General features: G+C 41.2%; 3 protein-coding genes across 6 annotated transcripts in view; 1 reads left to right on the forward strand and 2 right to left on the reverse strand.

Annotated features, from left to right (window-relative positions):
- LOC114275391 (uncharacterized) overlaps nucleotides 1-528 on the reverse strand; it is a 2,083-nt gene extending 1,555 nt beyond the window's left edge. The window contains exons 1-2 of the mRNA XM_028217424.2: nucleotides 311-528; nucleotides 1-213 (exon numbers count right to left, since the gene is read on the reverse strand). The exon at nucleotides 1-213 is cut by the window's left edge and continues 440 nt beyond it. The gene's annotated coding sequence lies outside the window, so the exon portion shown is untranslated. The remainder of the gene's footprint in view (nucleotides 214-310) is intronic.
- Nucleotides 529-30,450: 29,922 nt separating this feature from the next.
- Nucleotides 30,451-33,765, forward strand: LOC114318366 (myb-related protein 2). Of its 4 annotated transcripts, none has more exons than XM_028265233.2 (7): nucleotides 30,451-31,111; nucleotides 31,198-31,412; nucleotides 31,503-31,579; nucleotides 31,726-31,783; nucleotides 31,877-31,949; nucleotides 32,056-32,125; nucleotides 32,748-33,765. In XM_028265233.2, the coding sequence occupies exons 2-7, from the start codon at nucleotides 31,202-31,204 to the stop codon at nucleotides 33,516-33,518; spliced, it is 1,260 nt and encodes a 419-aa protein (XP_028121034.2). In that variant the 5' UTR covers nucleotides 30,451-31,111; nucleotides 31,198-31,201; the 3' UTR covers nucleotides 33,519-33,765. The 4 variants fall into 4 exon arrangements, with proteins under 4 accessions (XP_028121034.2, XP_028121035.2, XP_028121033.2 ...); XM_028265234.2 differs by having other exon boundaries at nucleotides 30,930-31,111; nucleotides 31,202-31,412; XM_028265232.2 differs by having other exon boundaries at nucleotides 30,971-31,111; nucleotides 31,202-31,412; nucleotides 31,865-31,949.
- Nucleotides 33,766-42,963: 9,198 nt separating this feature from the next.
- On the reverse strand, nucleotides 42,964-43,428 carry LOC145801525 (uncharacterized). Its single transcript, XM_082893280.1, has one exon. The coding sequence runs from the start codon at nucleotides 43,426-43,428 to the stop codon at nucleotides 42,964-42,966; it is 465 nt and encodes a 154-aa protein (XP_082749406.1).
- Nucleotides 43,429-72,089: the final 28,661 nt, after the last annotated feature.

Here is a 72,089-nt window from a genome sequence, read left to right on the forward strand (position 1 = left end):
CAATCAACGAGAAATGGAACAAGTCAGTGGTGTCCCACCACTCTCTATCAAGGCTCCGTAGAGCAGTTGCTCAGCCCTCATCTGTATAAGCCTTGAACAGAAGGGCCCAAAGCCGGTAGCATCGACCTATGTGCGGACCTGCACAGGAAGCCTCTTATACCAGTGTCCAGGGTCGGATATGGACCCGTAACTGCCAATCCTCCTGGCTATCACCTGCAAATGGGGAATGTTATCAATACGTATACAGCATTGATGAGTAGTTTGCTTACGAGATTCAACATATGTGCAAAACAAGGGAAAGATTGCTTACTGTGGAAGCGTCGGCGGACAAGTGCTCCGCGGGCTCTTGCAGCAAAATGTCCTCATCTATCCTTGGGATGAGGCCCTCGAATCTTAAGATACCACTTGGGGTCAGAGTGTGTGTACATGGCTGGTAAGTGGCTTCATCGAATGGCCTATCAACAAAAGGAGGAAATATAGGCTCATGAACGTCCTCAGCCTCAATATCCGCACCTAAGACCAAAACCCTAGGAGAGAGAAAAAAGAGAAAGGAAAAATCAAAAGAGGAGGAAGGAAAAATGTGGGTAAAGGTTTGAGAATCAAGGAAAACCAAGGGCAAATCAAAAACCTTAACCAGATCAAGTTTCGTTTGGTTCAAAAGGTAGAGGATTGAAAGGAGTTTAAGGAAAAAATTTTATGGGTTGATGGGTTTTGCGAGAGGAGAGGAAACCTAGAGAGAGAGGGGGAGGGATTTTCGACCTTGTGTGTGTGTGAAGTGAAGGTTGGGATGTGCTTAAAACACGGGTTATGGTTTTTCCAAAATTGCCCCTGTTGCTATCATGACCTGGGCGGCTCCATTGGAGCCCGGCAGTGCTTTATTAGGGCCCGGCCAGCCCCAAATGCAACCCAGTTTGTTTTTGTTTTGTGGTTTTGTTTGTTTATTTTAATATTGGGTCTCAATATGAATTTAGGGAGAAAATGAAAAAACAAAAAGCAAGAGAGAAAAAATGAAAACAAACAGTGAGCGAAAAAAAAAAGAAAGGAAAAAAGAATGAAAATAATTGAAAAATGAAGAAAAGCCAAAGAGAGAGAGAGAAAAGAGAAAGAGAGAGAGACAGAGAGAAGAAGAAGAAGAGAGAAAAAAGAAGAAAAACAGTAAAAAGAAGAAAAAAAAAAAGCAAAAAAGAGAGGAAGAAAAGAAGAAGCAAAAAATAGGAAAAAGGGAAGATAACTAAGTGGAGAGAATAGAAAAGGAATAGGTTTTATTCTTGTTTTGTTTTGTTGCTTTGGGTAGTTACTTGTTCCATACTTATTTGTTGTTTTTGTTGCTTTGTTTCATAAATTGGTTCATTATTTCATTATTTGTTCTGTAATTTGTGTTGTTATTTTGTATGTGGAAGAAAAAACAAAAAGCAAAATCGACAACCTATTCGAGTGTCACTTCAATTACTTTGATTTTCTATAAGTTTGTTAAATTCATGTTTAACTCTTTGTAAATTCGCTTCAATTTTGCACACTGAATTGGGTTATCTCAGCGAGCTTTATTTTCCGAGGCCTTCCGATCTTGCTGTGTTAAGTTTTGAATTGTTTGCCCTTTTTATTGATCTAAAATTTCCTCTTCTCGCGTGCGACGCGTTAGGATTGTTTTCGCTCAGTTAAAAATAGCAGGTGCACATGTTGTTCACACCACCTTTCCTCCTCTCGCGTATGACATGTTAGGATTGTTCCATTTGGTAAAAACAGCAAGTGCGCCTATTGTTCACACCACTTTTCCTGCTCTCGCATGCGATGCGTTAGGATTGTTCCGTTTGGTTAAAAACAGCAAATGCGCCTGTCGTTCACAACACTTTTCCTCATCTCGCGTGTGACGAGTTAGGATTGTTTCACTTGGTTAAAAACAGCGCCTGTTGTTCACACCACTTTTCCTCCTCTTGCGTGTGACACGTTAGGATTGTTCCGCTTGGTTAAAAATAGCAAGTGCGCTTGTTGTTCACACCACTTTTCCTCCTCTCGCATGCGACGCATTAAGATTGTTCTGCTTGGTTAAATATAGCAGGTGCGCCTGTTGTTCACACCACTTTCCTCCTCTCATGTGCGACACGTTAGGATTGTTCCACTTGATTAAAAACAGCAAGTGCACTTGTTGTTTACACCACTTTTCCTCCTCTCGCGTGAGACGCGTTAAGATTGTTCCCATGGTTAAAACTGCAAGCGTGCCTGTTGTTTATACCACATTTCCTCCTCTCGCATGAGACACGTTAAGATCTCAATTACTCGGTTAAAACGTCAGGTACACCTGGGGTTCACCCCATCATCCACCCTCTCTGTGTGAGACGTAGTTTGGCATAAAGCTTTTCGCCTTCTCTACGTGAGACGTAGTCGTCTAGTTTGTACTCTTTTTCACGTGAGCAGTAGATAGGTTTGCATTTTCTTATATCATTTCTATGTGAGACGTAGTTTGGTTTGTGCTCCCTTTTCCCTTTCACGTGAGATGTGTTTATTTATTCACTTCTTTCCGTGTGAGACACGGCTGCTTAGTTTGTTTTTCTTGGATTTATGCTTTTGTTCAAGTATTGTATTCCTATTATCACTTGTTGCGTTGCTTCATCGCTTATTAGCATACGTGTGAATGTTTTATTGCATGATAATAAGTTATGTTTCCTGCATATCATTTTGCATTAAATACACAGATTTGATTCCTTGGAAAAGGATACATAGGCAACCTTCGAGTTCAACCTTTGGTATTTGTATTTTGGTTTATTTTCTTGCCCAAGTCTTACGGCTACGTCAAATGGGTCGTCTCTAGGCTTTGATATTTACTCACGTCATTTTCTGACTTCGAGCTCTGTCAAAGAGAGGTAACTGTAGACATTCCATTTTTTCCACCTGTAAGACTTAGGTGCTTGGTCCACGCACTCGATGATGAAAACTGCATTGTGTGATTCGAGTTCTTAGCGAGGGAATCCAAGGTCAAGTCCCGAAGTAATCCCCAAACCTTCTTACTTACCTCAGAGGTTCATTTTTTAGCATTGTGTCCCCTTACACTAAACTTGAAACAGGGGAATAGGGCAGCACATTAGGGCCCGGTCGTACCCCATTGAGAGGCCGTGGCAATTTGGGCCCGGCTATGCCTTGCTGGCGATAAACTCTATTCTGGGCAAGAGCTCGCCAGTTGTCCATTTTTGAAGATATTTTCGATTTGTTTTGCTCAAATTCTATAAAAATGAGATTATACCTCTGTTTTGAGGGTTGAACAATTTCTAAACGGCTTATACACACAAGAGAAAGCTCCTTCTTCCTATACAAGTCACCTTTGAGCAAGCCTATCTCTCTTGACTAATATCTATACACCATATACCACCTTAGATCATAACCTTAGAGCCTTGGTTGAGGCTTGTGCATCACAATTCAAGCTTGAGAGTGTGCTTGAACCAAGTTTGTGTTACAAATAAGAGCTTGCTTTGTTTTAGAGGTATAAACTTACCACCTTCTCTTTTACTTCTTTTTCTATCTCTTGCTATTTATTTCCTATACCTTTGTGCTATCTTGAGTCCATTTCAAGTGTGTAAACTTGGATTTGGATAGTTACCAAAGGGTAGAGAAGGTTAACACCTTCTCTTGCACCTTATTTCATAGCTCAAGCCCTTGTTTCTACACTCTTTTCTTTAGCTCACAAACTGATTTTCAGAGGTTAAAAAGGGTTGGAAAACATGATTTAAAGTTTCAAAAAGTGAAGGGTTGGCCACCTCTCCTTGTCTTGGTTTACCAGTTTGCGTCTCCTTGCTTTTGTTTATCTTTTTGTGTGCTTTTAACACACTTTTAGCCACTGTGTTTTTTATGTTTTGGGGCTATTTAGGACTGTCCTAATTTAGTAAATTAGTTTATGTTTTCAATATTTGCTTGTATTGTAAGTCCTCATATCTTATTTGTTGTGTTGTATTGTCCATGGAGCTTCTTTGTTTGGCTTTCATGTCAAGAGTTTCATTTTAATAATCGATCTCGCAATCTTGTCTGCAACCTTCTCCCATTTCTTCTTTTCTTCTCTTGTTTGAGAGTTATTTCAACCGATCGATGGTTATTCAAAATATAAGCTAGAGACCTATGCTCAATGGCTTAATCTCTACGGAGGTTCATCGTCAACGGCATGGTCTCTTCTTCATATTTAGGAGTTCCTCTCGCTTGACGTTCTTCTCATTTAGCGGACTTAATCATTACTTTGGACAAATGGATTAAAAAATAGACAAGACTAATAACATAGAGAAAATGAATAAGGTTGCTCAAGTTCGGACGTTATGCCGAGTCCATTGTGTCAAGAGTCGTCACACATCAATTCATGGTGTTTTGACATCCCTTGAAACGTCTCTACTTTCCTTTTGAGTTCACTCCATGATAAGAGGGAAGGGTGATTGTTATTCATTGCATTCATTGATTTTTGTCAAATTCGTGGCCGAAATCATCAAGCAAGCAACTTACTCATTGATGGTTTTGGAAACGACTTCGTCTTTCTCTTGAGGCTTTCCATGACAGAGAAGTGTAAGAGGGACAAACAGAATTCAGAAAACTCTACCTGCACTATTTTCACCTCAAAGCACCAAAATAAGGTTTTACACAAAATTGGGCCACGGTCGGCCTTATTTGGGCCCGGTCGGGCCTCATTGGGGGCTGGTCGGCCTTCAATGTTTGGTACATAGTGTGTTTTTGCAGAAACAGAGGGCAGTGGCTGAAGGTGAAACAGGGCAGATTCCAAGGAAGGCAGGAAGAGTTGCTTCTAGAACCGTTATGTGCATGCCATCCTTGTGCTTCCTTTGTAAATTGTAAATTAATGCTCTCATTATTGTTGTAGTTACATAGCTAGTTAACTTAGATTACTAGCTTGTTGCCCATTCTAACACCCTTGTTATAAATAACTTAGCTAGCTAATTATTTAATTCATTCATTCAAATTTGTAATAAATAGTTTATTTCGAACATTCGGACATCGATTCGGACCCTCTTGCACAAGGACAAATATGTAATAATGTTGTACGTCTTCCAACCCTCATTTCTTTCTCCCTTTTATTTCTCCACTTATGATGGTAGTATAGAGCATCATGTTTACTTAGCATTCTCATGCTTGCATACACTCGTATCACATGCATTTGGGTTCGGATCATCATACTAACCAATGTCAATTTCAAATTTATTGCTTGAAAACGTGATTTATCGCATGCCTTGAATTGGGTCATATACCATGCTCATAGCCGAGCCTATCAAAATTGTACACATATGTGCGTTGCATTAGTCACATTGCATTGTTTAGGAACATGCATATTTTCTAATTATTTTGCCTTGCCTTGTTTGGCTTGCCTTGGAGTACTTGAGCATTTATTACTTTAGCATCTTACATTAAATGTTTGTGTTGCTATACCAAGCATATTTTTCATGAGGCTAAATGCTTAAATGATATACCTATTTGAATGTCTGTAGATGAAGGCTAATTGCTTGAATTAGAATAATTTGAGTAAATATACATACGAGATCACTTTTTCAAATGGTACGTATTTAAAACAATTTTCAAACAAACACAAAATCAAATGTTTTAATTTTTGCAAATTAATCTATATTAATGTGCTTCACATAGTAAGATGACCTAATAAATCGGAGCAAGAGCATATAATGTAAATAAGAATCACATCATGATTAATAGAGGTCGATCTTTGATCGGACGAGTGGGGTGCTCAATTCATGACCTTCCTCTCTAGTACCTAAGTTCCCAAGCCCAGACACTTTGATGATGACAGATAAGTGACCTTTGGCACGAGTCTTGGGTTTCCTAAATTTTTCAAAAATATTTAGGTGGTGACTAAAATCTGACAAAGCAGTCCATTTTTGACATTTGATTCAAACATCGATTTTTCAAAAAGAATTGCCGGATTTAGACTCTTTTTGTGTTTTCATTGTTTCACATTGCACTTATGAAATCAGATTCAGAACCACAAGAGTCCAAACTGTGGGACTAGTCGTATCCGAAAGGAGCACAAAAAACCAGCCACAAAAGGCCTACGCCGAAGGGGCAGCCGACGTTCGTAATGCCTACAAGAAGCAAGTCAACCAGGCATGCAACAAGGGTTACACCCTTGGTTGGATGGCTGAGTTGAAGGAGTTGGCCATCACCGACGACTCGCCTCTTTATGATGCCAGCCGACTTGCTCTACCGTTCCCCTCTACTCCAAGCCAATCTGAGGGCAAGGCTAAGATAGAAGAAGATGCCGAGGTCAATAAGTCCGAAGAAGTTGCAGCTGTTGGGGCCAAGCCCCCAACTCTGAATAAGCAAGTCCTGAACTTGACTCAGGATGAAGAGGAGCATAAGGTCCCTAAAAATACTTCTGTTGAAAAAACTGCATCTGTGGCCGAGAAGATTCTGGACCAAACCCTTCTTGAAATTGATGCCGAGATAGCAGCCGAGAAGAAGGGAGCTCCGCCTACCGAGGCCGACATAACACCAATAATCAAGGTTGAGCAATCCAAAGTTAACGCCAATGCTACCAATACTTAGGTTTTTTTCTTTGCTTGTACTCCTTTCTTGAACGGTTGTAATTTTTGTTGTTTGAACAATATCAAGTTTCAATTTGGCCGATGTGCCTTCTTTTGTATTTGAACAAGTTGTCTTCTTTGAACAAGTTTTCTTTGAATGCATGCTTTCTTTTCTTCTAAGTGTTGAATGTTTATCTTTGTTGCTTCTGTATCTGGCATGTTTCCATACTTAAAATATTTTTGCAATTTTTCAAAGTACACCTTAATTGTATAATGACTTCGGGTTAAAACACATCTAACATGTATCATCTCGGATAAACTTCATCTCAGGTGTACCCTTAGTTGGTCACCTCGGACCAACTTGCCTCAGGGTCACCTCAGACCAACTTGTCTCTGCAAATTGGCACTTCATAAAAATTCTTTAAGTACCTTGCAACAAGTGTTACCTCTTTTACTTGTACTTTCTGTCCTTAATCAACACTTTGTTCTTTTAACCCTTCCAAGTTTTGACAAACTGTTTGGTTATCTCGGGTAACAAATACCTCGGGTGTTCCCTGATTTGGTTACATCGGCTGACTCCAACTTATAAATTGTTATCAAATATTTCAACAAGTGTCAAGCCTATTCCTCATTCCTGCTTCTTGCCCCCTAATGTGATCCTAAGTACCACTTATGTTCACATTAAGCATGTATCTCCAATTTTTGCCAATGTCTTATTCAAATAAAGATTAGCTAAGGTTTTCTACCTCGGTTCTCTGTTAATCTAACTAGATCAAACTTAGTTCAACTCTGTCATATGGTAAGTATAATTCAACTTTACCATATGACAAGTCTAAGTTACTCATCATGTTTTATTCAGAAACATCGCCAACTTAGTTCAATGTTATCATATGGCAAGTATAATTCAACTCTACCATATGATAAGTCTAAGTTACTCGTCATGTTTTATTCAGAAATATCGCTAACTTAGTTCAACGTTATCATATGGCAAGTATAATTCAACTCTACCATATGATAAGTCTAAGTTATTCGTTATGTTTCAATTAGAAACATCGCCAACTTAGTTCAACTCTATCGTATGGCAAGTATAATTCAACTCTACCTATGATAAGTCTAAGTTACTCGTCATGTTTCAATTAGAAACATCGCCAACTTAGTTCAACTCTATCGTATGGCAAGTATAATTCAACTCAACCATATGATAAGTCTAAGTTACTCGTTATGTTTCAATTAGAAACATCGCCAACTTAGTTCAATTCTATCGTATGGCAAGTATAATTCAACTCTACCATATAATAAGTCTAAGTTACTCGTCATGTTTCAATTACAAAACATCGCCAACTTAGTTCAACTCTATCGTATGGCAAGTATAATTCAACTCTACCATATGATAAGTCTAAGTTACTCGTCATGTTTCAATCGAAAATATCGTCATAAGACTGTTCAGTCCTATTGCACAAATTTCAACAAAATCAAACTAGCACTTTATTAAAACTCCGGCTAATATTACATAAATCTCAAAAAACAAAAACTAATGATAAAATAACTTCAGATTGCAAGTGTTCCAGGGTCGTGGCAACTTTTTGCCATCAATGTCTTTAAGCCGACATACCCTATTGCCAGCAACCGAAATGATTCTATAGGGCCCCTCCCAGTTTGGGCCAAGTTTACCCTCCTTATGATCTTTCTTGTTGCCGACAACTTTCCTCAGGACGAGGTCCCCAACCTTGAACTCTCTTGGGTTGACCTTCTTGTTGTAAGCCCTAGCAAGCTGCTGTCAGTATGCCTCCAGCCGAATTATTACTCTCTCCTTTCTTGCCTCTAATAGATCCAGATCTCAGGTCAAGAATGCCTGATTAGTCCCATTCTCCACTCCCTGGGTTTTGATTCCAGGGATGCCGACCTCCAGTGGGCTGACTGTTTCAGTGCCATATGTCATGGCAAAAGGGAACTCCCCAATTGATCTTCTCGGCGTAGTTCGATATGCCCACAGAACATTGGACAATTCTTCCACCCACTTGCCTTTGGCTGCTTCCAGCTTCTTCTTAATTCCATCCAAGATGGTTTTATTGGATGCTTCTGCATGACCATTACTTTGGGAAAAACTTGGAGTAAAGTAATAGTTCTTAATCTTGTATTTTGTACAGAAGCTTTTAATCAGCTTACTGTCAAATTGAGTGCCATTGTCTGCTATAATGGCCCTTGGGATCTCGAATCTAGTTATTATGTTCTTCCAGATGAAGTTCTTTACATCAATATCTTAAATCTTCGCAAGAGGTTCAGCCTCTACCCACTTTGTAAAATAGTCTGTGGCTACTAGTAAAAACTTTCTCTGTCCAGTTGCCTAGGGCAGTGGTCCCACCAGGTCCATACTCCACTGGGCAAACGGCTAAGGACAGGACACTAGATTCAGATCTGCTGCAGGCTGATATATCAAAGGTGCATACCTTTGACACTTCTCACACTTCCTGACATAGGCTTCAGCATCCTTTTGCATAAATGGCCGCCAGTATCCCTGAGAGATGGCTCTATAAGCAAGAGACCTGTGACCTGCCCCCTGCATGGTTTCCACAAACTCCTTCATGGATTTCATATAAAAAGCCCTCTACCTAAGAAGGATGCACACATCGGAGTAGAGGTCCAGATAAGGATCTTCCGTACAGATGCCCTCTACTGATAGGCAAAATCTGGCCGACTTCAACCTGGTTTTGTGGGCCTCTTTTCTATCCTCTAGCAGTCTATCCTCTTTGAGGAACATAACTATGGCGTCCATCCAACTAGGACCATTTCCACGCACATTGCTTCGTACTCCGTTATCAAAGGCTCTACACTTGAGCCTGATAAACAATCAATCATTATTGTCCTAGCCTCACCTAATTTCATAGCACTGGCCAAGTTAGCTAAGTCGTCGGCATGGTTATTGTCATCTCGACTAACCTGTTGTAGACTGCAATTTTCAAATAGTGTTAGCAGCTTGACAACCTCCTTGACATAGGCTATTATTCTTTCATCTCGGGCTACATACTCACCCATTGCTTGATTCACAATAAGCTGGGAGTCACAGAAGACTACCACATCATCGATTTTCATGGCTGCTGCTAGTTTTAGTCCTGCAATCAGCGCCTCATACTCTGCTTCATTGTTTGAGGCCTTAAACCCCAAACGAATAGATTGCTCAATCATTCGCCCATCTGGCAATACCAAAACCACTCCTGTCCTCGCTCCTTAACGATTTGAACTTCCATCAACAAACAGACGGAAGGAGTCGCCGAAGTAGATATCGTAAGGATTTGGTTTCTCTTCCTTCTTCTGCACTACTGGTGTGGGGTTCTTAGGCCCCAATTGGGTTTCCTCTAGCTCGCCTAGACAACCTAAGCCGCGGCTCACCAGAGCCCGACGTGGGATGGCACTAGGGGCAAACTTGGCCACAAAGTCGGCCAAAACCTGACCCTTGATCACTATTCTAGGCTTGAATTCCAAGTTGTATTGGCCTAGTACCACTACCCATCTAGTTACTCTACCTGTTAGATCACCATACTATAACAGAGACTTCAGGGGATGGTCAGTCAGCACCACAATCTTGTAGGCTTGGAAATAGTGATTTAATTTTTTGAAAGCCATCACTGAGGCTAGTGTCAATTTTTCCAAGGGCAAGTACCTAGTTTCTACACTTGCTAGGGTCTTACTCACATAGTATACCGCCTTTTGTTCTCCCTCCTCTTCTCGGATTATCATTGCACTCACTACGTGGTCTGAAACTGCCAAGTATAAGAACAATTCTTCTCCAAGTATTGGATTTGACAGAACTTGAGCTGTTGTTAGGTACTTCTTCAAGTCGGCCAAGGCAAATTCACACTCTTCTATCCACAAAAAATCTGTGACTTTCTTTAACAAACTAAAAAATGGTTTACACTTATCAAAACTTCGGCTCATAAACCTGTTCAGGGCTGCTGCCTTGCCGGTCAAAATCTAAACCTGCTTGAGTGACGTCGGGCTCTTCAAGTTAAGGATAGCCTTGATTTGATATGCGCTTGCCTAATGCCCCTTCTGGTGACCAAGTATCCTAGGAACTTACCAGACCCGACTCCAAATGCACATTTCGAAGGAATGAGTTGAAGCCGATATGTTCTTAGGATATCAAAAACTGCCTTCAAGTCGGCTAGATAATTCCCAAGTTCTTTGGTCTTCATGACCATATCATCAATGTAGACCTCTACTGTCTTCTCAATCAGATGCTTAAACATCTTGGTCACTAACCTCTGGTAGGTTGTTCCTACATTTTTCAACCCGAAAGGCATCACTCTGTAGCAGTACAGCTCTTTTGGGGGATGAATGCAGTCTTCTCCTCGTTAGGAGGATACATTGCTATTTGGTGGTATCCTCTGTAAGCATCCAGGAAGCTCATCCTTAAATGTCCTAAAGTAGCATCCACCAACTGATCAATTTTAGGCAGAGGGAAGTTGTTTTTAGGACAAACCTTATTCAAGCTAGTGAAGTCCACGCAAACCCTCTACTTCTCATTCTTCTTTTTCACAACTACTGTGTTGGACAGTTAAGTTAGGTAGTTCACCTCCCGAATGGCCTTGGCTTCTAATGGCTTGTCCACTTCCTCCTCTACTGCCTCCACATGAATCAATGTCGGCCTCTTTGCCCACTCAATGACAACTTTTGCCGACCTGTCTGCATTGAGTCTATGACAAGTGACCTCGGGGTCAATGCCAGGCATATTGTATGGTGTCTAGGTAAACACTTCTATGTTTGCTCGCAAGAAAGCGTCCAACTCCTTTTCTTCCTCTTCGGCTAAACCTGAGCTGAGAAGAAAGAAGTGCTCCTCATCACCTTCTTGAACCATAATTTTCTTCAAAGCCTCCTCACTCTTGTCGGTTAGTTCTTTGCCGACATCATCTAGGACCTCCATGTCCTCATCTTCAATTTACACTGTCTCTGCTTCTCGCACATTATAGGTGGACTTCATTGCTGCCATCGAGCAATTTTTTGCCTGCACATGATCCCCTCTGACCTCCTCAATCCCATGTTCAGTTAGGAATCGCAACAGCTGGTGCAATATTGAAGGAACAACCCTCATTGCATGCAATCACGGTCTACCCAAGATAACATTGTAAAGGGAAGGGGTGTCAATTACCGTGAACTTCGTGCTTACTTTCTTCATGCCTACCTGCACCTCCAAATTCGTGGCTCCTAGAGGCCACGTCGGCATTCCATTAAACCCAACCATTGTGCTGTTGGACTGTTCTAGAGCTTTTGGGAGAAGACCAAGTTCCTTGTAACATCTAATATACATGATGTCACAAGAACTGCCTTGATCAACCAGTATGCGCCTTACTTGGCACTCCCCAATCTTTAGCGTTATCACCAAGGCATCATTGTGTAGATGCTACACCATATCCAGGTCTGCCTCTGTAAAAGAGACCATTGGTCCTTCGTACTCATTAGTCCTAGGCTTCTTTTGTTGGACCTAATACACATGCTGCAGGTGCCTCACTCTCTGAGTCTCTCTATGCACCTCATTCTCATTGACCTTTGAGTGAATCACATTGATCACCCGAGGTCCATCTGCTTGCTGTGGTGGTGGTAGAGGTGGTGTTGCCAGTGCTTGGGGTAGCCTTGCTTGCTCTTCCCTCGTCCTAGCCTCATCTACTAGGTCTCTCAGGTGACCCTGTCTGACCAAATCCTTCAAGTGTGTCTTTAGAGCCCTACATCTGTAAGTCAAGTGTCCATCCTCATTATGGTAAGCACAATGCTTCCCAAGGCTCCTTCCTATAAACTCGCCAGGGACCTTCTCTGGCACTCTATAATACGGTTGGTTTTTGATCCTTTCTAGAACTTTATAGACTGGGATCCTGAATACAGTGGTGACTGCCTATGCAACCCTCAACCCTGTTTCTTGCCTGTTGAAACCAATGTTACCTCGGTCTTGCTTTGGCTAGCCGTTTCTTTTCTCCTGCTTTGGTGCCTTTGCTCCATACGTATCTTCCTCCACTCTGGCATATTTCTCAATTCATGCCATGAGCTCCTCCATACTCTTTGGTAAAGTTTTTGCAAGTGACTTTCGAAGCGGGTATTCATCCTCCAGGCTGTTTTTGAAAGATATGACCGCCAGCTCCTGGTTGCATGTCGCTATTCGGTTGAACACCTCATAAAACCGTTTGGCATAAACCCTGAGGCTTTCACCCTCGCTAATGTTCAAACCCAACAAGAAGTCTACCCTTAGTGGCTTCAATTTATTTGTTACAAACCTGACCACAAACATCTCGGTCAGGCTTTCCTAACTCTTCACAATTCTTTTCAGTAACTTGTAGAACCAATTCGATGCGATTTCTCCAAAGGATGAAGAGAACATCTTGCACAGCAGCTGCTTGTTCCCACCATACAAAGCCATTGAATTTAAATATAAGCCGACATAAAAGTTCAGATCGGAGTTACCGTTATAAATTTGGAACCATAGTATATGGAACCTCTTTGGGGTCTCAAACCTATCCAACTCCATTGGGAATGGCGTTTTGGGCTTAACGGGCGATGTGATCTCAGCATTCTGCCGCTTCCTCTGGAGGTAGTCCCTCAAATCTTCCTTCGTCCGACCAGGAGCTCGGCTGTCAACAAATTTCAGCCTTTTTGGTGCGTTGCTCCCGGTGTCATTATGTGTCCTCTTGGATTTCTCTTCATTCACCGTGTCAAAACACAGGCCCTTCCCCTGGATATGCCGGGGGTTCTTTAACATAAGTTCCCCTAGTACGAGGCGTCCTCTATTGATCACCTCTGACTAACTCTACTCGCCCGACATCCCATGAAGGCCGATGTGAGCGCTCATTTTCCTTGCCATGTTGCGGGACTGCTGGGATTGTTTTCTGCCCCCTTTTCTAGGCATCAGTCTTGGCCGCTGGCATCGGCATGTCCTACAACGGAAACGGTGGTTACATGAGGTTGTTCTGTATCATGAAGTTGACAATTGATTGTAGGTTTGCCAACTTGTTTGTCATTCCTTTCATCTCGTCGTCCCTCCTCAAGCATCTATCCTTCCATACCTAGAGGTCGCTCTTATTGTAATACTCATCTCGGCCTGCTTTCTTCGGGGCATTACCTTATTTACCGACGTCTTTCTGCACAAGATTCGGATCTTGTGTTCCTTCATTACAATTTTCTTCATCGATGTTAGGATTGATGTGTTTACCACTCCCACCTGGGACATCATCCTCGATCTTTTCTCCCTGCTCGTTGTTGGCCATCTATTCTCGTTAAATTCTCACAGACGGTGCCAAATTGTGGGTATTGATTTCCGACCACACAACCAAACAGGGAACTCAGCTAGAGAATACCGACAAAATAGATTAAACCCAACAACCTGCACAAGAAGAGAATCTGGCGGTGGTTCGTCCACCCAGAGGCACTCCGACAATCAAGTCAGTAATCAATATCTTTCAAAGAAAACAAATTGTGCTTAAACTTACAAGAAAGAACTAACCTTCAACCCACAAAGGTGCCTTGCTTTTATAACCAGCAGTGACCTAATCCCTTTAGAAGCCTCACTTCAGTGGACTCAGGCTCAATGCACATCCTGGACCCTCATCTAGATAGAGATAACTCTTCTTGAGCCTTATATTTATCTAGAATAAGATCATCTCCCGTTCTAGGACTCTTGTCTCGTATCTGCTTATCTCGGATTCCGGTATCTCCGCAAACAACCTCGACCTAGCCGAGATCATCTCGACACACGACCAAATCACATGGCATCTTGGCTGACACTTCGGCACCATCTTCATCGCGTGCTGTCATTCACAATATATGTCCCCACACACACAATCTTTATGCAATACTAAAATGATAAGACTTGCATATGACAAATTATGGGAACAAAACATAAATTATCCGACTAACTTTCCTCCATGTTGCATCAAATTAAGCTCTCAAAATCGCAATTTCCACCATGGTAAAATAATACAACCAAGGTTCCATACAAGTATATTATTATAGGATGAACAACCAGTTACCTAATAGTTTTGCTCATGAAACCCATTTTTGTCTCAATATTTACTTTTGTGATGGAATCGTTACTTGAGAATTAATTAACACATGCAGCTAGTGTTTTGATGTTTTATAAACTATATTCTTATAATTTATATGGCAATATTTACGAGGACTAAAATGCCTTCTAAACTAAAGAAAGACGACCCACTCTTTTTGTTTGCGCATTTGCATGTGAGAATGTGAAAAATGAGAGGAGAGAGTATACTGCAGAGGTAACAGCAAAAAAGTTCCCCCCCCCCCCCCCAAAAAAAATAGATTCTGAAGGCAATTCACCTGCATGACAAAATCATCCAAGGGCATATCACAAATCTCAAATTTAAAGTTTCTTTTCAGAATATTTTCCATAAAATTGTGTATTTGACGAGAAAGAAAATGAAAGAGAGAGAATTCCAAGTGTCAAAACATTGGATCTCTAACCATTTATTTATGGCTTCGTTTGGGATGTGAATTGAGTTTTTAACTTTTTGACTATTTTAACTTGAGACTAAAAAGCCTTGTTTGGAATAAGTTTTTTGACTTTTTTGACTTTTATGAGAGAAAAAATAAAATAGTTATGAGTTAGATATGACATTTTGTTCTATTTAATTAAAATAGCCAATTTTGTCCTATATGACTATTTTAACCCAAAATGGTATCCCAAACGGAGCCTATATAGGCCCAAGAGGCAATATTGCACTTTTTATGCAAAAACATATAACTTTTTTCTTTGAATTGCTAAATTTCCATAAAATTATCATATGGGTATGAAATACGAATATGTGTCGAAGTGTTTCATGATTGTATGCAAATAGCCTTTTTATTATTGGATGGATACAACCAACATTGACATTCAAACACTGATAAGATATAATAATTACTACCAAGTTTTGAGAATAGGAGTACTTGTTATTTCAATTAAAAATGGGTGCATTTTAATTTTAATTTAGTGTAAAATAACAACCATTAATGAGTTGTGTTCCTCAACATCTCCACTTCAAAATAAATTAAACACCCTAAAATCCTCTCATAATTTATTCAACAACACTAAGAACCCTAGAAAATTTACTCAAAAAAAAACTTATTATTGAGATTCATTTCAAGTGTAGATGTTATTATACAAAAATTGAATTTAAACAATACATCACTTTATAATTTATTGAGTATTTTCTGAGTTCGTATGAAGTTTTTATAATTTTCTCTCTCCCTCTAGTAGTAATAGTAATAGTAGTAGGCACTTCTCCTCTCAACTGGACAGGAACTAGATACTATTGGACCACAAAGGCCCTGCCCAGTGCACACCCGCCTCCTTCCTCCTCCACGAATATTAAAGTTTTTAAGTAAAGAAAATACTCTTATCTACCACGCCAATCTATATCTATTATCTATATCTATATATATCATTATTGTTTTGTATGTTCATATTGTTTTAGTTAATGAAATTAAACGATAAATTAACATCTCTACGCTCAGTTTAGAAACTTATAAGCAGGGGCGGACTCAAGATTCGTCAATGGGATGGACTAATATTAAGGTAACATCATACAATATATTTTAAGTATAACCATATAAGAAAAAAGAGAATTTGATAATATAATCTAGATTAATATCTAAATTTATTGATTAGAAACAATCTGACTAAGTTATGCTCGACGAGTCTTTAAAGATTCGAATTCATCGATAACACAATCTAGATCAATTTCCAAAAAGCATAAAAAAACAATGTGCTTTATCCTTTGAAGGAGAATATACTCTAACCAACGATAAAGGAGAATATACTCTAACCAAGAAAATTGTTTAAATTAAATATGTTGAACTCAGCAATTCTGCTTTCCAAATGAATACTCAAGTTTAGGTTGATAAGACCTCAAGTTCACATAAGCTCTTCTAACATCATTCCGTTGATTAACCGGATATTCACAAATTTGCAAGCGTAAATCAGGATCCCGTTCAATAACAGTTGAATCAAATTCGCTTGATTTATTTGCTTGAGGCATGGAAAGCAATTGCACATCAGAAAATGAGATTTCAACAACATTGGATGTTGTACTACTAAACTTCTGTTTTGATTGATAGAATGAGAAAAAGATTTTGCCTTTTTTAAGTGAGGTTCCATTATTTATAACCTAAATTTTTTTTAAAAAAAAAATTAGCCCTATCTAATATTAAATTAGAGTATATTCGCAATAATTTTAAATATTAGGGTTTATATATATATATATATATATCCTCAATAATTTTTATTTAAACTTTCATTATTTTTATATATGTCCAAAAAAATTCCTTCAAAGTTCAAAAACTAAAGGCCATATAGAACATCGAACAAGGCAATATGATAAAAAAGCTAAGAGCAATATAATATTTGTTGCATAAAGACAAAATTTCAAAACCATCGTTAATCAAATACATTCTCAACCAAAGAAATAAAATAATTGGTTAATTACACTTACCAAAAATGTTAGGAAAGTAGAGCTGTTGCAGGCGAATGGAGACGACGGAGAGGGTCGCTGCCTATCTATTGGAAGATGTGAGGATTGTTTTGGAAGATTTGTTTTTTAAATAAATACAAACCTATTGGGTTGCCTATCTAAAAAACAAACAAAAAAAACTATTGACTCTTATTTGGGACAAGGCTGGGTTGAGAAAAAAAATTCCTACAGATTTTTTAAATTTTGGGCTGGGCTATAACCGCCTATGCCCAGCCCTAGGTCCGCCCTTGCCTATAAGACAAAAGAAAATAAATGATAAATAGGTTGGGTTGGGAAAGAAAATGAGAGAAAACATCTCTTGTTTTGATAAACAAATAGGCAAGAAAATAAATGATTTCTCTCATCTTATTTCGTTATAATACATAAAATGAAAATAAAATAAATTATTTTATACTATTATATTACTAAATTAACCTTTTGTAGATGTCAGTTTTTTCTTTAATTTCTTCCATATTAAAATTAAAGATACAATTTTGGTATTATAATACAATAACAATTTTGTGCGGGGAGCAAATATTCAAGCAAGAACGCACTCATTTCTTCCAAATTCCAGCCCATCCGATCGACCTGCGAACACAACAGCGGTGAGTTACCCGGCGGTGTGTGGCCAAAAAACCCCTCCGACGATCAAGTAGGACACACACACAGGGATAGAGAGAGAGAGAGGACTGAGTTGTGTTTAGTGTTTATCTCACCAAAAATGTGTCATCCTCAGTATGGGGGGCGCAGACTCGCTTATATACCTTCTGCGCCCCAAATCTACTCCCATTAGTCTCTCGACACGTGATGTTGCTATCCCATCTGTCAGCATAAATCTTGCTGAACACCACCTAACCCAGCTGCCAGCCCACTCTACTGGGAGCTCGGTAGCCGGATTGCAGCATCTCGGCTGCCAACGGCCATGCTGCATTTCAAGACCAAGTGCTCGAATAGCCAAGCTCATTGAGGACCGAGCTCGGCTGCATCCCGGCATAGCCGAACTCGGGACAGCTCATACGAGTTTGCCACCGGCCTTCCTGCCGAGCTAACTCGTGAACCGTGGAACATCCACACCTTGCCTGGCGCCGGTCATCTCACTTGACTGGCTTCTATACCATGAAGCCACGTAGCTCGGTCCGACCACGCCTGGCTTGGCACCGAACATCTCGCTTGACCGGCTTCTATACCATGAAGCCAAATAGCTCGGCTGACCACGCCTTGCCTTAACTGAGCAAAACTTTTCAGGATAGGCCCGTTTCACCGCGGCCCAAACTTGTTCGTCCCAAATCTGCCCGGCCATTACCCCGGCCTAAACCAAACCATAAATCTCCCTCTCAATTGCCCCTTAATTCCGTCCGTCAAAGCGTAACCGGGATTACCTATTATGACCAGGGTAAACACTTCCTCGGTTCTCAGTTTTGCAAGAAGTCGATCGGGCTAATTTCTGCGCTCGGTTCCTTGTCTTGCTCGGCCGACGCCTCATCTGACCTTCCTGTGTCTTGACTTGCTCGGTCGACGCCTCGTCTGACCTTCCTGTCTCTTCAGCTCTGACGCTGCCATCAATGGGGACACGTGTTGTGTGCTGATTGTCCTCGAGCCGCCAACAGTCACGTCCCTTCAATTCAAATTTTTGGCGGTCTTCCTCCCTTATATACGCCATTTCCTTCTTCATTTCGTCTTTACTGATTTTTCTTCATTCTTGCTGATCCAGAGCTTCTGCCCTTCCTTTCTTGCCATTACTGAGTTCGTGTTCGAGGAAGTAGCCACTGCTCTTAACTAGTAAGTTCGTCAACCCCTTTTGTTGTTATTTTACTTGGTATTTCGCATAATAGGGCACTAAATCCGTAGGTTTTAGGACATAGGCACCCAAAACCGTCCCTGACCCTTCACTCTCCTTGCTGTTCTTCATTTTCTCTGATGAACACTGAAGATCTAGGGCGGGCCGGGCTCCAAGTCTTCCTTTGATCCAAAAAATCATTCAAACCGAGCAAATAAGTAGTTTGTCCCAACCTTAGTAGAAACCGGGGTAATCAAATAACTTGGCCGTTCAACCGGGCTAAAATCTGGTCCGCTTGAGCGACCGGGCTCCTTGGTTAGACTTAATGACCGAGGTGGTTTGGCACTCTTCATGACCGAGCTAAAGTCAAGCTCGTTTTGCGCGACTGCGCCCCCTCTTACACTTGCCATCATTTTCCTGCAGAGTCCAAGGGGACCACAGACCATTACCGAGGCTCTCAAAGGCCGAGCAGCCATCAAGACACCAATCTGTGCTAAACCACCTCAGCCGAGCTAATCCAACCGGCTACACATGGGGCGCTTCCGCTTCCTTGTTGACACTCCGGCTACCTTGGCCGCGTTTTGGGAAGACTACGGTATCCCGGTAGACATTCACCTAGAGCTCGCTGAAATTGAGACAACCCTTTGGGGCAGATTAGACCAGTGCCCCCTCACCGTGCTTTCCATCATTGAAGGAGGCCTCCGCTTCTCGATTAACCCTCTGCTGACCGAATTCCTGCGCCGTACCGGGCTAGCACCCACACAAGTATCAACCAACACCTACCGAATAATCAACAACATCCATGAGCTAAATAACCGGCTAGGAACCAACTTAGGTTTAGCCGAGATACTGCGACAATACACCCTTGGGCACACCGGCGATGGCCTCGTCTATTACTTAAAGATTAGGCCGGGCAAAGAAAAAATTGTGACTGGTACCCCAGACAAAAACTTACACGACGACGACTTCTTCTGGGTGTCCGGCAATTATGAAACGGCCAACGTACCGGGCTGGTTCATTAGCAAGAATTTTGGCGAGACATGTAAGCTATGCTACCTAGCTCGGTTAATTGCCTTTCCTCAATAATTTGTACTCAAAACATTTGTTTTCCTTTCTTTGCAGCAATTCAAGCCTTACAAGCCAACTACCACTATCCCAACGAAGAAGCCAGCAGGGCCGTGCTCCGTTATCGCAACCGAGATTGCAATGAGCTGCTCGGATACACTCCAACGTACCGATACTCTGCTCTATGCCAGAGTAAGGTCACAGACTTTCTCCGTGCTCTATCACCTCCTCCAGACCCAACACTACCAGACATGCCCCTAATCCGGTTAACCGAGGCGGAAGAGATGGCAAAGAGAAGCCGCATCAAGAACCTCCTCATAGCAACTTCCACCGAGATACCGAGCGTTATCACCCACTCTCCAACTACCCGTCAATCCAGCGGGGCCATGGTTGCGCTAGCGTCTCCCGCTGCAGGGCAAGCCAGCCAAGACAACCGCCGCGCTGGGAAACGGCCTCGCACAGATCCCTCTGCCGAGCTAATTAAAGAGCTGACTACCGAGCAGCCCGCCGTCACCGTCGACCCAACACTGGCATGGCGACCGCAGCTCAAACACCGGGGTAAGGAGATCCCGGCAACAGCTTCAGTGAAGGGCGACAAAGAACATCTCCTCGCCTTTGACCTCTCCAAAGCCCTTCTCCTACCGAGCGACGTGGTCGGCAGCGACCATATTCCAGACACCCGGTTGGTGAAGTCGGCCGTGAAGTCCATGACCAGGGTAAAAGTCAAACTTCTATTCAAATTTTCACAAGTGTTTGCACGGTTTCCTCTTTGATCAATCTTTCTTCTTGCAGGCCATCCAGAAGCAACACTTGGTCATGGAGCGCATTCATCGACTGCGGCAGAAGGCGAATGACACAGCCAGCCAAGTTCAAAGCCTTCAGACCGAGCTAGGCCGAGCAAAATCTTCGCTGGAGATAGCCAACGCGGACAACTCTCGGTTGCTCGACCAACTTGGTGACATCGAGAAAGAGAGGGATGTGCTCCAAGCGGAATTGGATGCACTCAAAAAGTCTAGGGAGAAGGAGCTGGAGAACACAAATAATGCCGACTTCAAGGAGGCCGAGGACAGCTACAAAAAACAAGTCTTCGCCACCCAAGATGTATACTTCAAAACGGGTTGGAAGTCTGCCTACGATCAGCTCGGCCAAGGCCCAAGGACCGACGTGTTTGCCTCTCCGCCGACTGTCTTCCTACCGACCTATCTCGTGCCATATGCCAACGACGTCTTCAGCGCGTTGCAGGCTGAGGACGATGAAGGACTCGAAGGAGAAACCGAGGCAAATGCTGAGGAACAGGACCGCCAAACGGAGGAGCAGCCCGGCCGAACTGAGACCGGTGTCCAAGGCCAACCTCCAACGGTCAACTTGGAAGCAACTGAGGATGAGTTCACTAACCTTTCCCCCTTAGCTTAGTTTTTTCTTCTTTTTTTTTTTTACTACTTTTTGTCTGAACATGTAACCGAGCTAAGTTCCCCACCTTTTGTGCTTATTTTCACATCAATGAAAAAGCTCTAATTTCATCAAGTGTTTGCACGGTCTTAAAGCTGAGTAACTTCATCCGGACAAAATACTTTGGCAACACTAATCATCTTGCATAACTTAATTAACTGGAAAAGACATCTTGGTTGCAAGCATATAATTGAATAAATCATCAATTGTTTCAACCGGAACAATACATCTTGGTTTGAATAAATAATCAGCATAGTCAGCCGGAGTAAATCATCTCGGTTGCAATCTCAGAGTTGAACAAAACATCAACTCGTTCAACCGGAATAAACCATCTCGGTTGAGAATCTTCAAAGTTGAGCAAATCATCAACTCTTTCAACCGGAGTAAATCATCTCAGCTGAGAACCTTCAAAGTTGAGCAAATCATCAACTCGTTCAACCGGAGTAAATCATCTCGGTTGAGAGTCTTCAAAGTTGAGCAAATCAACAACTCGTTCAACCGGAATAAGTCATCTCGGTTGCAATCTCAGAGTTAAGCAAATCAACTCGTTCAACCGGAATAAATCATCTCGGTTGCAATCTCAGAGTTGAGCAAATCATCAACTCGTTCAACCGGAGTAAGTCATCTCGGTTGCAATCTCAGAGTTGAGCAAATCATCAACTCGTTCAACCGGAATAAATCATCTCGGTTGTAATCTTAGAGTTGAGCAAATCATCAACTAGTTCAACCGGAGTAAGTCATCTCGGTTACAATCTCAGAGTTGAGCAAGTCATCAACTCGTTCAACCGGAGTAAGTCATTTTGGTTGCAATCTCAGAGTTGAGCAAATCATCAACTCGTTCAACCGGAATAAATCATCTCGGTTGCAATCTTAATTAAAAAGCAACAATCAGAATGCTAAGGCAAATATGAGACACTTCTGTATATTAACAAAAAGAATATTACATTCTGAAGTGTAAGGCAAAAAATTCCTTTGAAAAGAAAACAAAAGCTAGAAATAATACAGTTTGAGGTTGGCCGCATTCCATAGCCGGGGTATTCCTCTACCATCCAAGTCCTCCAAGTGGTATGCCCCCTTGTCCGCCAAACCGGTTATCTTGTAGGGTCCTTCCCAATTTGTCCCTAGTTTGCCTTCACCTAGCACCAGGGTATTGCCAATGACTTTCCTCAAGACCCAATCACCTACTTTGAACGGTCTGGGGTGCGCCGTTTTGTTGTATTTCTTTGAGAGCTCTTGTTGGTAGGCGGCCACATGAATGAGAGCCTTTTCTCGGCGTTCGTCCACGAGGTCCAATTCCAAGGCAATGGCTTCGGCGTTCAGTTCGGGCTCAAAACTTTCACTTCTGAGAGTGGAAATTCCAACTTCCAAAAGTATGACCGCCTCCATGCCATATGCCAAAGCAACAGGAGTTTTCCCGGTAGATCGCCGTGGGGTTGTTCGGTACGCCCAAAGGACGCTGGGGAGTTCCTCAGCCCACTTTCCCTTTGCCTTCTCCAACCTTTTCTTCAACCCATCAAGGATGGTCTTGTTTGACGCTTCGGCTTGACCATTAGACTGCGGGTAAGCCGGGGTGGAGGTGTAGAATTCTATCTTCAAGTCTTCACAAAATCCTCTGAAAAGGCGTCCGTCAAATTGGGTGTCGTTGTCAAAGATCAGAATTTTGGGGACGCCAAACCGCGTTACCACATTTTGCCAGACAAACCGCTTGACGTCTTTCTCCGTGATTGTGGCCAAAGGCTCTGCTTCAACCCATTTGGTGATGTAGTCTGTGGCCACAATGAAGAACTTCCGGTTGCCTGGTGCGGTTGGGAGTGGCCCCACTATATCTAGCCCCCACATCGCAAAGGGCCAAGGGCTGGTGAGAGGAAGAAGTTCCCTGGCCGACTGGTGGATCTGGTGGGCAAACTTCTGGCACTTCTCGCACTTGCGAACATACTTCTGCGCGTCGGCTTGCATACACGGCCACCAGTAGCCCTGCGAAATAGTTCGGTAGGCCAAAGATCTGCCCCCTATGTGACTGCCACAGATGCCTTCGTGAATTTCGTACAGAAAGGCTTTCACGCTGCTCGAGTGCACACACTTCAGGTAGGGACCGGTGAAAGACTTCTTATATAAAGCGCCAGATGAAGAGAGCCAAAACCGCTCTGACTTCACCCGCACTTTATGTGCTTCTTTCTTGGAGGCTAGAAGGGTCCGATCCTTGAGAAAAATGATGATTGGGTCCATCCAAGAAGGACCTAGGTCGGCGCAGAGTACTTTTGTCTATCCAGTTTCCTCAATACTGGGCCTCGGAAGGAATTCAATCAAAAGAGGATTGGGAGATGAGTTGTCGACCATAGAAGCGAGACCGGCCAACTCATCTGCTCGGCCGTTTTCTTCTCGGCCGATCCGTTGGACCCTGATTGCCTGAAATCGCTTGATGTGGTCCCTGACCAGAGCTTGGTACTTCATCATTCGGTCATCCTTTGCTTCGTGAACCCCATAAACTTGGTTAACCACAAGCTAGGAATCACTGTAAACAATTAGCTCAGATGCTTGCATCTGAAGCGCGCTCTTGAGCCCGGCCAAGAGTGCTTCGTACTCGGCCTCGTTGTTGGATGCTGGGAAGCCAAGGATGTTGGTGCTAGTTTTGAAGCGCGTCACAAAGGCTTTGGCCAACTACTGCCACCTTTCAATGCTCCCCTCCGGCAGCCTCTCGAACCATTTCAAACCCAGCTCACCCAAACTCGACGGGAAGATCAAGCACATAAGAGCGTCATTCCGCCTATGTCCGACCATGACCTGTCGAAAATGACTTACATGCATATACGGGTCGGTTTTTCTGTCGTAGAGCGTGAACTTTGGCTGGTGGAAGCCCGCCGGAAGCGGTGCTGTCTCTATATCCACGGAGAATGGAGTGGCACTCAGCCTCGCCAAGTCTGTGTCTATAAAGAGAGGGGCGGCTGGGCGGGGTGGAGGCATTTCAACCTCCTCGCTAGCGTGAACCCCATAGGATGGCCGCTGGAACGCCAGCACCCTCTGAGCCTCCCGCCGGCGAGCCCATTCCTTCAGAACTGCCCGCAAATCTTCTGATTGGGCGGGATAAGAATACCTCGACGTCGTCTCCGGACGTAAGGGCTGGTAAGTGCTATCTTGCGTGCTGGATTTCTCCACAAGCACGTCGGGATCTCCAACCTTGTAACTTCCGGTGATAGAGATGGAAGGAGTATGCCGCTGACTCTGACTGCCTAAACGGCGGGGTTAGGTGCGCTCACTGTGGTCTCCCCCTCCAGCTACACCCTTCCCTTTGACATGCCGCTTCAGCTCCTCCATCTCTGCCGCCATTCGCCGGATGACGGCGTCCTGGTCCCTTAGCTTGTGTTTCAGACGTCTGGCGTGCGATTCTCTCCGCCGCCGATGACCGTCTGGACTCCGTGAATGACCATAACTTCTTCCGCGCTTATCGCGCGCGTCTCCTGAGTGTCCACCTGGAGAAGTCTCCAAGTCCGCCATCGGAGGAATGATGGTGGGATGTCCTTCTCTCCGTCTGCCCAACTCCGGGGTAACTCCGTCGACGGCGGACAGTGAAATCTCTTCGTTGTTCGCCATGGACGGCGATCAGATGAACCTAGAAGACAAGGTTTTGTCTGCAAAGTTCCCACAGACGGCGCCAATTAAAGCCACCGGTCCCTATGCCTTGCACATATTGTCCGCTTTGGCATTCCGACCGCACGGTTTTGTTCCTCTCCCACTGAAGAAAAGGCCTATGCAAGGTAAGAGGAGCCAGCCTGCTTACAAGGTGGAAAAGTAGTCCCTCACAGACCAATGTGGGATTTCCCGCACAAGTATTATAATACAATAATAATTTGTTGATTTATTTTCTCTCTCAATCTCTCTACTTTTAGAGAGATTTTAAAATAAAGAATATAAGAGTAATTAGTTTCTCTCAATTTCTTTTTCATACATCTCATTTCTCTCTTTTTTACTTCTCCAAACAAGTAATTTGAATCTAGAGGCACATTTCTTTTATTTTCTTCCCCAACTACCCATCCAAACGAGCTGTAAGAGCTGTAAAGGGAAGATCGGTGATTTTCCTATATCGTAGCTATTTTCTTGACAAATTTATTTTTGTTGTTTGTTGTTTGGTTGTTCGTTTGGCCCTTTAAGGGTTTTTTTTTTTTTTTTTTTTTTATCTGTATGTTGTTGTAGAGAGAGCGAGAGAGCGAGCAAGAGAGAGAGAAACCTTGAGGAAAAAGTGTAAATACACCAGTCTAAAACTTAATAGATAGAATGAAATTTTATTAGTCAAAATAGAAGTAAAAAATAATAAGAGAACTAACAAGTGACAACCATTGTGATAACAAAGGGTGAATAACTCCCTTACGTGGAGTACGTTTGAATGAATGTGTATTTAAAATAAAAGAATTGAGATTAAAAATATCAGAGAGTTAGTTATTATACGCGGATAAAAAAATTATAGAAGAAAATAAATTGAGATACACAGATATGTATTTTAGTAAGCTCCTCCATCTAGTTGGAAGGAATTCCTTAGCATGATTTCAAATAATTACTATCACCTAATAATTTCAAATCTATCTTGATATGATTATTTAATTCAATCTTAAACTTCATAAGGAAACTATCAAATGTCAAAATTTGAATTTTTTTCCTAAATGATAAATATCAAATCTATGCATTTCAATTCCACATATATCCAAACGGATCATTAAGTTCAAATATTAACAAAGGATGGAACAGATGGAAAAGATTAGGATGATATATAACTTATAAAATCAAAGTAGGGTGGTTTCACATACAGAAGTGCTAATGACGTATAATGTAATTGATATATACTAACAAAATTGGAAGGAAAAAAATAGAGAAAATAAACTATAAGGATAACAATGCTTTACAAGACAAAACACTGGACAATTAAAAAACACTATATTCATAAAACGAGGGTAGTTTATATAAGGATGCTAAGATGAATGTGTGATATGATTAAGAAAGATAGATTTATAAATGTATATATTTGTCAAATGACAAAAATAACAACAATCGAAGATAATAAGAGATACAAATTAAGATGATTTAGTTGTTTACAACAAACATCGGTAGATGTGATGGTAAAATGGAATAATATGATCATAAAAGTTCGAAATGTTATAAAGTGAGAAACCTAAATTGACTTGAAACATAGTAGTAAATATATATATATATATATATATGAATGTAAACTGACCTGAGATGTGATAGTGAAAAAAAAAAAAAACCAAACAAACAAACTTGAGTTTCTTTAATTTAACTAAGCATATAGCACTTGACCAAATAAACTAGCAAATTCTAAAAGAATTAATATAGCCAACGCCACATAATTAGATACGAACTTAGTTTGATTTGATTTAGTTTGGTTATATTATATGGATAGATCTCATTACAACCTAAACTATACCAAAAAATGACAAACCCTTTGATAAAGTGGCACAACCTTGAACACAGCATTAATTATGAATGTTGATAGGCATAACTACATTTAGCTAAAGGTTAAATTAAAGGATTGGTGGGAACCCATTTTTCGTGGCTTTGAGTAGAAAGAATAACCCAAAAAAAAATTCTTGATTCTGAGAATAGGCCCCCATTGGCTTTAGATTTGAGTTAAAATTCTTACATTCCATTCCAAAGAATCTTATGCTAACTTTTATTTTCTTTTTTTCTCTCCCCAACTTTTCTCCACAAGGAATATCATTCCGTGGTCATTTCTTTCTTTTAGTTTCAGCCAATACAGTCACGTGTGGTCAAAAGATCTCCATGTATAGGCGTTTTACGCGTAACAGCCTCTAATGATTGGCTAGCCCATAAAAATGATTCTCAATTGCTATTAAACAGTCTAAAAAGGAAATACAAGTACATGAAATGAAATGAAAGAACAAATAGCCCTGTTCTCTCTTTGGGTCTGTGTGTGTCTAAAGTTGAGAATATCATACACCAAGTAAGGTAATAGCAGTTATATACCAGTGGTAAAAGCTAAGTGCCCCCTTCCTGCCGTACATATATTAATACCACAGAGAGAATAACAGTTAGGAGAGGGGCTTTATGGCAACATCAAGGAAAGTTAGGTAAGTACTTTTCATGTACCCATAATTGGAAAGATCATTGGGTCCTTAACAGACATGACATGGAATGAAACTTGCAGCACCACGTTTATACTAATATATGCTTTGCTATAACCACATAAAACCATCTAATAATTTCCCTCCTAGACAATTAAGAACTTCACATATTGGAAGAAAAAGGTCAATAACAAAAACAAAAACAAAAAAAAAAAGAAGAAAAAAAAAAAGCTAAAAGCAATTATCACTAAAACAACCCCATTGGGTATGGTTGTGCAATCAATGTTACGGTACAAATGAGCTATAGAACTCTCATAATATGGCCAGTCGCTCCGAAATAAGGCATTCAAAAATCATGACAAAATAAGGATTAGGGAACTGGTAATTTTGATTGTTGAATACCTTGCATGAGATGGGTATCAAATTAACAGTGTTTAATCACTAAGGCCAAGTTTGGCATGAGACAAAAAAGACAAAAAGTCAAAAAGTCACTATCCTATTTAAGTCACATCATCTTATTTAAGTCACATCACATCTCTAACACATCACTTCAAACCCAACCCAAACCCAACCCATATTTCATAAAAAGTCAAAAAGTGCACTTATTTAGTCTTCCCAAACTAGGCCTAAATAGGCATTCGGAGACTTTCTCAAAAAGTCACAAAATCAAAAAGCCACAAAAATTGTTTGTCATCAACTAAAAAGGCCAAATCCCGCATCAACTTTTTCACTCACAAAGTCAACTTTTTTAGCGACTTCCCAAACACATTTAATAGCTTTTTTAGCTTCTAAAAAAGTCAAAAAGCCAACAAAACACTAATAAAACCAACCCCAAACCCACCCTAAATAGCGCCCTATGAAGCACGAATACTTCAAAAAGGGGGACGTATCCGTATTGGATACTTATTGGATACCGATACTCCTTGGATACTTGCAGATACGTATCGGATACTTAATTTTAAAGTATCGGATACTCGAAGTAACATATTACTTATAATATTTTGTTTTGTTCTTTGATAAGAGGAATATAGTGAGAGTTAAGTAATAGAATTTGTCAAATTGATGTATCCTTATTGTCTCTCTCACTTCTCTCTCGCTCTCTCACGTTTCTTCTCTCTGCTCTCATTCTTTTTTTGGTATTGGCATGTAAGGATGGTGTTTTATTTTATTTTGCATTTGCTTTTGCTTTTAGTTTTGAATGTTTTATGAATATTTGAAGACTTTTAGGTTAATAGGAATTCCTCTCTTTATTTATTAATTTACTTTAAGTTTTATTTTCATGCATATTACATTATTAAAATTATAAATAAATAAAAAATTACGAACGTATTCCCACCGTACCCGTATCATACTTCTTCAGATTTTGACGTATCACCGTATCCATATCCTTATCCGTGCTTCCTAGATTGCGCCACACATTGTCCGGATCGTATCATAGTAGTATAAAATGGCAAAAACTAAATTAAATTTAGGGGGTGAGAACTTGTTAAGTTCAATTCCCTGCATCACACAATTAGATTGTGATTTGTTTATGCAATCAAATGCCATCCAATAATTGTTAAAGCTGTCATATTGAATCCTTGATATTTTAATGCATAATGTGATCATAGTATATTGAAAATTTCATATACCTGGAGCTATTTAATGTTGTAGCCTGCAAGGCACAACATTATTTCCCTAGTGCAATTTATTCCTATCCACATGCCAGCAAACTATTAAGGAATTCTGCTTTAACACTTTAACTAAAGGCTTCTTAGATTCTCTCAAACTGCATAAAATATCGTGACATATCAGAATCAATTGATCTTCCTAAAAAGTTCACCAGGAGCTAATGCAAAAATGCTCTTCAAGGTGTATATATATAATACACAGTCATATGTATCCATATAAGAAAAGAGGTCATTTATTTTCAATGTAAACTTAGAAAGTTTGTTTTAGACACTAAGAACTCCTTAAACGGGCATCTAAAAATTAGTAGCATCCTGAGCTATTTACAAGTTTCATTTTTCAATTTGTTAGATAAGCGGATATGTTCTCAATTGCTTAGTGTACGAATTTATTCTGCATTAGTTGTTGATCATGGAAGTATTATTCTTTGTGTTTTACATACAGGATAATTCCTGATCAAAATTATCATAAAATCTACTTAAGTATATGAAATAAAATAACATAAACATGATAGTCCAATACAACAGTTTGGTAATGAGTTATGGCTTTTCCCAAGAGGCTAAGAAAAACAAGTACTATCACTCTCCTCTAGCATGAATAACATCATGTATGCATGTACTATGTACCATCACTTGTAAACATAGACATAATAAAGTAGTAAAAAAATTATATACATTTTAAATTTTTATGAATCTACAAGTTCAAATATGGATATAGAAACTGACTGTAGTTATGACATAAATAACTAACACTTTCATGCAAAACTGTGAAGAGCAGGAACTCATCCATTTGTGAGGTCATAAGTGATGTATTGCATACCACATGCATGCCTAACAAGTTTTAATCCATAAGTGCAAAAGAATAATAAATGTAATTGCATAGAGAAGAGTCTGTAGATTCATACCAGAGAATCTGCAGAGCCAACCAAGGCTAAAGTCAAGAGCGGGGGCAAGTGGTCCTCTCCAGGCCATGATTTGTCATGTCTTTCATCAAATGCAAGTATGGAAGCAAGTACAATCCTTTTTTTTCTTTTAAAAGGGTCCCAGCAGCTTCAAATTCGTCGGTGCAGGGCCAGCTGTCTAATGCCAATTGAAGAATGAAAAAGATTTGGACCCCCTCCTATTTTTAAACTGTGTGGGCTGAATAAGTACCAAACTTACTGAAGGGGACAAAATAGAATGAATTCCTTATTCCATTCCTGACCTTCAAACAAACCCAAGGAGGAGGAGCATCTCTCCCCATTTTCATTTATCCTTTCTTTTGTATGTATCTAATTCCAAATTTATAGATGCTCAAGTCAACAGAATCTTCTTTCATATTCCCCAAATTTAATCAGTTATATTTTTCTTTTGTGTCTCTATCTGAACTCCTCAATATAAACAATATGAAATTAGTACTTATTTGCAATATCATTAATTTAGTAGGAACATAGGCGAGTGAAAAATAATTCAGAGTCCAATGTGAGGGACAAAGCAATGGGAGTTCTAAGAATCATCCATGTGGAAAAGAAGGTGGCTTTGAAGTTTTCAAGACGACAGAGATAGTGGATTCCCCCCATCAAAGTCAGAAAATTCCCCTCTTAAATCCGGGAATAAGGTTCTTACCTTTGCCAGACGAAGAATAAAACGCACAGAAAAAGACTCTGCTGGATCTATTCTGGTACCTATTGTAAGGTGTAAAGTGTTAGTCGTGTTTGAGAACGGAAAGTGAAGTTATAGGACAGGGGCCACCGATGGGCAAAACTGGAAGGACAAGATCTCTTTTTGAGTAGCTGTGGAGATTAGATTGGGCACTGTGTTCTGTTGGCTCTGTTCAAGATTCTATGCTTTGCTTGGACCCTACCCTCCCATCTCCCCAAAATTGGCTTTATAAGGACAGTGTTGAGCAAACCTTTGGTCTGTGAGAATAGGTCAAAGAAGACAGCAGATAGATAAGAGCAGTTGTAGACAGGTTTCTTTGCCAAGTATCAGGACTCCGGGCTGTACTGTGAAGAACTTTTAGCCGAATCATATTTTAGACCTCTGAAGGAAGCAGATTGCATCAAGAGTCATTAGAACTTGTCAGGTAAAAACGCAATTGTTTATGAATAAGATCATAGTAACTGTTTGTACTCTTTGCATGAAACTAATCATAAATCCATCATTTTGAAGGCAGATGTATCATCATCACCATCATCAAGGAAAGAACATCCACCCCTCCTCAAGAGGGTCCATTCCTCCAGAAAGGCATTTGTTCCTGCAAGGGGGGAATGGTGTAGGAGATTCTGGACTTGTACTTTCAACCGATGCAAAGCCTAGACTGAAATGGACACAAGACCTCCATGAGCGGTTCATAGAAGCAGTAAATCAGCTTGGAGGAGCAGACAGTGAGTGCATACAACATAATAAGTTTAAGAAGAAACCAAAGGAAAAATGTCTAATGCTCAACTAACTGAAATATCTCTTCTTTGTTACAGAGGCTACTCCAAAAACAGTTTTGAAACTTATGGGGGTTCCGGGACTTACATTATACCACTTAAAGAGCCATCTTCAGGTAAATATTTTAGGCCAACCATAGTTACTTGAAAAAGTCTCTGAGGTCTCAGATTTTTATTTTTATTTTTTAGGGGATTGTCATATTTGTATACTTGTATATAAGCACACAGATTAAGAATAACTCCTCCAACTTTGGTTTGGCAGAAATACAGGCTCAGTAAGAATCTCCATGGGCACTCTAATATTGGAACAAACAAAATTGGTAAGAAGTTAAACAATTGTGGAGTATAAATTATTTTGAGGTACGCCAACTACTGGCAATGGAATAACTTACAGAATTTAGGAATGGTTGTAGTGACAGGAGAAAGGATGTCTGAGGCAAATGGAACTCATATGAGTAATTCAAGCATTGGAACCCAAACAAATAAGTAAAACCTCAAAACCCATTTCATGTTCTTTCTGCTCCTTTATCCATTCCTTTATTTTCTAAAAAATACTTGAACTGATACTTAAATTATGAAACCTTTTATTCAGAAGCTTACATATAAGCGAAGCAATACGGATGCAAATTGAAGTGCAGACAAGGCTACATGAACAGCTTGAGGTACAAAATACTGAGAAATTTCCTGTGTGTACAATTATAGGAAGCCTTTCTTCAATGCTATAATAAAAAAAATTCAGCACCAATTCAAGATAAATCTAGATGTCACTTACTTCAATCTAGAAGACAATACATGAAATGGGAAGAAAGAAATAGACAGCAAACAAGTTAACCAATTATACAGATGCATAGCTATACTACCTTTAATCAAGAAAGAATATTAAAACATATTTATCAGATATCAACATATGATGTGTGCACAATATTCTTCTTACATATATGCATTTTACAAAGAAAGTTGAAGTATATCTAAACACAATGCTTCAAATTGACAACTATGATATGAAGTGCACCTCATCATTTTTAGAGACAGAGCATATCACATGCAACTTTATTATAAAGCAACTGCTATATTACCTTCCAAGAACATGATAACCAACATAATAGCTTCAGACAAAACTTGCCCAGAACTAATGATTTTGCCAGAATTTGTATTCATCTTCATTAATCACATGCTTTTTTAAACTGTTAAAAACACCATTTCTAGATCTTGTCTTCTTTCAAAAGTAGGTAAATAATTTTTCCAACTACGTTTTGAATGAAATATGTCCTGAAATGAAAACAGGTACAGCGGCACTTACAGCTCCGCATAGAGGCTCAAGGCAAATATCTACAGGCTGTGCTGGAGAAAGCCCAGGAGACACTTGGAAGACAGAACTTGGGTACGGTCGGACTAGAGGCTGCCAAAGTTCAGATATCTGAATTGGTTTCAAAAGTATCCACCCAGTGCCTGAATTCCACTTTTTCAGGGCTGAAAGAACTGTCAGGCTTGTGCCCACCACATCCAACACAAACATCCCAGCCTACAGATTGTTCCATGGACAGCTGCTTGACCTCCTGCGAAGGCTCTCAGCGAGACCAAGAGACACACAACAATGGAATTGGATTAATAACTTTTAATGGTAATGCACGTTTGGAGCCAAAGGAGTTTGACAATGAGCCTATGTTGCAGCAGACTGAACTCAGATGGTGCGAAGACATGAAAGAAGACCGGAAATTTCTTTCCTCGATGAACAAAAACATAGAAAGAGCATTCCCCATAGAAATAAACTCCAATGATTTATCTATGGGAGTTGGATTTCAAGGAGGAAATGGAAATAGCAGCAGAAGCTATTCAGATAGAAGATTTAGAGGAAGTGATGAGGGTCTCAATTTCCTACACCAAACTACCAACAGAACAGATTCAGTTTCAGTTCAACGGGAGGATGAGAAGATTTCATCACGAGGTTATAAAGTGCCTTACTTTGCACCAACATTAGACCTAAATGCCCGTGATGAAAATGATGCTGCTTCAAATTGCAAGCAACTAGACTTGAATGGTTTCGGCTGGAATTGAAAGGGTTAGCTGTAGGCAGAAAGAAGACGAGCTCTAGGGGAAAATAGTACTTCAATCTTTGATTTTACATCAGAGAATGAAGTTAGGACTCGTCGCAGAAACCTGCTTCTCCCTCATTCATGTTGTTCATGTTGGGGGGATATAATAAATTGAACTAACGAAAGTAGACTGCATCTCAATTTGTAAGTTAAATAGCTCCGGCAAAAGCAGTAATTTTATCATCTGGTATTCATCAAGGATTTACAAACGAAGGATGTAGAGCATTAAATTAACGAACATCAAGGATTTACAAACGAAGGATGTAGAGCATTCAATTTCACTTTAGAATTATAATTAAGGAGTTGATCACAATAATATTTAAAAATAGGAGTTGATCACAATAATATTTATCTGCAATCAAGACACCTTGAGAAAATTTTGGTTGGATTTGGTAGAGTTTTCTAAATATGATTTAAGAATAAAGTTATATTTCGAGTTTGTGAGTTTTAGAATTATGATTTGAGTGAAAAAAATTTATTTGATAACAGAGTTTTGAATTGAGTGGAGAATTTTTGATGTAACATATGATACTTGATATAAAAGTTTACAGCTCATAACCAAACACACAACTCAAAATACTATTAAAGTTCATAAAAAATTTTAAAAGAATTGAAATTTTTTTTATTGAATATATAAAAATTAACATGGGTCAATTGCAAAAATAAAAAATAAAAAAAATTGCACTGTTCCAGTTAACCGGTTGAATGACCGATAAGACGTCCAGTGGGACAATCACTTAGCCCAAATTTTTCCACCTTCGACCGCATTTTCAAAAGTGAATCTAAAATTAACTTTTAAAAATCGTAAACAAACAGAAGCTTTGTATTTCTGTAATATTTTCAAACACGAAACATCATCCTAAACTACTACAAGAAAGCTGCAAAATAGTCCAGAGTTGCTTCATCCTGCTAAGATGGGGAAGCTTTTCATAAGCAGTCCGCCTTCATTTGACAATGACTTTTTTTAATTCATTTTTTGACTTTTTTGAATTTTTTTGTTTGAGATTTTTTTTTGTTTGTTTGGTTTTTTTGTTTAATTTTTTTGGCTTTCGAATGCCAATTTTTTTTTTATCCTTTTGTAATTTTTGACTTTTTGAGTTGGTTTTTTTTTCTTTTTTTGTCCTTTTGTGATTTTTTAGCCTAAGAAGAAAACCAAACTGATTCTTAAATTGGCTTTCAAACTTTTTGGTACATGATAGTGCAACTTGTCTCTGAAGAGCGGGTAGGACTGATCCAGGCCTCCTACACAGTTGTCCAGTCGTTGGGCCTACGGAGAAACCTGCACAAGCGTTCAGCGAGGAACAGGAGTCCCCCAGCGAACCCTCCGACAAGCAAGTTAGAGAAATAATAATGAACGGAATATTGAGATTGGATTGTGATAAAGAACTTAACCTTCTCTCTATCTTAGAAACCTGCTTATATCATTTGCTCATCATTTCCTTGTCCACTCCAACCTGCCATGTTGGCCGAAAGTTTATGCTCTAGCTTGCATTGGTCGTGGTGAGGTTGTCATGTTCCGACGTGAAGGGGTTACCGTAATAAATGCTGCAGGGGACCTCATTAATGGCTGATGTGTGGTGCAATAACTCTGCAGGATCTTTATCTGCTTATGTGGCTGGTTCCTCTCTTGACACGTGTTTTGATGTCATTAGTCCTTGATGTAACGTTAGACTCCAACAATGTTGGGCTTTAGTGTTTGAATTATGTATTGGGCTCTAAGTGGTGGGCCAAAAGCTCCTATAAGCCCACCTATGTCAGTAGTCTCCCATTCCCAAGCGCAGCTTCACTCCAACAAAGGAAATAAGGAAGAAAACAAGGGTTGTGAGAGGTTGATGGAGAGAGGACTGATTGGGATTTGGGCTGACCGCGAAGGGTGACCGAGTGAGAAGACAGACTGCGAAGAGGGCCTACTGCGAAGGGTGAGCTAGTGAGAAAGCCGACTGCGATGAGGGCCGACCGCGAAGGGTGACTGGGTGAGAAGGCCGACTGCGAAGAGGACCGACCGCGAAGAGTGACCTAGTGAGAAGGGGAAACGGTGGCGCGCGGGGCTCGAAGAGCAGCGTGGCACGTGATGATGTGAAGTGGAATAGACAGGAAAGAGGAATAAAGTAGTGGATCATGGTCATACACGTGGCACAATCCCGTAACTAGGGAAGTGATACGTTAGCAGGAAATGAAGGGATAGGCTAATATAGGGTGTTGAAGAGGTGGGGGTGGAAATTTTTGAAAATTTTCAAACTAGCGAAATTTAATCTTAACCCTTGAAATATAGGCAAACCGTAGGCGTTTGGAGTTATTCGCTTTACCTTCCTTTTTGCAAAAAACCAACACGTCCCACAAGTGAACTCATTTGTTTCGTGTGATACACCTCTTCAACACTTTGCGAACTTCCTTGTGCCAGCGTCTGAAGCTATACATAGACACATAGGAGAGACGGCTCGAGATGAAGGGCTAACCATGAGACTAGATTCTTTGGGGGACGACGACGTAGTGGAATTGGTGGAACAGTATCGGGTGGAGCGAAGGGAGGAGAGGGGAGCGGAGTAAGTGGTGCGGGCTCGTCCGACGACGATGATCGCCGCCACTAGGCCAATTAGCCAAGTGGAGCTGGACCACTGGCACACCAAGGCCGACAGGTCAACATTCACGGCAGAGGAGTTGAAGAAGGTACGAAAGAAGTACCAAATTCCGGCAGAGATAGAGCTGAGGGTGCCTACAGCTAAGGAGAGGGCGTCAGATGCACGGTCGGCATAATTCTCGTTGTATGAGGAAGCATTGCGAGGAGGCCTAAGATTGTCGATCCCTCAAGTAGTGGTAGACATACTGAACCAACTGCAGGTAGCGCCGGGGCAGCTGATGTCCAACGCATGGAAAATTATAATGGCCTACGCAATCGTATGGCCACAGGCGACCGATGGAGCGGCGATGACAGTGGAAGAATTTTTTCTTGCTACAAAGCGTCCGATCAACAAGAGACGTGGGTGACTTTGCAGGCGGTGGCAGGTAGGGGGTTAGTAAGTGGGTTGCCCTCGTCGGTGAAGGGGTAGAGGCCGAGGTGGTTCTATGTGTTAGCAAATAATTGGGGGGGAGTGCGTACGACATGGAAAGTCCCGACGAAGTCGATGGAGTCGAAGTTAGGGGGCGGAGGCAGAGGCAGAGGGCATGGTGAAAAAGGTGAAGGAGTGAAGGGAAAAGGAGGGTGTGAGGTGGGACGACCTTGTCCGTTCTTTAGCGCTATGTGCCTTAGGTTTAGGACCGCAGCCGATAAAGGAGGACCTCGCCCTGGAGGAGTTAGAGGCAAAGTGAAAGGCGGAAGTGGTGGAGGAGCGAAAGACCCTACCTAGGGCAGAAAAGTATAAGGAGGCTCGGCTGGGGCCTGCTCCGAAGTTAGTGATGAGGGAGAGAGTCAGACCTCGCCTAAAGTCGTTGGGAGGCAAAGAGCTGACTTACTTTGCCCCGCGGCTGCCCCCAGTAGACCCGCTGAAGGAGAGGGGTAAGCAGGAGGTGGCGGCAGCGTTGAAGAAGGAAAAGAAGAAGAGGGCGGCGGCAGAGGGTGTAAAAGGGAGTAAGGATGCCCCTGCTCTAAAGAAGATGAATGAGAGGAGCGCGGAGGAGATGCCAGGAAGGGAAATTGCCCAAGCAGCAAAGGAAGGCGTGAGCCCAAGAGCCCAAGTGCTAAAATAAGATATGGGTCCGAGCGTCCAAGTGCCAAAAGAAGATATGGGTCCAAGCGCCCAAGTGCTAGGAGAAGTCATGGGCTCACATGCCCAGGCGGAGGCGACGTTGAGAGTTGTGGTAGAGGTATCTCCCAGTTCTGGTGAAAGGAGAACTAGGAGTAGCAGACCAGAGGCAAACACCGCGCTAAAGACCGCTATGTACCATGTGCACGCAGTTGCAGATTGGTCGGCAGAACAAGGACAGAAGGCCAGGGTGACGGCCGACCGACTCGTTGGAGTGCTAGAGGATGCGGCCGTGCGGTCAATGGCGCGGTTGACAGAGGCCGACCTTCTAAGAGGGGTCTGCTCGGCCCAGATGGAGGCGGCAACCTTGGCGGCTGCCCTAATGAATAAAGCAGTGCGGGCAAAGATGAAGGTAAAGCCGCTGAGGACCCATCTAGAAGGTGTAAAGGCGCAGCTGCAGAAACTGAAGGCAGAGACGACGGGTTGGAAGAAAACCGCTCGAAGTGCCTACGCGAAGGGGCTGGATTATGCGCAGCAGGCGAAGAATATGGAGGTATTGGCGGTGGTGCAGAGCTATGCAGTAGAGTGTGCTAGTGCTGAGCTCCTCGCAACCAAGTCAGAGCTGGAAACGGAATGCCGCAAGGCAGTATCGTTAAAGTCTAAGCTGGCAGGTGAGAAGAGGCAGTTAGAGTTGGTCTAGCAAGCTTGCACCACCGCCAATGAGAGGTGGAAGGAGGCCATGACCAACAACGAAGAACTTCGTGACCAGGCAATCAAAGACAGAGAAGAGGCAGATGGTCGGATTGCGGAGTTGGAGAAGGCCTTGGTAGAGGAGAAGCAAAATTGGCATCTGAGAGGGCGGCGTACCCCAACTTGTGTACGGCGGCCGTGGAGCAGTTCAAGGAGTTCGCCGAATTTCAGATAGCCATTGATGTCGTTGTCACTAGTAGTTTGGCGAAGGAGGGGGATGAGAGGACTGGACCGTCAGGGGCGGCCGCTGGAGGTAGAAGTGAAGAGGAAGTGATCCAGAGCTTCCAGCGGTCTGACTTCTACAAACACAAAATGAGCGAGTTCTGGGACAGCGGCTGAATGACCTTCAAACAGAATGTGCAAGAGCTGTTCTCAGACGTGGACTTCAGCCTCGTGAAAGTAGGCAAAGACGACGTCGCCTAGTCCCCCTTGGACGAAGGGATTGAAAAGGAAGATCTTGCCTCTAGTGAGAAGGAGTGATTGGTGTAAAAATTTTCTGTTTGTGTGTTTTGATTTTTTTTTTTTTTTTTTTTTGGATGTAATTTGGTGCAACGATTTGTATGAAAGTGCAAGGTTATGAATAAAACAACGAGTTTTCTTGTATATTATTGTTGTCGTTATTCTGAGTGTTAAATTTGGGATGGTAAAAATGACTGAGCGGAATGTACCAAAAAGTAGGTGTAAAAAATGAGACTTGTGCATAAATTGTGAAACTTGTAAGTAAATTATGATGTAAAATGGTAAAAATGGGCAATCAGTGAGAAGTGAAAATGTAAAACCATGTTTAACATGGATGGTCAGTAAAAATGTTAAAAATGGGCGAACCATGTTGTGATATAGCTAAGTAATATGAAATTTCATAAGGAAACCATAATGGGAAAAATGTTAAAAATTGGCAGACATGCTAACTTGTATGACTAGTGAAAATGGATGTTCATGAGCTTGGATTTTGACTAAGTATGACAACCATGTTGTAATATTGAATTGTGAAAATAGACCGGCCGAATGTTTCATTCGAGTTCTGACTAAAACTTGGAGGGCTCTGCCGCACTGAGGGTTAAGTTATCTAGGTCTGGCTGATCTCTGCATGTTTAGTCTGGTTGAGGTTTTAACTAACTCAATCTGGCTGAGCTCTTCGTGCTCAGTCTGGCTGAGGCTTTAACTAACTCAGTCTGGCTGAGCTCTTAGTGCTCAATCTGGCTGAGGCTTTAACTAACTCAGTCTAGCTGAGCTTTTCGTGCTCAATCTAACTGAGGTTTTAGCTGACTCAGTCTGGCTGAGCTCGTCGTGCTCAGTCTGGTTGAGACTTTAACTAACTCAGTCTGGCTGAGCTCTTTATGCTCAGTCTGGCTGACGCTTTAATTAACTCAGTCTGGCTGACGCTTTAACTAACTTAGTCTGGCTGAGCTCTTTGTGCTCAATCTGGCTGAGGCTTTAATTAACTCAGTATGGCTGAGCTCTAGTTAACAAGTCGTTATTGAAACACATCGTAGATAATGGAGATATAAAGTCATTGTCATTTAAGGCATGGTTTATTGATCAACAGTTTACACCATGTATGGAAACGACAAAAATGAACAAATGTGTAAATCACTAAAAAGAACATACAGGAATTGACCAATACAAAAATAGGAGACGCCATTTTACTAGAAATAACGCTTCAAGGGCTTGGCGTTCCAAGGATGGGGAAGTCTTTGCCCTCTATGTCTTGGAGTCGGTAAGTGCCTAGGCGAGGTTTGGCTTTAACGACGTAAGGTCCTTCCCATTTGGCTGTTAGCTTTCCCTCGGTGGGATTTTTGGTGGCAAAAGTCGCTTTACGCAATACGAGGTCCCTCACCGTGAACTCCCTCGGTCGGATTTTGCGGTTGTAGTGTGTTCTCATTTTCTGTTGATATGAGGCCCGTCTGACAGCAGTGGTCTCTCGGAGCTCTTCAATCAGGTCTAAGTCAGCCTGACGCAATTCTTCGGTTAGTTCTAGATCCGAATGCAGAACTCGGGGTCGGCAGGCCAATTTTCACTGGGATGACCGCCTCAGCCCCGTATGTTAAGTGAAAGGAGGTCTCCCCAGTAGGGGTTCGGGGTAGTAGTGTGATAGGCCCAGAGTACATTTGGAAATTCCTCAGCCTAGAGTCCCTTAGCGGCTTCCAACTTAGTTTTGATGATCTTCAAGAGAGAGCAGTTAGTGACCTCAACTTGTCCATTGGCTTGGGGTTGACCTAGGAAAGAGAAACATGGTTGAATGTGGAGCTCTACACAGAATTTTCTGAACTTGGTATTGTCGAATTGCTTGCTGTTATCTGAGATGATGGTTTGAGAGATTCCAAATCGGCATATGATCGACTGCCAGATAAATCTGGTTATGTTCCGTTCAGTGATTGTGGCGAGGGGTTCCGCTTCCACCCATTGGTGAAGTAATCAATAGCGACCACAAAGAACTTGGTTTGGCCCCTATCGGTGGCCAATGGGCCAACTAAGTCGATGCACCACTTGGCAAATAGGTAGAGACTGCTGAGTGTAATCAGTTCTGTAGGTGGAGCATGGGGGATGTTGGCAAAGCGCTAGCATTTATCACATTTAAGCACGGATTCTGCGGCATCTTGGTTGAGAGTAGGCCATAAATAGACAGTGCGAAGTATTTTATGGGCCAGCGACCTGGCACCCGAATGATTACCACATACACCCTCGTGGACTTCCCTCATTACGTAGGTCACTTGAGCAAGACTGAGGCACCTGAGGTATGGGCGTGAAAATTCGCGTTTGTATAGTAGGTCGCTGATGAGGATGTAATTGGACGACCAGGCTCTGACTTTGGCAACCTACTGTTTGTCATCTAGCAACTCCCTACTTATCAAAAACAGGATAATGTCCGCCACCCATAGGATAGGTTCATTTTGGAGGAAGTGGACCTCCTGCTGGGTTGGCGAAGTAGCCGGGTAGGCCAGGTATTCAAGACGGACGCCGTGGCTGAGGTCTGACTGGTTGGCCGACGCTAATTGGGTCATTTCATCTGCCTTGGATTTTTCTGATCGAGGGATGTGTTTGATGTGGAAAGTGTTTAAAAGGCGGACAAGGGGGAGTGAAATATCCTTGTAGGCTCGCATTATGTCTTCCTTTGCATCGAATTCCCCCGTAATCTGGTCGGCGATCAATTGGGAGTCACTGAACACTTAGATATGGCTCACACCAATGTCTCTGGCTAGGCGAAGACCTGCTATCAAAGCCTCATACTCGGCCTCATTATTGCTTGCGTCGAACAGGAAACGGAGAGCACACTTGAAATAACCACCCTCGGGGGGCGATGAAGATGAGACCAACACCACTACCTTCTTTACGGGATGATCCATCAACATTGAGGGTCTAGGAGTGGGGATCTTCTATCTCAGTATTGAATTGCCTGGGCTGTGGAGGTGTGGTTAGAGTGGGATTGGTGAATTCCAAGATAAAATCGGCGACAACTTGTCCTTTGATCGCCGTTCATGGTTGGTAAGAAATTTCAAATTGGCTGAGCTCGACAGACCATTGCATAAGCCTGCCGGATGACTCTGGTTGTTGCATTACCTTCTTCAAGGGTTGGTCAGTAAGGACCACTACGAAGTGAGCTTGGAAATAAGGTCAGAGTCGTCTTGAGTCTATGACCAAGGCAAGGGCCATTTTTTCCAACAGAGGGTAGTTCTGTTCTGCCCCCTTGAGAGCTCGGCTAATGTAATAAACCGGACACTGTACTGAACCGTCCTCCTTGATGAGGGCCGCGCTGACTACGGTGTTCGATACAGCTAAGTAGAGAAAGAGGGTCTCACCAGAGAGCGCCTGAGAGAGTAAGGGAGGTTGGCCATGCACTGCTTTAATTGTTGAAAGGCCTCTTCGGATTCAGTGGTCCACTCAAAGGCCTGCCAAAGGACTTTGAAAAAGGGGAGGCACCTGTCTGTTGCACGGGAAATAAAACGGTTGAGGGCGGCGACTCTGCTGGTAAGCCTTTGAACCTTTTTAACCGTTCTGGGCGACTGCATTTCTGTCAAGGCCTTAATCTTTTTGGGGTTGGCCTCGATACCCCGTTGACTGACCATAGAACCCAAGAATTTCCTAGATCCTACGCGCGAAGGCGTATTTCTCTAGATTCAGCTTCATTTGATATTTTCGTAGGGTTTCGAAAGTCTCTCGCAGGTCTGCCAAATGATCAGAGGAGAGTTTGCTTTTGACAAGCATGTCATCGACGTAGACTTCCATGTTCCGACCTATCTGATGGTGGAAGACGACATTGACCAACCGTTGGTAAGTGGCTCCGGCATTTTTCAATCCGAATGGCATAACGCGATAGTAATAAGTTCCTCTGTCTATGATGAAGGAGGTGTGTTCCTGGTCAGCCGGGTGCATTAGAATTTGATTGTAGCCAGAGAAGGCGTCCATGAAACTGAGCATCTGATGTCCGGCCGTGGCGTCGACAAGCAGATCTATGCCGGGGAGGGGGTAACTATCTTTGGGGCAAGCCCGATTAAGGTCAGAGTAGTCGATGCAAAGTCATCATTTACCGTTGCTTTTACAGACCAGAACCACATTTGACAGCCATATGGGGTAGTCTACATTTTTGAAAAACTGTGCCTCTAGTAGGTTGTCGACCTCAGAGGCAATAAGAGCATTGCGTTCCGAGTGAAAGATACGCTGTTTTTGGCAAAAGGGTCAGAAATAGGGCTCGATGCTAAGATGATGAGTGATGAAGGAGGGATTGATACCCGGCATATCGGAATGGGTCCAGGCAAACACATCATTGTGCTCGATTAGGAGGGTTGTAAGGTCGGCCTTGGCTTGGAAGGATAGTTGACTACCGATCTTGGCTGTTTTTGTTGGGTTGGTGGGGTCGATGGGGACCTCAACAAGTTCTTCCACTGGTTCCCCCCTGACTAACTCGTCTTCGTCTCTAACGTCGAGTCCTTCGATGATCATAGCCTCCTTTAACTTGACCTCTTTGAGTGAAGCAACGTATCATTCTCTGGCCACAGTCTGCTCTCCCTTCACGGTGCTGACCCCAAGGTTGGTAAAAAATTTCATGGCTAGATAGTATGTGGATATGGCATCTTGAAAAACGTTAAGGGCGGTGCAGCCAAGGATGATGTTATAAGCGGAGGAACAGTCGACGACGAGGAAAGTGAGCAACTTGGTGGTGTGCCGTGGATACTCTCCGATGGTGATGGAAAGATCGATGGAGCCTATGGAGGTCACCCGATCCCCAATGAAGCCGACCAGTGGGGTTTGGAGAGGGGACAAACTTTCTTCCTCGACCTTGAGCTGGCGATAGGCATTTAGGAAGATGGTGTCTAAAGAACTGCCGTTATCGACAAGCACTCGTCTGGCTTTGTAGTTGGACAGAAGAGCAGAGATGACGAGGGGGTTGTTGTGAGGGTAACGGATGCTTATGCAATCGACCTCCGTAAAGGTGATGGGCTCCATCCATTGCTTGGGGAGCTTGAGGGAGCGATCCAAAGTCGCGACTTCTTTGTCAAAGCCCTGCCTAATTTTTTTGAGTTCGGCTCGCTGGGCCGAATGGGATGGTCCTCCGCACGCAAGTCCGTCAGCGATTACTCTAAGCTCTCCAACCAGGGGAGTAGGGTTGCCTTGTGCTCGGGGTTATGGAGGGGGCCGATCATTGCCTTGGTTAGGTTGTGCTGGTTGTCGGGGAGGAGTGTGTCGGCGGTTACCCCTAGCAAGTTCGGTCCTTGGCCGTTGCTGAGGGCGGGCTGCTGTGAGCCAACTGAGGCGTCCCTGGCGTATCAAGCTTTCTACCTGGTCTTTAAGGTTAACACATTCCTCGGTGTTGTGACCGTGGTCCTAATGGAAGCGGCAGTATTTGGATTGGTCTCGCCGGTTGGAAAGAGACCATGATGGTTGTGGCCATTTCAAGTTGTAATCGTGCTGGATCTAGTTTAAGACTTGTTCCATGGGAGAGTTGAGGGGTGTGTACCGTTCGAACCGAACGGGCGGTCGGGTAGGTGCTGATTGGCTGGCTCAAACGGCTTGGTCGGTATACTGGGGTGTTTTGGTGGTTCTAGTTTCAGATTCCTTTCTCTTATCTCTGAGGGTTGGGTTTTTGATAGTGAAATCTTGGCGGGCGGCCAGAGAATCTTCGGCATTCATGTATTTTTGGGCTTTGGGAAGGAGGGTTTCCATAGAGGTTTGAGGGTTTTTGGCGAGAGAGAAAAGGAAATCGGATGATCGTAAACCAGCCATAATCGGATGTTCGTTTTCCGTCACTTGCAAGGCTTTGATGACGAAACGGGTGACGAAGCTACGCAGTGACTCCCCCTCTAATTGGCGGATGTTGAGGAGTTGGGTCGCCGGACGCCGTTGGCGCTGGGTACCAATGAAGTGGCTAAGAAATTAGTCACTTAGGTACTGGAAAGTAGAAACGGAATCCGTTGACAGCTGACTAAACCACAGTCGGGCCAACCCCTTAAGCGTCACGAGGAAAGCCCGGTACATGATCTCATCGGGGAATGCATGGAGGACCATCAGGGTCCTATAGGTCTCCAAATGGTCGATTGGGTTCGTTATACCGTCGAAGGAGTCGATCAAGGGCATTTTAAACTTAGGAGGTAGGGGCTTGTCCCTAATGGAGGCGACGAACGGCGAATTGGTTGTTGTGGAGGGTTTGTTTTGTATGTTCTGCATGACTCCTTGAAGTTTGAGTTTTATGGCTCGAAGCTCCGCATCCCAGATAGGAACGTTGTCACCACCGGAATGCAATGGAGGCTGGACACTACTGGCCTCTCCCTTGGGAGCAAGTGCTTGGACTGATGGAGGTGGACCTTGAGGTGGTGGGTTCATATCTTGGGGAGGGGGTCGCAAACCCTCCAAATTGGAAGGGTGGGCTTGTTGAAAGAGATGGCTCAAGGTTCGTTCTCGGTTAGGTGGAATATCTTGTGGTGGTGGAGGAGGCACAGGGAGGTCTCGTTGGAGCAAAGCACTAATTAGGGCTTGGTTTTGCTCGGCTAGGCGGTTAATGATGTTGGTGAGTTTTGTGAAATACTGCGGTGGGTTGTTTGGGTTAGGAGGGTCGGCTTGGGGGTCAGCAGCGTTGTGTTGAGAAGCCATGGATCTAGTTGTGACCATCCACCTTGGTGGGTGGTAGGTAGGGACTATCGAGAATGGGTCTTCGGAGACAATGAGCACGGTTCCCACACGGAGTAAAAGTTTCCCACAAACGAAGCCAACTGATAGTGCAACTTGTCTCTGAAGAGCGAGTAGGACCGATCCAAGCCTCCCACACAGTTCTCCGATCGTTAGGCCCACGAAGAAACCTGCACAAGAGTTCAGCGGGAAACGGGAGTCTCCCAACGAACCTTCTGACGAGCAAGTTAGAGAAATAATAATGAACGGAATATTGAGATTGGATTATGATAAAGAACTTAACCTTTTCTCTATCTTGGAAACCTACTTATATCCTTTGCTCATCATTTCCTTGACCTGTCATGTTGGCCGAAAGTCTATGCTCTAGCTTGCCTTGTTCGTGGTGAGGTTGTCCTGTTCCGACGTGAAGTGATTATCGTAATAAATCTTGCAGGGGACCTCATTAATAGCTGATGTGTGGTGCAATAACTCTGCAGGATCTTTGTCTACTTATGTGGCTGGTTCCTCTCTTGATACGTGTTTAGATGTCATTGGTCCTTGATGTAATGTTGGGCTCTAGCAATGTTGGGCTTTAGTGTTTGAATTATGTATTGGGCTCTAAGTGGTGGCCAAAAGCTCCTATAGGCCCACCTATGTCAGTACAGATTCATACAAGCTAAAAAATTGATAATAAAAAAACATGAACTAAAAACACCCTTTTTTTTCTACTTCTCAACAATCTGTTTGTTTTAAAAAAAACTTATTTAAGCTATTTGTGCTGCAATGAGCAAAAGTTGCACCAAATATTCTGAAACAAATTTCTAAAATAAAAAGAATAAAAATAAAATAAAAGTTATAAACAACTCTATAAACTACACCAAAGACAAAGATTGTGATCAATTACAGAGCAAGGTAAATATTTTCAAATTTCTAAAGTGATCATACACTAAAACCTATTTAATACCTCTAATATTTTTTAAAAGAAGGGCGATAATACAATTAAAATTTAAAATTAAAATAAAATAATTCTACAAAGCTAAAAATATTCTTAATAAATATTGCTATAATAAGAATAAATTTAAAACTCTGGGGAGTGGGCACCGTTAGTCAGCCATCCTCCTTGGGTTCATCCAAGTTTGGAGGTAAGATTGGGACTCAAAAATAAGAGGGGATGTTAATGATTTGGGAATAATCCATAACTAGTTTTGGCCTATACTAATTGTATAGTAAAAATCCGATCAAGTATCACACCATAATTCTTTCGTTAATTTACAGAAATTAGCAATATTCACTAGTAAAATGTGTCAAATAAGATACGACATCTCTGCATTTATAGTGTGTATGGCGATCCCGACTTTCATATTATTTTTTTAATAATATTTTATTGAGCCTATATGCATGATTATGTGTTTATTTGATGTTTATTTGTTTGTTGATGATATATCTGTTTAAATGTCAATGTAGAATGCGAAATTAAAAGCCTGAATGGGTTTAGAAACAGAAATTGAGTAATTCAATACGCTAGTTGAAATTTTAGAATCATATCGTGAGTTTGATTAAAATTTGATTCAGATCAAATTAATTAGAATAAATTAATTGTAATTGTTTAGAATTAAGTCCAAATGATTAGCCTTAATCAAGATTAATTAGCTAAGCCTAATCACCCTATAGATATATATGTTAAACATGCTTAAGCTTGTTATTTTGACATAAATTTGTGCTGAAATTCGAGAGCTAGAGGGAGAATTCAACACTTTAGAGAGAGATAATGAGAATTCAAGAGAAACAAAGGGAGATTGTAGAGATAAAGTTTAACCAAGACTCAATTCAAGCTCTAGGTGTGATCTATACCCATAATTCATGAAGTTAATCCACGTAGGAAGATGAATTCATCAATGTGTTGGACCATTTGCATGTAAATGAAAGATATGAGCATGAATCAACAAGGGTCAAGAGAATTTAAGTGAATTGTGTACATGCATGCATAATTCTTCATCTTTTGAACACGATTTTGTCAAATTCACACATGTATGAGTCTTAGTCAAGTTGTTTCTTAGAATTCTTCATGTTTTTGCACTCAACATTTCATTTATACATGATTTAAAAAGACAAGAGTTGATTTTGTTACATGCATGTCAAGAGCATGATATTTTGAGTTTTGTTTTGAAGAATTAAGAGAATATTTGAGATCATGGTTCCATGATTTTCATCAATTCATGTTTTGTAATGAGTTTCTAAGCTTTTGGGACCAACCATACAAGTTTTGCACTTGAAAGGATTGAATTTGAACTTCAAACACAAATCTGGAAAACCTAGAATTCGCACATATCGCTTGAGTGAAAGAACCATGGCTCGAGCGAAATTTGAAGGCATCCAATATTTTTGCAGACTTTGGTAGTTGGCTCGAACAACCAAGTGTGCACTCGAGCGAACTCACTTTTGTTCAACGCTTGGCTTGAGCAACCATCGAGCATAAAATTTGAGCATCCAGTACTTTTGCAGTCAGGCTACACCGCTCGAGCGACCTAGTGTGCACTCAAGCGAAGGCCCTATTTTCAACAATTTTTGACAAACTCTTCGAAGTTCATATTTGCATCCTCATGACCATTTTGGCATTCTTAAGCCTTATTTGAACATCCATAATCAAGGAATAAGCTAAAAACACATGTAAAGGAAATGAATTAAGACACGTTACTTGTTTCGAATGTGTGTTCAATGTGTATTTGTGCTATATGCTTTGTGTAGGTGGTCAACCGAGGTCTATCGTTAGTACCAATCCACTGTGAGTGGTACTTTTGTAAATATATGTTATTAAAGTGTTTGGGTTTATTGCAAGTTCATTATTTTTGTTACAATGAATGATTGTCTCGTTCAAAATGTAATTGTGACATCCTTAGTGTAGCCCGAGGGTAACAATACCGTGGCCTATGCTAAATGGCCCTCGCCCAGGAGTAACAATACTGTGCCCATCGTTACAGAGATCTATGATATAGACCCAAGGGGTCCCCATGTTTCGACCTAAATGGTCCCATCATGCACTAATGGATGTACCACATATGGACGTGATTTATGAACATTGATGTGACAAGTAATCGTTTATGATATGATTTGAACTCATGTGATATGATTTTGTACAATGTTAGATATCATTCATTTAACCTCTTTATGCTAGTATTACTCACTGGGCTTTAGCTCACCCCCTTTCCCTATATATATGTAGGTGAGCAATTAGAGCGTCAAATATAAGGCAACCTTGGGAGTCCATCCTTTTGTCAACCGTTTTGGAGTGCCTCTGTGATGGGGCGAACTTGGTCTCATGCGGAGCCAAATGTGTCAACCTTGTGAATCATGGAACTTGTTTTGTTTATTTTGCTTCTTTGCTTAGTTCTTTTGTTTTGGAACATGAATAGATGGACAATCTGTATAAGTGTCAAGATGTTATGATATACTTTTGTAATTACATTTATGAAGGAGTTGGGATTTTAAATTTGTATGATTTTTATGTATGCACCGCACGATAAACATATTTATATTTTAATATTGTTTTCGCAGTGCCCCTTTATTATTATTATATATCAGATTTGTCTATGAGGCCGGAAGTAATCTGGAATTATTGGCCAGTCACGGTCTAAACCTCTAGGGGTGGGCTAGGATCATGACAGTGTGGCTTGCATATTGATGAATAAATAATTGTAGAAAGAAGGCTTACCATATATATCTACACATAAATACGTACCTCTGAGTGCAGCCAATTACTGGAACGAACTCATATAGTAGAATGAGATCAAATGCTTATAGCTGCAAATGGAAGCCAAAAATGGTGAGAGAGATAGAGAGAAGGAAATTCTGCGAAAAGTGATTGTTTTGCGTTGAGAGATGAGAAAATAGATGAAATGATTAGAGAGGAAATAAATAATTGTGATTTTTCAGTTTTCTTTTTCTTTTCTTTTTTTTTTTGGTTTTGCTTTTGTTTTTGTTTTTTGATGGATTAATAACCCCACCGATTTCAAACCCGACAGTCAATAGGTAAAACAATCGTTCGAATTCTTATGAAATGAATCTTATTTGGTGCAAAAAAGTTCATGCAGTCGATTCTATTTAATAGGACTTGAGGTTTGATTTTATTGGTTTGATTTGGATTATGATTACATTATTAATTTTAATTTTTTACCAAAATTTATTATTTTTTGTGAGAAAGAATATTTAAATTTATGTGATTTGACTTTTTCCTCATTTTTTTTTAAAAAAATTATCATTATTTATTTTATTAGAATATCTTTAACGATTTTTTTTTAATCAAATTGGAGTAAAAATTTTGGTTAAAAATTTTATTTGATATCAAGCGTTCTAACGCTAAATTTTTAATTTTCATCAAACGATTGGTCGATCGGGATGGACGACCAAGAGGATATCCGAACAATCGTCTAACTTACTATAAATTTTCTTCAAATTTTTTCCAATTGGTCATCCATTCCATTGTTTGGCTAGTTGTCCACTAACCACCTTCAATATTTGATAAAAGATTAAACGCTTCATTGATTTAATAAAAAAACAAATAATACTCCCTTCATTTGATACCAATTTAGTGAAACTATTGAAATATCATTTTTGTTAAATTTTTATCAAATTTAAATTTAATGAAATATTTGAATTTGAGTTGAAAATGATAATCATTCAAATAATTGATCTTTTTTTTTTTTTTCTTACCTCACTGAACCTCTCAATTTTTTATTTTCTCTCTCCGAACCTCTCAATCCAACGAAGTATGAGAGAATTTTTCATAAACAATTTATCATTCGTTTGGTATGCCAGGCTTTTTTGGCTATTTTAATAACAAAACATCACATCTAAATTATAATCATTTCATTTTTTCTCTCACAAAAGTCAAAAAAGCCAAAAAGCCTATCTCAAATGAGAGTTTTTTGCCTCAGGCTAAAATAGCCAAAAATCTAAAAAGTCAACCCACGTCGCAAACGAACCCTCACTACCAACAAGAGGGTTTAACTGAGGCAACCAAAATTTAACACATTTTTTCCCAGTACTAACAAAAAAAATTTGAATGGTAAATTACAAATAATTCTATTTACACACCATCGATGTTTTCAATATAGACTATTACTTAATATACAGTACTAGAAAAGGGAGTACTGGACACGGAACTTTTTGCGACGGTTTGAAAATCGTCGCAAAAAATAAGTTTTTGCGACAGTAAATGATGTCGTCGTCAAATAATTTTTTTTGCGATGACAAATCCAAGACCGTGGCAAAAAGAGTATTTTACACGACGATTTGTCACCTTGGAATTGTTTATATTTTTTGCAACGCTATTTATTCCTCCGTCACAAAAAAAATTCTTTTTGCTTCCCTCGCCCTTCATCTTTGCTCTGTCTTCCATATACCCTTTCAATATCCTCTTCTCAGATCAAAAAAAAAGGAAAAGAAACTGTCTGCCTTCTCCTAGTCGTCTCTTTCCATCTCGGAACCCCAACAGCACCAGCGTCAGATACCCTCATCTCCTCTCATTTTCTTTCGTCTCACACTCGCTCGCGCAGACCCTCACAATCTCTCTCTCTCACTTTCGCTCTCGCTCTCGCGTTACCCTCACAGTCTGTCTGTAGCAGCGGCAGCGACTTCTCACCGGTTCTCGGTCCGACATCCAGGTATCTCTCCTCTGCTGTTCTCTCCTCTTTTTCTCTTCTTTTGCCTTCATTGGAATCAAATCCTCTTCATTGGAACCCTAGAAAGTGGTGCAGAGATTGGAGATTGAGAGAGAGGGGGATTGGAACCCTAGTTTTAAATCTATATAAAACTTAATATTTGCATATTTATGGCTTAAATTTTAAATACTGAGAGATGAGAATTATCTATTTCAATACTTAATTGAATGTATTTTTATGGACTCTGGTTTTATTATATGGATTTAAGTTATATAAAAAACTAGAGTCCTTCAGATTCTAAGGAGAAGACATGGCATCTTATGCTAGTGTTAGGCAAGTCCTCCAGCCCAAATGTACTAAATATTTCCAATTTCAATTGAGCCCATCTTGGGTTGTTCCTTGCTTACTTGTATTCAAGACCAAGTACATCAGTCGCTTCTCTGGGCTACATGAATTTTCCGGCCACTGGAATCTGACAGCTGCCTTAAAGGCAACTTTAGGAAATGGTACCCAGGAATATGAGGATGGAGTGTCTTTTGGGGACAATGAAATTGCCATTGGACACTAACATTCCTAGATTTGAAAGCTTGCTATTCCAGGTACTTGTTACTTTGTCCAATTTGAGAATTTTTTAGTATTTCCTAAAAAGGTTTTTCTGAAAATTTTCTAAAAAACATTTTTCGGAAACAGTGCGCTAAACAAGTTTTCCATGATTTTCAAAAATTGAAAACAGAAAACAAAAATTCAACCAAACAATTGGATTAGAATTTTATCTCTGTAGTTGTTCACAGCTTTTCTACTATGAGAGAAGAGAATCTCTGTTGGAGGGCCTTGTGAATCGGTCCCCATTGTTGCTCCCTGCTTGTCCTCATGCGGTGAGAAAGAAATTACTGAGAGGGAGAAGCGAGAAAAGGAGCTTGGTGGTTAAGGACGTGGCGAGGTAAATTAAAGTTATAAATATATGACACTATATATGCGAATCATCGAGTTTTTTGTTCCTTTGTAGGTGATTTACAAGGAAAGGTGCCATGAGATGGATTTAGTGGTGGACAGAGCTCAATCGGATGACTTGCTAGTGAGAGAAGTGGACACCATAGTCGAGCATGGTCTTGACTTTGTTGATGAGGGTAACTCAGTAGTTAAGACATTGCATTCTTAGATTGTGTTTTGTTTATAAATTTGAAATCAATAATTTGTGCTTTGTCCGACATTGGGTAATGGTCTCTCTCTCTCTCTTTCTTTTCTTTTTTTGTTTGTGCTTTCTCTTACCCGATGGAACGTAAGGCTTGGTTTGGTTTGGTTTCTCTTACCCATCATTCTTGGCCATTGGCGGTCATTAATAGTTGCGTCTTTGATATCTTAGTTGCTTTTTGCACTTTTGATGGACAAGAGTAACACCATTTTAACCCATGCCATCAGGGGGGCTTCAAACATCTGCTTGCCATGTGTCCTCTAGTTGGGGAATCCCTGCCATCCACCATAGTCATTAGAGATGGCAATCGGAACCTGGCCCGACGGGGACCCGATCCCCTGACCCCGAATTGAGCGATTATTCCCCGAAAAACACCCCGGACGGGCCGGGAATGGTATTAAAAATTAAATCCCCGATGATATTCGGGCCGAGGACGAGGATACATGTTTCAACCCCGGACCCGGCCCAACCCTCGGCCCCGTTGCCCCCCGACATGAAATTACTCTTTTACCCCTCCTTATATATAACATATGTGTATGTGTGTGTGTTTAGGGTTTAGTTTGAACACACACACACTCAACACAAACACAACATAGACAGAGCTGTCTCTGCTCTCTCTCTCTCTCTCTCTCTCTCTCTCTCTCTCTCTCTCTTTTACACAACAACAGCGGCGGCGCCGATCCTCCGTCACCACCGATCGTCCCTCACTCCCGACCCTCCCTCACCGCCGCTCGTACCTCACAAATCCTCCTTCCCCACCGCCGCTGCTGGTAAGACCTTAGAGTTTCACCTCCATCTTCTCTCTCTCTCTCTCTCTCTCCATCTTCTCTCTCGGTTTCCCTCTTCCCTCTCTCTCTTTCAGTAGATCGAGCAGCAGTGGTAACGAAGGGACTGTGTCGCAGTCTCCGGTGCAGTCTCGCAGTCTCTGATTGTGTACAGAGGGAAGCAGGTGGCGTCGGAGGCGGCATACGTGACGATGAGAACAGATTTTTACTTAGATCGCTGTGTTGTTGATCGCTGCTTTGTTGATTCCAAATTTTTTTACTTAGATTTCTTCAATTTCAGATTTTTTTTTTTTTTTTCAAAGTTGATAATTGTTGTTCATGATGATTGTTGATGTTGGTGATGAGAACAGATTATTTTTTTGTTGTTGTTGTTGATGATGATGATAAGAACAGATTAATTCTTGTGTTGTGTTAAACAAAATAATAAAAAAAAGGGTTGGGGATATTTCGGGGTCAGGGAAAGCCGATCCCCGATCGGGGGTGGGGACGGGGGAGGCTATAGGCTCCCCGCCGGGGATCGGGGGGGGAGACGGGGATAGGGAATTAATCGCTTTCGGGGATCAGGGACGGGGAGTGTGGTCCCCGGCCCGCCCCGCCCCGTTGCCATTCCTAATAGTCATAGTTTCAATGCCTTCTGTGCATCAGATTCTATAGCATATTTCACTTATGCATTTTTAGATCCTTGTTTTTCCTAAACCAGAAAAGGCCAGATAACGATTAGAGTTGGTCACCTTGCATATGTGTCTTCTTTTTGCATCATGTGACCTTGCTTAGGAATTTCTTTCATTTAAAAAATCAAATTGAATTTCAATTTATTTACAAAGATTTTTGGTGCAGTGCATTATTTCTTCTCTTTGATAGTTGTTTATACAAATGAATTGAGTTGATTGTAAGATCAAAATTGATTGTTTGAATGGAATGTTATGTTATCTTGCTTTCTTTTGGGGGAATGAGGAACCTGCCTTTAGTCATTAACTTAATAGGCTAGGTGGTATCCCATTGATGATTGTCTTTTAGTGTTTGTTGGATGTCTACAAATTGATTATTTTTTATTTTTTATGATGACAACATATTAATTTATGATTTTACTTGTACCACTTTATTTTTGGTGATATATAAAGAAGCTATTTTCTATTATCCATACCATTGTGTAAATAATGACGACTTCTTTTCTCATATATTTTTATAACTCTCTTATATTTTCTTCTTGTTAGGGATATGGTTATTACCTGTGATTGTTACTTTGTAGACAAAAGAGGATCAAATAAATGGAGAAATTCTTATGGAGGAGGTAACCATCAATCACTCTCACTTTTATATTCTCTTTATATTTTCTCTTCCATTTTCTTCTTCTTGGGGATATGGTTGTTTCTTGTGATTTGTTACTTTGTAGGCAAAAGAGGGTCAAATGAATGGGGCAGTTGTTATAGAGGAGATAATCATCAATCTCTCATTTTTTTAAAATCTCTCTACAATTCTAATCTTGATTTTCCCTTTGATATGTACCTCTAATGATTTAATTTCAATATTCTAATGTCAAATAAATGGGCAATTGTTATAGAGGAGCTTGTTTTATAATTTCAATCAAGGAAATAGTTTTGGATAAAGCAAACTAGAGAAAACAGATTAATGTAGGTGACCCCAAGTAAGTAATTAAGGCTTGTTTAGTTTGGTCAATGAATAAGATTTTTAATGCATTTTTATGCTATGTTTAACAATCTCATCACGGTGATTATATCTTTGGTATATTTAGAATGTTGTAATATTTTCTCTCTTATAGTAAGGCAATATGGCAATTGTGATTGGATCCAGATCCTCTCCATGACATATCTAATGGCTTTAAATTTGTCACACGAACTTATCATTATTTCAAATTTTTTTCAAAAAGAAGTCATTACACCCATTGAGGTGGTAGTTTCACAACCATTGGATGGTGTAATGGAGAGGATCTGTATCCGTTGTGATTAACACGTCCCTGTGGGCTATCTCTCGCTGTCTCTAAATGACTGAAACCTGCAATTAACTAATGTTGTGTTTGGATGTTAGACTTGTGGAGGGAAAAGTAAAAGTAAGGGAAAAGCAGCAATTTTTTTTTATAGCTTTTACTTCATTTACTTTTCCCCCATCCAAGATCCAAACTCAACCTAAATATTTGCTTTAGCTTCTTGTGTGTGAATGGAATATTAAATGTGCTTGTCAACTACTCAAAACAAAAGTGCAGTTATATATATAATTTTCAAATTACATATTTTCTGCTAAGCATTGTTTGGAGTAGCTTGTAATCAAAGCTCTATGTGCTTTTCTAGATAAATTGCTTGTGCTCTTTGAAACAAGTCTGAACCACATCAATTTCTTTTATGTTTGAATCATGGATTTGTTTAGAAATTTGGAAAGGAAAAGAAAAGGTGAAGGAAAGGTGAATGAAATATTAGTTTTTTTTTTTTAAAAAATTAAATTTTATTTTATTTTTTATTTTTTAATAATCTCTACCCAAATCCATAATAGTTTTAAAGGTTTCTAGATAATGTTGTAGCTGATATTTTATATTGTTTCAATTATATTACATGCACATAAAAAATCATTAAAAAGTGCAACAAAAATAATGTATTGTCAGAATCATTATGAATGAGGCACTTAGAAGTCACATAATGTTTTATTGTAAATTTTGTTGATTGCGTTCGCATGCACTCGATAGTGGGAGGCTCACATGACAGGTTATTATCTCACGAAGATTGCATCCCTGAAAATAGCATCATTGTGCTTGGGTTGTGAGGGCTATCATCCACATGTTTAGTTGAATGTGCTCATTAGCCCACCTAACTCTGAGATGTGAATCATCTCTGCTTAGAACATCATAACACGGTCCTTGCATTAATGGAAAAAATAGGCCAGTTGAGGTATTCTGTGCTGTCACATTCTATGTCAAAGTGTGCAGTATACATGCTGACAACCAACAGAGCAATGTTATTTAAGCAAATCATAACTTTTTGATTAAATATATAGTAAATGAACATGAAGCATATACTTTTATGACAGCCAACTCAGTTCACAATAAAATTCTAATCTTGTGTGATGAGAATGAGATTGAGAAAGGAGAGATGGGGAGGATGAAAATGAGGGTTTCAATGGGAGGGAAGCAGATTTAGAAAAAAATAATTTCTCCCAAAAGAGAAACAATTTTTTCCTTGTGACATCTTAAGTGAAATTCCATTAAGGCTTTGTTTATATTTTGGATTTGTAGAGGTTTACAGAGAGAGAAGAAAAAGAAAGGGAACAGAGTTTCTAATTCTTCTCTTTTTTACAAATCCCTCCACAAATTCAAGATCCCAAATATTACTGAAAAATATATAATGGTTGAGTGGCATGTTTTAAAACATGCTAGTAAATTACTTTTGTTGCACTTTTTGCTGGAAAATGCCATTGAATCATATTTTTCTTGTAGTGTATATTTATTATACTTGATTGGATCTACTTGATAGTTCCCTCGATTCCAAGGAAAGATTTGGTGAACAGCCTATGCTGGAAATTTGTGTTAATGCATATAATAAGATAGTGGCATATGATAGTGGTGTTGGTGGTAGATAGTGGCATGTATAGAATATGATAGTGGTGTTGGTGGTAGATAGTGGCATGTATAGAATATGATAGTGGTGTTGGTGGTAGATAGTGGCATGTATATAATATGATAGTGGTAGATAGTGGTAATATATAATATGTAAGTGGCATATAATGGGTTATAATGATGTTTGTAATATCTCCTATATAAGGAGTGTCATTTGGTCTTGTAAAATAAGAAGTTTTGAATATAACAGAAATATATTCTTTCTTCCTCATATTTTCGGAGTTCTTCTTCCTCATATTTTCTAAGTTGGTATCAGAGCTACAAAAAACACAGCAGCCCTAAAACCGTCATAGCCATGTCGGAAGTCACGTCCGAAACCACTTCAACCCCTGCCGCTGCCATTCCATTGAAAACATCAAACTCTCACTCTGTCCAAATCACCACCATCCGCCTAAATGGTGATAATTTTCTCCGCTGGTCACAATCTGTCCGGATGTATATCCGTGGGCAAGGAAAGATTGGTTACATCACTGGTGACAAGAAGGCTCCTGCTGTTAATGATCCGCTGTTCGACAGTTGGGACGCTGAAAACTCCATGGTTATGACATGGTTGGTCAATTCCATGGAGGAGGATATAAGCTCTAATTACATGTGCTATCCTACTGCACAAGAATTGTGGGATAATGTTAGTCAGATGTATTCTGACCTAGGAAATCAATCTCAAGTTTTCGAATTAACTTTGAAGTTGGGAGAGATTCGTCAAGGAGATGATTCCGTCACCAAATATTTCAATTCGTTGAAAAGGTTGTGGCAGGATCTTGACATCTTCAACACATACGAATGGAAATCGGTTGACGACTGCAACCACCACAAGAAAACTGTGGAAGACAGCCGTATTTACAAGTTTCTTGCCGGCCTCAACATTGAGTTCGATGAAGTGCGAGGAAGAATTATTGGCAGACCTCCTCTCCCATCCATTGGCGAAGTATTTGCCGAAGTCAGAAGGGAAGAGAGCCGAAGGAGCGTCATGCTTAAGAAAAAAGGTACTGGTGAATCAATTGAAATTTCTGCTTTAATTAGCGATGTTGCGGCCAACAAGGCTGCAAATTACCAGCGCAGGTTTGATGATAAGCCACGGGTCTGGTGTGATTTTTGCAACAAGCCTCGCCATACACGTGAAACGTGTTGGAAGATCCATGGCAAACCTGTCAACTGGAAAAGCAGCAAACAAGGAGAGAAGAATCGTGGCTTTCCTACCGCTAATGAAGCCGATTCAGGTCCCTTCAACAAAGAGCAGATTGATCAACTCTTAAAGCTGATAAAATCCAACTCCTCATCCGGTACTCCTAGTGTTTTGTTGGCACAAACAGGTAGAAATCCTAAAGCCTTCTCTTGCCTAAACTTCTCTCCGTGGATCATAGATTCCGGTGCCTCCGATCACATGACTAGTTTTTCCCATTTATTTAGTACCTATTTCCCTTGTTCCGGTCATGACAAAATCAGAATAGCCGATGGTAGTTTTTCACCTATTGCAGGAAAAGGATTTATTAAACTAACTGAGAAAATTAATCTCAATGCTGTTCTTCACGTCCCCAACTTAGCCTGTAACCTTTTGTCTGTCAGTAAACTATCTAAGGATTCTAATTGTCGTGTTACATTTTTTGAATCCCATTGTGAATTTCAGGACCAGAACTCGGGGATGATGATTGGGCGTGCTAGGATGCTTGAAGGTCTTTACTACTTTGATGAAGTACCTGTTAGTAATAAAAAAGCTCAGAGCTTTAATAGTACTAGTTCAATCTCTGTTCGAGAAAAAATAATGCTATGGCACTATAGGCTAAGACATCCTAGTTTTCTTTATCTGAAACATTTATTTCCAGAATTATTTAAAGGGATTGATTGTTCTTCTTTTCATTGTGAAAGTTGCATTTTTGCAAAATTTCATCGCTCTACTTATTTGCCAAAACCTTACCAGGCTTCCAAACCTTTTTATTTGATTCATAGTGATGTTTGGGGCCCTTCTAAAATCACTACTCTTTCTGGTAAAAGATGGTTTGTTACATTTATTGATGACCATACCCGCTTATGTTGGATTTATTTGATGAATAAAAAATCTGACGTGAAAAATTTATTCACAAATTTTTACAATATGATTGAAAACCAATTTCAAACCAAAATTGGTATTTTACATTATGATAATGGAACAGAATATTTCAATGAGCAGTTGGGTGAGTTTTTGGAAAAAAAGGGAATTTTTCATCAATCTACATGTCGGGATACCCCTCAACAAAATGGCATTGCAGAACGAAAAAATAAACATCTACTTGAAGTAGCACGTGCTATAATGTTTTACATGCATGTTCCTAAATATTTATGGGGTGAAGCAATTTTAACAGCCTCTTATTTGATAAACAGGATGCCTACAAAGGTGTTAACATACAAAACGCCTTTCGATTGTCTCAAAACTTTTTTTCCTGACACGAGGTTGTTTTCTGATTTACCCGCCAAAGTTTTTGGATGTACTGCCTATGTTCATGTTCCTAGTCAATTTCGTTCAAAACTTGACCCCCGTGCTATAAAATGTGTTTTTTTGGGTTATTCCTCAAACAAAAAGGGGTATAAGTGTTTCGACCCTCAAACCAAGAAATTTCATGTGAGTATGGATGTGTCATTTGTGGAAACAAAATCCTATTTCCCCAACACTTCTCTTCAGGGGGAGACAAGTGGAGTAGAAGACCGTTTTTGGGATATTTCTATCCCGCTCCCCAATGTCATTTATCCTACACAAAAACCACATCTGTCTGATAATGATCACTTAGGAGAACCAAGTTCTATGGTGCCTAGTCAAGAAGATTCTTGTTTAGGGGGAGAAGTACTACAAAATGATCTAAATCCTGAGCTTCAGGTTTATACTAGGAAGCGATTTCATCTGAGGAATAATGACCCGAATGTCCACCCGAGTTCTGGCATCGAAATTTTAGGTAATCCTATTCCTTCTATTTCCGACCTTGATGTTCCTATAGCAATTAGGAAAGGTGTCCGAAATTGCATTAAACATCCTATTGCAAATTACCTCTCCTATCAAAGACTGTCTAAAAACCATAGAGCTTTCACATCTAGGATTTCACACTTGTTTGTTCCAAGGAATATACAGGAAGCATTGGATGATCCGAATTGGAAATTAGCAGTCATGGAGGAGATGAATGCTTTAAGGAGAAGTGGTACTTGGGAGATAGTTGATCTACCCAAAGACAAGAAAACAGTTGGGTGTAAATGGGTGTTTACGATAAAATGTAACGCAGATGGAAGCGTTGAGAGATACAAGGCGAGACTGGTGGCTAAAGGCTTCACTCAAACTTATGGGATCGACTATCAGGAGACGTTTGCTCCTGTTGCTAAAATAAATTCCATCAGAGTACTGTTATCTCTTGCAGTAAATTCAGATTGGCCTCTACATCAACTTGACATTAAAAATGCATTTCTCAATGGTGATCTTGAAGAGGAGGTGTTCATGAGCCTACCGCCGGGATTTGAGCAGAGACTTGGAAGCGACAGAGTATGCAGATTGAACAAGTCATTATACGGACTCAAACAATCACCAAGAGCGTGGTTTGAACGCTTTGGGAAGACAGTTATCAGTTGTGGCTTCTCGCAGAGTCAAGCAGATCACACAATATTTTATAAACATTCAAAAAACAGTAAAATTGCAATTTTGATTGTTTATGTTGATGACATCATTTTAACTGGTAATGATGAAGCAGAGTTAGCAGCCCTCAAAGAGAAACTCGCAAAAGAATTTCATATTAAGGATCTGGGAGCCCTCAAGTATTTCCTTGGAATGGAATTTGCAAGATCCAAGGAAGGTATATTCGTTAATCAGAGAAAATATGTTCTTGATCTCCTTGGAGAAACAGGTATGCTTGGTTGTAAGATGGTGGAGACTCCGATCGAGCCTAACTTGAAGTTACAAGCTGCTAAGGCTGAAGAAGTCAAAGAGAGGGAACAATATCAGCGACTTGTCGGGAAATTGATTTACTTGTCTCATACGCGGCCTGATATTGCCTTTGCAGTCAGCATGGTAAGTCAGTTCATGCACTCACCAGGGGCAGAGCACTTTGAGGCCGTTTATAAGATCTTAAGATATTTGAAAGGAACTCCAGGGAGAGGCTTACTGTTCAAGAAACATGGACATCTTCAAGTTGAAGTATACACAGATGCAGACTGGGCAGGAAGTATTACAGACAGGAGATCAACATCCGGATACTGCTCCTTTGTAGGTGGGAACCTAGTTACATGGCGGAGTAAAAAACAGAATGTGGTAGCTAGAAGTAGTGCAGAAGCAGAGTTCAGAGCTGTTGCCCATGGAATCTGTGAAGTAATGTGGATTAAAAGAATTCTTGAAGAATTAAAGCTTTCTCACCCGACACCTATGAAGGTCTATTGTGACAACAAAGCAGCTATATCTATAGCTCATAATCCAGTTCTACATGATCGCACAAAACATATAGAAGTGGATAAACATTTCATCAAGGAGAAAATCAATGCTGGCATAATCTGTATGACCTACCTTCCAACAGGTGAACAATTAGCTGATGTGCTAACGAAGGGACTACACAAGAAGCAATTTGATAAGCTGACTAGCAAGCTGGCTATGGAAGATATCTTCAAACCAGCTTGAGGGGGAGTGCTGGAAATTTGTGTTAATGCATATAATAAGATAGTGGCATATGATAGTGGTGTTGGTGGTAGATAGTGGCATGTATAGAATATGATAGTGGTGTTGGTGGTAGATAGTGGCATGTATATAATATGATAGTGGTAGATAGTGGTAATATATAATATGTAAGTGGCATATAATGGGTTATAATGATGTTTGTAATATCTCCTATATAAGGAGTGTCATTTGGTCTTGTAAAATAAGAAGTTTTGAATATAACAGAAATATATTCCTTCTTCCTCATATTTTCGGAGTTCTTCTTCCTCATATTTTCTAAGTGCCTAAAAATTGGATTGGACTGAAAAGTGAACTATATAGCTATGCAATTCAATTCTCATGGTAGCTAGATTCTAAGTGGTGGACTCAATAAAGAAGATGATGTGAGTTCAATTCTATCATCTGATTATAATAGAAGGAAGAATGAAAAAGTAGTGCATTATGTGCTTAAGATGTATCATCTAAGGTGCTACTGAAAACATAAACCCTGACATATTATTCACGAGGTGGCTCTCCTCTTTCAAACCTGGGATTGCTGATAACTAAAGGATTCTTCTATATAGATCAAACAACATTTAACTCAACGTTTCTTTTCCCCCTTTTTATGGACTCTGGTTTTTTTCTCTTTTGTGGTTGTTGCAGTGGGCGAACAGTCTTTGCCAAGGAGCTACTTTGCCACTTCCTATGCCTCTGAAAGGTTGGTAATTGCATGTATTTTTATTATTTATTATGTATGCCTTCTAAACCACTAGTAAGATGAATATGTTCACGGGATTGTTGTGAAAGTGCTTACTTGAGCCTAGGTAATGAGGCTTGTCCCAATATCTGTGCAACTTACCCACTCATACCAAGTGTTTGAAATCCTCATTAAGGTCCGGTTTAGTGTCAGTTTTTTAGGGCTTCTTATAATTATATATATATATGTATATTTTGGAAATTTGTGGTAGAATATTTAGTGTAACTTGCTTGCAAGGCACATGTGACTTGTAGGAGAAAACGGGACTCGAAACCGATTTTCAGTTTTGAATCTAGAGCCTAATTTCCATTTATGAAAACTTGTTCTTTACAAACTCTTTTTCAATCCGGTTGACACACTAAAATGCTCAGACGGTATCGGATGTCAATGAAACTTGACACATGACTAACTAGGCACAAGTGACTTGTAGGAGAAGGCAAGACTTGAAACTAATTCCCGGTTTTGAATCTAGAGCCTAATTTCCGTTTATGAAAACTTATTCCTTACAGACTCTTTTTCAAACTGGTTGACACACTAAAATGCTCAAACGGGCTCAGATGTCAACGAAATTTGTCACACACAACATACTAGGCACACGTGACTTGTAGGAGAAGATAAGACTCGAAACCCATTTTCGGTTTTGAATCTAGAGCCTAATTTCTGTTTATGAAAACTTATTCCTTACAAGCTTTTTTTCGAACCGGTTGACACACTAAAATGCTCAAACAAGCTTAGATGTCAACGAAACTTGACACATACAACATACTAGACACAAGTGACTTATAGGAGAAGATATTGGAGCATACAATCTTATTTATGTATTTATTTATTTATTGAAATAAATGTCCAATGTTTTATATTTTCTGTAAGCTTGAAATTAATTATATTGTAACTGATTTTTTTGTTTTGTTGGTTTCTTTTGCAGATGCAACCCTTTGAATACGTGATGATATCTTCGCATGCCGATATTGCAGCTTACAATGCTTTTTGTATTTATTTATTTTTTGAAATAAATATTAAATGTTTTACATTTTCTGTAAGCTTGAAATTAATTATACTGTAAATGGTTTTTTTTTTTTTGTGTTTCTTTTTGCAGATTCAATCCCTTTTGAGTACATGATGATATCTTCGCATATTGATATTAGAGCTTACTGTTGAATATTAGGGCAAATTACATATACACCCCTCGAGGTTTGGCTAAATTACAGATGCCCCCCTGAGGTTTGAGAAATTACGAATTCCCCCCTGAATGCTATATTTGCATAAGAAATTAGGGGGTAATTTGTTATGAAATATAAACCTCAGGGGGCAAATTGTTATGAAAATACAAACCTCAGGGGGCGGGATGTAATTTCCGAAACCTCAGGGGGGTATCTGTAATTTAGCCAAACCTCGAGGGGTGTATATGTAATTTGCCCTTGATATTAAAACAAACTATAATATATATGTTTTTGTATTTGCATTGTCACTACTTTTGTTTTGCTTTATATACAAAAATTTTAGTTCTTGAATATAAAAAATTATTAGTATTGTTGGAGAATGTTTTATATATTTTAGTAAAGAATATTGGTTGATAATTGTTATAGGGTACATATATACGTATGATTTTGTGAAAGTGAATGTGGATGTGGATGTATTTTATTTTTAAAAATATTAATAATTTATACAGGGAATGAATTAATAAAATACATATTGATTTTATAAAAATAATTTTATTGCGACAATAATAGCCATTGCTAATGTAATCATCATTTCCTTACATTTTATTAGCAACGGGTTAACCTGCAGCATATAAATATTAGTTCAAATCTTTAGCAACGGTTTAAACTGTCACAAATATGGTATTAATTTAATTTTACTTTTTTGCGACGTTTTAGATTGTTACTAATAATAGTTTTTGCGACATCAAATGCCGTCGCTAAAAAAGTTTTGGCGACGGCAACCAACATCATCACTAATAATGAAGTTTTTTTTCCCTTTTTTTGTGCCAGGTTAAACCGTCGCAAAAACCATTGATTAGTCGTCGCTACAAGAACGCGACGGTTTGTAACCGTCGCAAATACTTTTTGTCACGCCCCCTTCCGCCACCCCCCATTTCCTGTCACTGCTCCGTCGCAAAAGACTTTTTGCGATGATATATGGACCTTTTGCGACGTTTGAGACCATCGCAAAAGTTCGATTTTTAGGTTGTGAAAATATCTCAATTCATACCATAACTGTTAGAAATTGGGCGCCCATGTGGCATGGCCCATGACCCTTTTGAACTTATCCATGGAAATTTGAATTTGAATTCAAAACATATTTGGATAACCCGTTTTGTGCCTTTTGTGACATTTGATTATGTCATAAGATAAGGAGTTGATGTTCAGCTACTTTGGTATATTGCCTGCGGTCATGTATGATTCGGCTTTAAGGGACATTACTGGGAAAGCGGTCAATTTCGAATTAAATGATATGAGGGCAAAAGGAAGATCATCTAGTTCTATATCTCTGCTCTATATTCACTGTCGACAACTCGCATCGCTCTCTATGGGATGCTGATTGGGTGTGAATATAATGCGGGACCTAGGAAGGTCAAACATGCTCTTTGAGGGGTTAGAGATGTTTTTGGACCGATGTAACTAGATGGATCTAGGTACATGAGATACTATTTCTGTTCATTTTGGGTTGATGTTTCTATGCTCACTCATATTGAGTTTCTAGTATAGAGCTCCCACATGCAGGTGTTCTCAGCGGTTGCTGTAGACACCCCATTTTTGACCGACCTTAAGACTCAGACGTCACCGATTGAGCGCTTGGTGATGTTGCATAATGTGCTTGTTCAGAAGCTTCAGAGTTGCGGCCGTGAGCCCTGCCTCCGGACTTCCGAACCCTCTTCTGTGCCTTGTCTCGGTTTGCGAACCAGACTCAGTTTTCTCGATTTCTTTTCCTGAGGGGAGGGAGAGGTCTAGTAGACCATCTCTCAATGTCCGTAGGCTACATTTGGTGGCCGTAGGCCATTTTGCCCTTTTCGGAGCCCGGTTTCCGGTTTTCCAGGACCGTCAGGCCGTGTGCCTCGGTTCGGGACCGCCTAACCATCTCCGTTTGCTCTGATTTTTGGCATACTTCCTATTTGCTCCCTTTTGAGGGACACTGGGGTCCCGGAAACCCACTTCGTGGTCGAATGCCACTTTCGGTGCTTAACAGCCCATTTTCGGGACCTCGAACTGCGTGTTTTGGCCCCGGAACATTCGTTTTGCAATGGTTTTCGTTCATTTTTGGCAGGTACCTCTGTTTTATCACAGGGACGGTCACTGAAGGGTGGGAGGCCAGCAATTGTTGCAGCAACCAGTTATCTCTCCTCCGGAGCCTCCCGGCGCCCGTTTTCCCAACTTCCGGGCTAATGTTGAACACCTTGGAGTTAGTGTTGCCAACTTTCGACCACATATCTGTGATCTACACACTTGGGAGGACCCTAAAAGTTCATGGCCGGCCACTATTTTTGATCAATCGGCCACTTCTCCTAACCGAGACCTTTTCTTGAGGGAGCTTGACCCTTTTGGACCTTTTTTTTTAGCTTCTCCAAGAAGCTTGACCTCTTTTAGCTTCTCCAAGAAGCTTGACCCCTTTTTTTAGCTTCTCCAAGAAGCTTGACCTTTTTGTTTAGCTTCTCCAAGAAGCTTGAACCTTTTGACCCTTTTTTAAAACTTCTCCAAGAAGCTTGACCCTTTTGAACCTTTTTGTTTAGCTTCTCCAAGAAACTTGAACCTTTTGACCCTTTTGGCTAGCTTCTCCAAGAAGCTTGAACCTCTTGACCCTTTTTGCCTAGCTTCTCCAAGAAGCTTGGCCCTTTTGCTCCAAGCTTCTAAGAGAAGCTTGGCCCTTTTGGTCAAAGCTTCCAAGAGAAGCTTTGCCCCTTTGGTTTCTCTATATAAAGAGAACCTCTCCTCCCCTTTAGGAGGTTAGAAAATTGGTTCTTCAAGCCTCAAGAGACAAATCCTCCTCCATCTCTCTCATTTTCCTAAAAAGCTTCAAGTACTACACCACCATTTACACTACAACACCAAGCTCTACCACCACCACTCCATTCCAAGAGTAAGGAGAGGAATTCCAGAAGCTAAGAGGCAACAAAGTTGGCCCAAGAAGCAACAAAAGAATTGATCTTCAAGGGTAAGTCCACTTTCTCTCTTTTGAGCTCATTTTTTGCAACATTTCTTAGCCTTTCTTTCTTGTATATTTGAGCTCCGACCAAAACTGGAAAGATCATTATTTTGAGCTCATTTTCATGTCTCATTAAGGGCTCAACCCTGTTTGCGCCCTCCATGTTGCACTTGCTTCAATGTCCTCCTTAAATACCGTTTTCTTGCATGCTTTGGCAGCCCATTATGCTTCCATTTTTGGACGATTTGCAGGCCTAGAGATAGTCTTATTTTGACCTTCTTAACATGTTTCATTAAGGGTCTTTGGCCATTTGTGGAATATTTTGCATACCTCATGTTATAGCCACTTTTGAGCCTAAGTTTGCATTGCATTTCTAGCATGTTTGTATTCTGTTTTGGCTGTTTTACAGTTCTGGAAATATGCTTATTTTTGGTCCCTCTTCAATGTTGTAGAAGGGAATTTTTCAGTTTGAGCATTGCATATACCACTTGCCTCTTTGGCTACCTTTTGGTTCGTTTTCTTGCGTGTTTAGTTAGCCTACCATGCTTTTGTTTTCGGCCATTTTACAGGTCTATAGATAGTCTTATTTTGATCTATACTTCATGTTTCATTAACACTTTTTTTCTGTTTGGTGATTATTTTGTATACTTCATGTTATAGCACCTTTTGAGCTTTGTTTTGCATCACATTTTTAGCATATTTGTATACTGATTTTGAGGCTGCCATATACTGTAAATGTTCATATTTTTGGTCCCTCTTCAGTGTTGTAGAAGGAAATTTTTCAGTTTGGGTTTTGCTTATACCACTTGCTTCATTACCCCTCTTTTGCCCCCTTTTCTTGCATACTATTTTTCCCTTACCTATGCTTGCTGTTTGGCCATGTTTATAACTGTGAAAGTGCATCTTTTGGGACTGTCTAGCTTTTGTCTTTGCATTGCATGTCCATATTGTGCATGTTTAGCATAGCTATAGGTCATTTCGGGTGCCTAATGTTGCATTTCGGGACATTTCCTTGCATTTCATGTCATTTCGCCTCATCCCGGGGCTGTTTTCCCCTTGTTTTGTTGCTGGAATTCCATTAGCATGCTTGCATATCATTTTTGCCATGTTGCATCACATTTTATCATTGCCTCGGTTTGCGTGCCCGTGTGCACGCATTTCGAGGCACCTCATTTTTATCCGACGGCATCCTATGTGAGTGTGGCTGAGGCTCACTCATGTTGGTATAAGCCCATATCATGTTTTCATATCATTTCATCGCATTCTGCCATTGCCTCGGTTTGCGTGCCCGTGTGCACGCATCTCGAGGCACTTCGTTTTTCATTCATCGGCATCTTATGTGAGTGTGGCTGAGGCTCTCCCATGTTAGTATAAGTCCATTTGTCATTTTTCATATCATTTGCATTGCGTATGCACCGCCTCGGTTTGCGTGCCCGTGTGCACGCATTTCGAGGCACTTCATTTTCTGCCATCGGCATCTTATGTGAGTGTGGCTGAGGCTCTCTCATGTTAGTATAAGTCCATTTGTCATTTTCCATGTCATTTGCATTGCGTATGCACCGCCTCGGTTTGCGTGCCCGTGTGCACGCATTTCGAGGCACCTCATTTTCTGCCATCGGCATCTCATGTGAGTGCGGCTGAGGCTCACTCATGTTGGTATAAGCCCATTTGTCTTTTTTCATATCATCGCCTCGGTTTGCGTGCCCGCGTGCACGTATTTCGAGACATATCATCGCCTCGGTTTGTGTGCCCGCGTGCACGTATTTCGAGACACATATCATCACCTCGGTTTGCGTGCCCACGTGCACGCATTTCGAGACACATATCATTTTCTCGGTTTGCGTGCCCGTGTGCACGCACTCTGAGGCATTTCATTTTCATAGTATTCTGCCATTTTCTCGGTTTGCGTACCCGTGTGTACGCATTTCGAGGCACCTCATTTTCATTACATTCTGCCATTTTCTCGATTTGCGTGCCCGTGTGCACGCATTTCGAGGCATATCATTTTTATAGCATTATGCGTACTAGGTTGTATCTTAGATTGCATTCTGCTATTTTCTCGGTTTGCGTGCCTGCATGCACGTATTTCGAGGCATATCATTCCATAGCATTGTGTATGTTAGGATTGCATCTTAATTGCATTTCACGCATATCATGCATATTGCATCGTGTCCGGAATAGGAGTTAGCCCGGGCACGGGAAACGAGGTACATTTCGTACTCCGAGTGACGGAATGTGTCTCAATTCCCCCAGTCACCGACACTCCGGATTGTCCATGATGGAGTTAGGTTTTAGTTGTAGTTTCATGTGCATTCATCCTATATTGAGTTGTGCATTTCGACTCCTCGGCCATCATGCCTCGGTATGCGTGATTGGTGGCACGAGGATCGAGACATGCATATATTTGTGCAAATACATTGCTATGCCCCTTTCCTGCTCTCTGTTGCAGCAAAACCAGGAATCAGCAACTTTCCGGGACTTGGCACGCTTTTCAAGAATAACAGGTGTAAACAGAGGCTAATTGGGGCATTCCGGTGGATTTCTGCGCAAGACAGTCCGGACATGCATCATCCACCAGAAGCAAGGCAGTCCCTGGCTTGCACGCCAGTTTATTTGCTTTCTAGTTAATTCATTAATTAATTAGAATTCTGTAATATTTTGGACTGTAATATTCTTTTATTTTGGGGACTGTAATATTTGGACTGTATTACTTATTCGGACCCTCCGAGTGAGGGCACAACTGTAATAAGTGTGGGTGAGTGTGATGTATGTCTTCCAACCCCACGTCTTTCTCCCTTTTATTTATCCGCTTTTGATGGTTAGATTAGGGCATATTTTAATTAGCATACAGTATGACAGCATGTTTGCATCATTCATCTGTATTGCATGCATCGGGCTCGGCGCATCATACTAACTGCATTGTACTTTCAATTCCAAGTTGAATACATGTTAGTTGTAGCATTTCATATGCCATCTTAGAATAGCCGAGCCTACTATAGTTGCATTTTGTATGTGTTGCATTAGGCGTTTCTGTACACTTAGGATCATGCATGATTTCTAATATAGTTTCTATTTTGGCTTGGAGTACTCGGTGAGTTTTATGCTTTAGCATCCTCGCATGTGTGTGAGTGAATGCCATGATAGCATGCTTACCATGAGGCTATGTGCTTATCTGATATATCTGCCTGAATGCCTGTGGGTGAAGGTTGGGTTATCTAAATTGGAATGAATCATCAAAATGTTTCAAGCCTACCTGCGGGTAGCAAACCATTTTCAAAAACAAACATGAAATGTTTTGTTCCAATTCGGGCGACCCGGTCTATACTTATATGCTGTGAGCATCACATAGTAACCTAGGCTAATAACCGGAATAAGAACTCACAATGTTTTCAAAAATTGATATCATGGTTAGTAGAGGCCGGTCTATGACCGGGCGAGCGGGGGTGCTCACGAAGTGACCTTCCCCAATCGTACCCAAGTTCCCGAGCCGAGGCAACTTTGGTGATGACGGACACGTGGCCTTTTGGCACCGAGTCAGGGTTTCCTAAATTTCCCAAAATAAAATATTTAGGTGGCGACTCTGTATCTGGCAAAGCAGTCCATGTTTGGCACTTCTTTCAAAAATCAGTTTTCCTAAAACGATTTGCCGGATTTGGACTCTTTGGTTCAGATTTAGAACCGTGACTGCGAAAGTCGAGTCCGAGCTGTAGCGAGGTCCCCCCGCGGGCTTGTTACAGTTTCTGGCGACTCTGCTGGGGATTTAGAGAACTTGACTCGAACTCGTGATATCTGTTTTTGACTACACTTGAGTGTTTCTTTGCATTGCATTTGCATTGGTGCGCCTAGGACACCGTGTTTGCCATCTGCTATTCCTGAACGGTTTGCCGGAGGCTTGTCTTGTCAAGGCATGACCATAAGGCTGACCGGTTGTGGGCTCTGCCAGTATGGGAACACAAACCCCGGTTTTACCGGGGCACCCTCTTTGACCATTCGACCTAGTGCATATTCGGAATCCATAGTGACCATTCCATACTAGGACAGGTTGCTTACCTGTTTATAGGTTGTTTGAAACCGCTGCATGCGTAGTGAAACCCTAGCTCCTGACAAAATAGGACAGGGAAACCTTACCCCTTCATAGGGGTGTTTTGGCTCTCACTTATCTGTTATGTGCTTTAGAGTGCGTCTCTACAGGAATGCATGTATCAGTGTATGAGTTTGGGCGTCAGGCCTGCGGGCACTAGTTTGCGAGTTTGGGCATCAGGCCTGCGGGCATTACTATCAGTATTTGGGAGTCAGCTTTACCCGTGGGTATCAGACTCAGTTTAGGGCAGGATTTTGGGGCAGAATTCGGTAGAGGGCACACTCATTCAACTATGCTTGTATCCGTTCAGATGGAACCAGGCTGAGATGCTGTCTGTTTTCTCTTTTGCTAGGTAGTCTGGGAACCATAGCTTCTGAAGGCTCCGATATCCCCCGAGGTTCATCGAACTTGTGCTGATAGACTTTGCTAGGTCAGAGATTCAGTTCAAGGGCAATCAGTGTTCCTCCACCAGAGGCAAGGGATAGATACCAATCAGTCAGATGGAACGGCAGAACACATCAGGGATAGAGGCCATGCTGTGCCAGATGCAAGAAAGTATGAAACTCATGCAGCAGGATGCTGCCCGTCAGGAGGAATTTGCCAAACAGCAGGCTGCGATCATGGACTCAGCAGGCCGAGCTCATCATCAAGCTGCAACAGCAAAGCGATGCATCCACCTCACAACAAGTTCCTCCCCCAACAGGAGCTCCAACACCTGGGGAGACGCCAAATGTCCAGGAAGGTATGGGCATTCCGGCAGGGCCGGCTCCACCCCCAATTTTACCTCAACTATCCAAAACACCTACCAATCTACCAGACTCTCCTTCCGAGTTCGAGGTCGACCCCACAGCGTTGAAGTTGAGCAAGCTCGAAAAGCTGTTCAAGAAATCCCAGGGGGTAAAGTCCATCCCGGGCATTGAGGACGAGTACACCGACGCGGCTGTAACTCTGCCGGACAGGTTCAAGATGCCTCACATTGACCGTTTTGATGGGTCAGGAGATCCCATGGTCCACCTGAGCTTGTTTTCAGATGTTTTGCGCCCGATGGGCTTGACAAGATTACAGAAGCTCTCCCTTTTTGGCAGGACCCTGTCGGGTATTACAGTCACCTGGTATGCCAAATTGGAAGATTCGGTGAAACGAAGCTGGGAGGAGATGGCCGAGGCCTTCGTCGCACAATATTCATACAATACCCAAATCGAGATTACGACCCGCGATCTTGAGACAATGAGGCAGGAGCCGAAGGAGAGCTTCTCAAAATTCGTGTCTCGGTGGAGAGCGAAGGCCTCAATGATGACTCTAAGGCCTACTGATAAGGATCAAATCCGGATGATTGTGCGCAATCTCCAGCCTAAGCTAATGCAGAGAATGATTGTAATCCCCTTTCCCACTTTCTCAGACTTGCATGATATGGGGGTACAAATCGAAGATGCAATGAGGCAAGGTCTGTTTGACCAAGATAAGGAGCAGCCCAGGAGGGCGTTTTCCCGCAGTTCGAATGCGACCACCAGTGGTGATGCAGCTGCAAGATCTTCTGATGTGGGCATGGTTGCTACCACCGTATCAAAAACAGCTACCCCATTCACCGGTGCGTCCGGAAGTAGCTCACAAGCGGCCAAATATCCACCCCAAGCTAAGAAGGTTTTCACCCCACTTTATATGCCTTTGTCAAAGGCTCTTGGGGTTTTGATCAAGAAAGGGCATCTGAAGCCCCTGGAGCCGCAACCATTACCAAAGAACCTCCCTCTCTCGCACAATCCAGCCGACTACTGTGCCTTCCAACAGCGAGCCGGCCATGACACTGACATGTGCTTTCGTCTCCGCCACGAAATACAAGATCTGATCGACAACGGGATCATCCCCGCGCCAAGTCCTGCAAAGTCTATCGGCACTTGATCAGTGAACTTGTGGGGGATAATGTGATACGATCGAGGGATGAACCACCTGCAGGCGGCACTCAGATTACTCCGGATGTGGCGTATGGCACGCACTGTTTTGAACATTTTGCAAATACTAGTTTTTGTGCTTTCTGACTTGGGTATTGAGTCAGTCTTGTCGTTTTGTTTTGGGTCTGTCTTGTTGTATCGAGTCAGTCCTGTTGTATAGAAGTCGGGTGATTCCGGGGGATGTTACCTCGG

Source organism: Camellia sinensis, chromosome 10 (assembly GCF_055761805.1).
Source record: "Camellia sinensis isolate YWXY chromosome 10, ASM5576180v1, whole genome shotgun sequence".
NCBI lineage: Eukaryota > Viridiplantae > Streptophyta > Magnoliopsida > Ericales > Theaceae > Camellia > Camellia sinensis.

Excerpts from the sequence above, each read along its gene's own strand:
- LOC114318366 (XM_028265232.2), top strand. The coding sequence starts at position 31,202 with ATGTATCATCATCACCATCATCAAGGAAAGAACATCCACCCCTCCTCA. Across the intron at positions 31,580-31,725 it reads ACTTAAAGAGCCATCTTCAG|AAATACAGGCTCAGTAAGAA; the intron begins GTAAATATTTTA and ends TTGGTTTGGCAG. Across the intron at positions 31,784-31,864 it reads TATTGGAACAAACAAAATTG|GAATGGTTGTAGTGACAGGA; the intron begins GTAAGAAGTTAA and ends TACAGAATTTAG.
- LOC145801525 (XM_082893280.1), bottom strand. The coding sequence starts at position 43,428 with ATGGAGCCCATCACCTTTACGGAGGTCGATTGCATAAGCATCCGTTAC.